Source organism: Centropristis striata, chromosome 16 (genome assembly GCF_030273125.1).
Source record: "Centropristis striata isolate RG_2023a ecotype Rhode Island chromosome 16, C.striata_1.0, whole genome shotgun sequence".
NCBI lineage: Eukaryota > Metazoa > Chordata > Actinopteri > Perciformes > Serranidae > Centropristis > Centropristis striata.
The window spans coordinates 1,928,426-2,000,514 of record NC_081532.1 but is presented as its reverse complement, the minus strand read 5'-3'; the positions used below and the strand labels follow the sequence as shown (position 1 = coordinate 2,000,514).

The following is a 72,089-nucleotide window of genomic DNA, read 5'->3' as shown; positions in this document are numbered from 1 at the left end:
TTGCAGTGTGCTATTTTACTTGAATGCAGAAAGACGTAAAGCTTCATGAGGTAAAAGCTGCTCAAGCTCAAGGTGTGTTTCTGTATGTGTGCATGTATTTGCCATAAAGGTCCCATATTCTAATAAGCTTTATTCTTTTTTAACCCTCTGGAGTCCACGAAAGCACCGGAGCAAGACTTCTTCATGACGTTGCAACATTTTGCAGTTTGCATTCAGCATTTATAATGCAATATTTTGTCTTTAATGTTTTTTTGTGTGATTTTTGTAAATTTTTTTGCGTGTGTTTTTATGTGTGTTTTTATGTAATTTTTTGTGTGTATTTTATGTGTGTTTTTTTGTAATTTTTTGGGTAGTTTTTGTGTCAAAAAATGTATGTGTTTTCGGTGTGTTTTAAGTGTGTTTTTATGTGTTTCTCTTTTGTTTAAAAAAAGTGTTTTTTATGTGTGTTTCTGTAATTTTGTGTGTTTTTTGTGTTGAAAATGTTGATCCAGTAAGTCAAAATGAAAAAAATAATAATCGGTGAGGTTTTATTTTTTATGCAATATTTTGTCTTCAATGTTGTCAATTTTTGTGTGTTTTATGTGTGTTTTTTGTGTGTTTTTATGTGTGTTTTTTGTCATTTTTTGTGTGTATTTTATGCGTGTTTTTTGTGTGTATTTTATGTGTTTTGTGTGTGTTTTTTGTAATTTTTTGGGTGGTTTTTGTAAAAAAAAATGTATGTGTTTTGGGTGTGTTTGTGTGTTTTCAGTGGGTTTTTATGTGGGTTTTTTTGTTTAAAAAAAGTTTTTTTATGTGTCGTTTTGTAATGTTGTGTGTGTTTTTGTGGGGGGTTTTGTGTTGATAATGTTGATCCAGTAAGTCAAAATGAAAACAATAATAATCAGGTCATATAGGTGAGATTGTGCTGAAAACAACAATACCAACATGGCATGGTGAAGACTTTTTAAGTCGTTTATACAGGCAGAATGAAACAGAGTCCAAAATCGACAAAATAGCCCCAAACTCCAAAGGGTTAATTTATCCTAAAAACATAAAGAGAAAGGCAAATCAATCAGGATCAGAGCTCTAAACTCATATAACTGTCTGTCTGTCTGTCTACATACACTGCAAAAAACATGAAGCTTACCAAGTATTTTCTTCTTATATCTAGCTATAGTATCTTAATTATATTGTTTTGAGTATAATTTACCTACTGACCATAGCTTTATCTGCTTATTTATAATCATTAGTATTATTAATATGTGCTTATTAGGGCCACGGGGCAATCGCACCGAGCACTGGTCCCATACAGCAATATCTGTAGGGACCAGTAAGTCGCAAAAAACTAACCAAAATTTTGCATTGAAATGAATGGGACGGCGGAAAAGAAATGAGCGAAAAAGAACAATAATTGGAGATTTTTAAACGTCTACTTCTCCGGCATAATTTCACCTAGAGACTCCATTTAAACTGTAAACAGTAGACACAAGTCTTGTGTATCGGTGTATTAATCCACGTTTCGATAGGTCATATAGTTTTTTATCAATCCCTGTTCAATGACCATGATCATTTTTGGAGAAATTCTGAGATTATAATGGGTGTTTATTGCACGGAATGTTCGTGTCACAGTGTGTGACATCATCGCCAGAGTGTAGAGCGAGAGGAAAAATTGTCAAAAAGTAAATTTGAAAACTGCGCTCCAGGCCGCAAATTCCACTCTACAGAAATAATTTATACATAGAAACGTAGGAAAATTAGTCTTCTCCCTCACAATCCTCTGGTAAAGCTGTCAGAGTTATAGTTTGGGCGTAGGACGCACAGATGATCCACCAACACCACCAACAGCCTCATTGGCTCCCATATTAAAAACACATTATTATTTAGCAGTTTTTCACAGTAAAATCTTTTTTCTTTTTTACAGTGTGTTTTTTTTGTCCTGTTAAGTTAAGTTAAGTTAAGTCCTGGAAAAATAAAAAAAGTAGGAAATGTGTTTCATGTGTTTGGGCCAAAGAGCTGGAAAATCCTGGCATTGTTCACTGTAAAAAATGTAGATTTTATGAAAAACTGCTAAACGTGTAAATGTTTATATCAGCCAAAACAGTATTTTTTTGTTTAAAAAATAAATAAATAAAATTTTCCATTGTAAAATACACTGGCACTGTGTTTAATATACTGTTATATATATACAAGCCATCCCTGTAAATTTTACAGTTATATTTTGTAAAATTACTTTTTTCTCACTGTTAAATGTACACAACATCATATCTCTAACAGAAATATACTGTAATATTTAATGGTAAAATCTTGAATTTATGCAGCATTTATTAAGTATTTCTTGTCAATTATATGGCAAAACAGCGTTTCTTTTGATGACAAACTGACCAAAAATAAGAAATAAATAACTAGAATTAAGCAAATAAATGCTCAAAATAAGTCAAATTATCTGCCAGTGCAGTAAGTACATTTTTTTTTGTAAGAATTCTTTAAATAAGTAAAGATATCTAAAATATCTTGACTCTGGAAAAACCAATGATAGCTTGAATAAATCCAAATATAACATATAATTTTGAACAATTGATACGGTAAAGTTCTGGCAACCACAGCTGCTGTTTTTTTTTTACCGTAAAAACGTTTTTTGTTTTTGTTTTTTTACAGTGTACAAGTAGGCTAATTCCAAGTCCAATAGCTATAACTGGAACAAAGAAAAAGGTGGAAGGAAGAGAAAATTTCAGGATATTTTTGTACGTGTTGCTGTCTTTCTCTGCATTTTTGTGAGAGTTTAAGTACAATTTAATGCAAACATATTGTAAACATATAAAGAATATTACTTGTGATTAAATAAGCACCTAATAATAAAGGTTTTTTACATTTTTTTATGTGTTTTTTGTCATTTTTTGTGCGCATTTTTTGTGTGTTTTTGTGTGCATTTTATGTGTTTTTTGTGATTTTTTTGTGTGTTTTTGTGCATATTTTTATGTGTTTTCTTGTGTGCATTTTATGTGTGTTTTTTGTGTGTATTTTATGTAGGTTTTTAGTATTTTTTTTGTGTTTTCGTGCGTATTTTATGTTTTTTTGTCATTTTTTGTGTGTGTTTGTGTGCATTTTATGTGTGTTTTTTGTAATTTTTTTGTGTTTTTGTGTGCATTTTATGTGTGTTTTTTTTTTTTTTTTTTTTTTTTTTTTTTACAGTGTCCAATAGCTATAACTGGAACAAAGAAAAGGCGAAGAAAAGGCTTTTTGTACATGTTGCTGTCTTTCTCTGCATTTTTGTGAGAGTTTAAGTACAATTTAATGCAAACATATTGTAAACATGTACAGAATATTACTTGTAATTAAATAAGCACATAATAATAAAGTTTTTTTACAGTGTTCGGGGTCAGATTAGAGAAAGCGGCGTGACCTTTTACCCAGAATCCTGCTGCAACACCTGCTGCAGGCATCTGCCTGGTCACATGACGTGTTACATAAAGTTTCATATAGAGCTTCATCACACTCCTCCTCACTATTTGCATGCATGTTCTCTGCTCCTCCTCACCTCCTCATTTGAATGTGTTTGTGCCGTGTGCCTCCACGCCACCAATGTCACCTTCATGGGCGGCTCCGTCGTTGGAGCATCCTTCAGAATGAAACAGATTAGCTTCACAGGCAGCCATGGTGATGAGGTCATCACTTCCCAAGGTTACACCTACACAACTGGGGCTATAGGCCCGCTGGCGCTGAAGCCCCCCACCCACCTCCACACAGCCTATAGACGCTCCACGCTACCTCCTGCACGCTTGTTTATACATTTAATCATCTGGATTTAAGGAATGTTGTCAAGGTAAATTATCTGTCCATGCAGCAAGATCATTTCCCTCAGATTTAATGTTTAATCTGTTTTTTAGACAAACCTTTTTTTTTTTTACAGTGTACGTCTAATCATGTTGAATGATTAAGTTTCTTTTTCTTAAAATAACTATTTCTGTCTCTTTTTATATCTCGATGTACATCTTTTTTTGGTGTTTTAAACATACAATATATAAATACAACAACAGTCACAAAATGACCAAAAAAGACACAAAAAAAAGACACAACAGACACAAAATGACCAAAAAAGAGATAAAATAACTAAAAAAAAGACACAAAAACAGACACAAAATTACCAAAAAAGACACAAAAAATCACAAAAAAAGACACAACAACAGACACAAAATGACAAAAAAAGACACAAAAAACTAAAAAAAAAACACAACAGACACAAAATGACCAAAAAAGACACAAAAAAGACACAAAAAGACATGAAAAAGATTCAAAAATGCACAAAATAGTCCAAGACTCCATAGAGTTAAGAATTAATTTCTTATTTTAAGTGTTCAACATGCTTATTTCTAGATTTAATAATCTTAATGTAATAAATCTTGTCAAGGTAAATTATCTGTCCATGCAGCAAGATCATTTCCCTCAGATTTAATGTTTTATCTGTTTTTTAGACTAAACACCTTTTTTTTTGCAGTGTACTATTTTACTTGAATGCAGAAAGACTTAAAGCTTCATGAGGTAAAAGCTGCTCAAGCTCAAGGTGTGTTTTTGTATGTGTGCATGTATTTGCCATAAAGGTCCCATATTCTAATAAACTTTATTCTTTTTTAACCCTCTGGAGTCCACGAAAGCACCGGAGCAAGACTTCTTCATGACGTTGCAACATTTTGGAGTTTGCATTCAGCAAACAATGCAGCAATATTTTGTCTTTAATGTTTTTTGTATGATTTTTATCAATTTTTGTGTGTTTTTTTTGTAATTTTTTTGTGTGTATTTTGTGTGTTTTTTGTAATTTTTGTGTGTTTTTATGTGTTTTTGTATTTTTTTGTGTGTTTTTGTGTGTATTTTATGTGTTTTTTGTAATTTTTCTGTGACTATTTTCTGTGTATTTTTTTGTAATTTTTTGTGTGTTTTTGTGCATATTTTATGTGTGTTTTTTGTAATTTTTTGTGTTTTTGTGTGCATTTTATGTGTTTTTTTTGTCATTTTTTGTGCGTTTTTGTGTATTTTATGTGTTTTTTGTAAAAAAAAAAATTTGTTTGCATTTTATGTGTTTTTTGTCATTTTTTGTGTGTATTTTATGTGTGTTTTTTGTCATTTTTGTGTGTTTTCGTGTGCATTTTATGTGTGTGTTTATGGGAGGCTCGGCTCTACCTCCTGCACATCTGAATAAGGCAGAATGAGCCACAGCCAACATGATAATAAGCCTTGTTGTAATACAGCCTGGGCCCCTTCAGGCTTCCTTCACTCTGAGGAGACTTGCAGAAGGCCGGACCGTGTTACAACACACTGCACTCACCTATAGTATTTCTAAGCTCCTATATGGACTTTTTAATCCTGACACGCAGATTTCAGCGTGCTGCGTAGCTTCAAGCTCTGTTACGCAACGATTGATGATCAGATCAGCACTTTTAGATTCTATCATTCCTGTTTTTACATGTATGAAGATGAAATCCAAGAAAAAAAAGCAGGAGTTTCTTTCATAGTTTCAGGTCTCAAATGGTTGTTTCTGAAGAATTAAATCAAAAATACATATTTTTTTCTTCTTACTTCTACTTCTCTATTCATTAAACTAGTTTGTAGTAGTATATTCTTTACCTCTGAATCAGAAGTAGATGTACAGATATTTTCTTTGTACATTTAATGATTCAATGACTTGCACTTTACATTTGTATTTTTAATTATTATTGTGAAGGTATATGTGTATATTAATGTACATATATGTTATGTATTTACTTATTTTATTATTTATGGACTTACCTTTTGGGAGGGGCTGTTCATTTAAGTTAATACAATTTTATTTAAAAAGAAAAAACATTACAAAAAGGCCGGCGGTGGGATTTAGAGACTCTGGAGGTGACGTATGGTTTTTCGCCGTCGCTAACTGTGCACAAAGTCAGCAGCTGCTACAGAGCTAACTGTTAACCTGTTAGCACATACACACTGTACTGCTACAGAGCTAACTGTTAGCTCATACACACTGTACTGCTACAGAGCTAACTGTTAACCTGTTAGCACATACACACTGTACTGCTACAGAGCTAACTGTTAGCTCATACACACTGTACTGCTACAGAGCTAACTGTTAGCCTGTTAGCTCATACACACTGTACTGCTACAGAGCTAACTGTTAGCTCATACACACTGTACTGCTACAGAGCTAACTGTTAGCCTGTTAGCTCATACACACTGTACTGCTACAGAGCTAACTGTTAGCTCATACACACTGTACTGCTACAGAGCTAACTGTTAGCCTGTTAGCACATACACACTGTACTGCTACAGAGCTAACTGTTAGCCTGTTAGCATATACACACTGTACTGCTACAGAGCTAACTGTTAGCCTAGTAGCAATTTGCAGACTGGACGTTAAGGGGTTAACATCCCCTCTGGCTCAGCAGCTGGGAGAGACTGCTGCAGGAGGACTGTGCCTCTTTGACTCGTTCTTACTCTTCTTAACGAGCCGAAGAGTAAGAACGAGTCTCCAAAAGTCTCCAATAACACCAGAAAAAGTCGCTTGATTTGTCTACAGTCGCTTTTTAAAAAAATAGTCGCTAAGGGGGTCTGAAAAGTCGCTAAATATAGCAACAAAGTCGCTAAGTTGGCAACACTGCTTCACCGGCTTTTACAAATGTTGCGTGTTGTTGTGGCGCCGAGTACTACGTCACATCCTGCTTAGCGTTCTATCCAATCAGCAAACAGGCTTTTATTTTTTAGGGGAGAAAAAAGACCCTGCTCTTCTACAGGGACGAAAAAAGTCCTGACAAAAGCCCGCTCTGGACGGCTCGTATTCAAATTAGGGGCATTTTGCCTCATTCTGGGTATTGTGCGGTAGTGGAAACAGCCCTATCTATTAGTGCAGCAAGCATGCAAAAAAAAAAGATGGACTTGTAGAAAAACTAGATCTGCATGTGTACTAATTTTCCTGCGCTGATTCTCTGTGGAAGACAAACGTCCCCGCTCTGCAGAGCCTCGTCTCGTTCTGTATTCCTCTATTCCCCTCATGAGACAATGAGAGCATTGAGGCAAATCTGTTTCCACAGCCTGTGAATAAGAGACAGCCAGCTTTGTTTTGCACACACACACATATGCGCGTGTGACAGATGAAGAACAGAAATGTGTCTGTGTGTGTGTGTGTGTGTGTGTGTGTGTGTGTGTGTGTGGACATATTTGTGTGTCCATGTGTGCATGCATGTGCCTGCGTCATGCATTGGCCATGTGAGTCACTTGCTCTTGTGCAGGGCTTTAAGTAGTGAGTAAGAGCCCTCTACTCCCTCGTCTGTCTCCGCTCTCGCTCTCCGGGGCCCTGAATGCACCACCAGATATCTGCTGCTGCTGCTTCTCCTCCTCCTCCTCTTCCTCCTCTTCCTCCTTCTCTCCATCTCTGCTCCCCGTCCAACAGGTTGCTGTGTCAATAACGAGCGCTAACAATGCCCTGTGTGTATGCATGTCCAAGAGTTTGAAATGTGAGATGCATTCAAATGCAAATCAGGCACGCGACCACGATCACCTGCCCAGGTGAGCTCACAAGCTCATAAATGAACCTGAAGTCCTGGAAGAACTGGAGATGTACTTCAAGCCAATATCTAACGCTAAAAACAAGAAAGCTATTAAAACTGTGAGATTATAATTCAACTTCAGTATTTTTGATTTAACTTAATTTTTTTTCTTTGCTTGTGACCCCTGGCAATCTTTATTTATATATATAAATATATATTATTATTTTTATATTATTATTATTTTACTATTATTGATATTATTTTCATTTTCTATTTATGTATTTATGCTTGTATTATTTAGATGTTTCTAAAATATTATTAATGTAATGTTTACCCTGCTACATCTCATAAATCTGCGCATTTTTTTCTCATAGATTTGCCACTTTAATCTCGTAAACCTTTTTCTCAAAATATTATTTTCGTATGTTTTTTTTACACATTCTAGCAGTATGTAATATCCTCCAATATTCTCTAGGGTTGAAATTTGGAATTTGCAAGTATTTCATTGAGTGCCCTGTTAAGGGTTAATGACAGTCATATCCCGTGGCTATTCCATGGATATTTGTTCCTATTGGTTTGTTCCAAGTCACGTGACTTTCAAGGTCCCGGCGGTCAGAACAAAAAACATGGCGGACAGTTCTCTCATTTTTAGTGAAAAAATCAATATTTTGACTTAGTTTATGCATAAAAATGGATTTTGATCACATTTCTAGCGAGAAATATATGTTTTATTTTCTAAATATTCACTCAGTGAATGTACATAATCACTTTGTATGTTGGAATAGCCACGGGATATGACTGTCATTAACTTGCATTGTAGCGAAATCCGTTCATTTTAATGCCTGCTACAACTAAACGTACATTTGTTTGGACAAATACAATGATAACAACAAAAATAGGTGACAAACATGGTTTTCTTGAAAATGATTTTGGTTATTATCAATTAAAAAAAAAATCGGTTGAAGGTGTTCCTCAGGGCTCAGTTTTAGGTCCTCTCTCAGTTGATATCTAACCATTTTCCATGGTTTTCTTGAAAGTGATTTTGTTTATTATCAGAAAACCATGTTAAATGTCTAGATATCAGCTTTTAAATTAAACTATTAAGATAAAGAAAAGATAAATACATAAATAATAAAATTATACTCGTATGAGCTATTTTTGTTATCATAACAAAGGTACCTTCAGTTGCACCAGGCATTAAAATGAACAAGAAACTGAAGAAAACAAGCACAAACATTTTTTCCATGATTGTAAATAACAATACATCTATATTAATGAAGGAATCAAACATGCAACCACAATCACCTGCCCTGCTCCTCTATTATTATTATTATATTCTAGAAAAAAGCACTAAAGCACACATGGACATTTTATTATTTTCTCTCCTTTTTTTTTTCTCTTCTCTGTCAGAAATCTCAACATGTATTTGCATAATGACTCGGTCCAGAACTGTGTTCTTTGGTGGCCTGCTGGGATAATTGCAGGTGAGCCATGGAGGAGATAGAGAGCAGCCGAGCAGAGAGAGATAAGTAAATACAGGAGTGACGTGTTGGTTGATGACTAACGGCGGAGTGACTCTTCTGTCTGTCTTCAGGATGGAGGAAGGAAGGAAGGAAGGTTGTGGCTGGCTGCAGCTCTAATTATTCTCTTTGAGCACAAATATTCTCCATCCAAGCTGGACGTCGCTGCTCACAGCGGGCAGATTCCATCCCTAAATTATTTAAGTCACGTGGCATTGTTTGATTCAAAACCTTTACAACATAACCAGTAATCTTTCTCTGTCAGTTATATGTAGAAGTACACTCTTTACCTCTGAATCAGAAGTAGATATTTACTTTGTACATTTAATGATTCAATGACTTGCATATTTGATGTATTTATTTTTTGTATTTATTTATTAATTTAGTTATTTATTTATTTAACTATATTATATTATTTATGCATTTATCTTTTTCATTCATTTAAGTTAATAAAATATTATAAAAATAATTTAAAAAAATTGTATTCCTGCATGCACTTTATGTCTGTGTCAACATTTTATTTTTTTATTATTATTTATGTATTTATCTTTTTTTCTTATTATTTTTCAACATTTTTTCTTATTATTTCACATGGGAGGGGCTGTTCATTTAAGTGAATAAAATATATAAAAAATGTGTATTTCTGTATGCATGTATTTTTAGTTATTATTGTTAAGGTATATGTGTATATTAATGTATGTATATTTTATTTATATATTAATTTATATTTATTATATTATGTTATGTCATATTGTATCTCATAATTTATGTATTTATCTTTTTTTATTTTATTTTTCAACACTTTTCTCTTATTTTTATTTCACATGGGAGGGGCTATTCATTTAAGTTAATAAAATATTAATAAAAACATTTAAAAACTGTTATTCCTGCATGCACTTTGTCTGTGTCAATTTTATTATTTATGTATTTATCTTTTTTTATCTTATTTTTCAACACTTTTTTTAATTCACATGGGAGGGGTTGTTTATTTAAGTTAATAAAATATTACAAAATAATAAAATAAATTGTATTCCTGCATGCACTTTATGTCTGTCAATCATGTCATTTGATAAATAAAAGTTATTAGGAAAAAAAGGAGCAGCCTGTACAGTAAAGTTACATCTTTTTTCAAGTTCTCAGGTCTTTCGTAAGTTATTTTGGGGTTCAGTGAGTTAGAATAATAACATAATTCAATGATTTTCATATCTAATCATCATGATAAATCTAGAGCTGTTTGTGGCCCTGTACTGGTCTGATACTGGTGTTTCTGACTGGGACTGGGCTGTATGATGGCAGGTGTGTTGCTAATTCTGCTGCAGATTCTGTTCCTAAATGATTAAAGTCACGTGTCATTGTTTGATTTCAAACCTTTCCTCTGTTGCTTTGTTGTGTTTGAGCTTTGTTTGAGTTATTTTACAAGACAAACAGCAGTAATAGTGTGTTGCAGCGTGCAGCTGTTTCTGGACTTCTCCCTCCATCTAGTGGTGGTGCTTATGATGTTACATATCGGGGTCACACACTCTGAGGACGTATGGATCCTAATAATCAACATCACAACAAGGTTAGAATAGTGTTGGATTTTTCATTAGTCTTAGTTATAATTTCGTTGCCAATTTTTGTTTTCAAATTCAGATTGTTTTAATGAGGTTTTAGAGTGAGTTTTGCTGGTTTTAATTACTTTTTATTTTTTGGAAAATGCTTAGTTTTAGTTTAGTTTTTATCAGTTTTAGTTTTCTTGTGATGGGGTATTTGTTGGGTGACAGATTCACTGAAGATCCACTAAAGTCACAATAAATGTTGCCTGTTTGTCAAATTTTTCTTGTAAATTTGTCACTTTTTTCTCCTAAATTCATCACTTTTTTCTCGTAAATTTGTCACTTTTTTCTCGTAAATTTGTCACTTTTTTCTCATAAATTTGTCACTTTTTTTCTTATAAATTTGTCACTTTTTTCTTGTAAATTTGTCACTTTTTTCTCCTAAATTTGTCACTTTTTTCTCCTAAATTCGTGACTTTTTTCTTGTAAATTTGTCACTTTTTTCTTATAAATTTGTCACTTTTTTCTTGTAAATTTGTCACTTTTTTCTCATAAATTCGTCACTTTTTTTCTTGTAAATGTAAATGTAAATTTGTGATTTTAAAAAAATTAGTTTTAGTTTAGTTGTAATTGTTTTGTAATGGGGATTTGTTGGGTGCCAGATTCAATGAGGTCACAATAAATGTTTCCTTTATTTCCTTTGTCTGATCCATCTCAGCCCCAATAAGTTTATTAAATCATAAAACCAGATAGATGAAATAGATTTCATATCAACCAAAAAGGTTTACGGATGAAAAAAGTTGACAAAGACAAAAACGAAGGACATTTTCACTATAATTTTAGTTAGTTTTAGTTAGTTTTATAACCACAAAATACAGTTTAAGTTCAGGTTAAGAACCACTGGATTAGATCACCTAAAAGTAGAGCTTCTATATTGTTTACATATACAGTCATGGAAAAAAATATTAGACTATTTTCTTCAGTTTATTGTTAATTTTTCTGCCTGGTACAACTAAAGGTTCATTTGTTTTGACAAATATAATGATAACAATAAAAAATACCTTTTATTGGTCATTATATGTTTTTTTAAATATATTTTTTGTCTTTTTTTGGTCAATTTGTGTCTTTTTTTGGTCATTATACATCTTTTTTGGTAATTTTGTGTCTTTTTTTGGTCATTTTGTTTCTTTTTTTGGTCAATTTGTTGTTTTCGTCAATTAATTTTATTGCCTGGTACAACTAAAGGTACATTTGTTTGGACAATTATATGAAAAAAAAAAAAAGCTGATAAGAGTTTAATTTAAGAGCTGATATCTAGACATTTAACATGGTTTTATTGATAATGATTTTGGTTATTATCAATAAAGAAAATCCGTTGAAGGTGTTCCTCAGGGCTCAGTGTTAGGTCCTCTCTCAGTTGATATCGAGCCATTTTTGATGATTTTCTTGATAATGATTTTGTTTATTATCAATAAATGTCTAGATATCAGCTCTTAAATTAAACTCTTATCAGCTATTTTTGTTGTTATCATTATATTTGTCCAAACAAATGCACCTTTAGTTGTACCAGACATTAAAATTGACAAGAAACTGAAGAAAACAAGGTTTTTCCATGACTGTAAATAACACAATACATCTATATTAATATTCCAATAACAAATATTAAAAATATAACTCTAAATTGGGAAATTTTGCATCATTTTTCTTATAATGGATTGTCTTTATATTGTTGTTTTGCTCGTTTTACTTAAATAAAAGATCACCTTTCACCACTTAACATTAATGTGCATAAATAGCATTTGATTAACTTTATTTTCTCTGAAACACACACACACACACACACACACGCACACACACACAAATAATCAATAAAAAAATGGCAGTTTTGAGTGAAACTATATTGGCACAAAAAAGAAAAGTGCTCGTTTGGACAGAGACACAGACGGAGGTAGAGATACAACAACAACAGTGAGGAATTAGAAATCAGGACACTGAAGATTCACTTTGTAAGTTTACACATAAAATGTAACACTAAAGAGATTAAAACCAGCTGATGAAATAACAATACTTAATTATTAAATAGTACCATTGTTTGTGATTTCATCTGCAGCACCCGGGTCATTGTGAGGTCACTGTCATGCTACAAGTTCTTCTGTTTCCCCCGAAGAAAGAAACGTAGAAATATTCTTCTTCTTTATTGTCGTCTACACCTGCCGTCCTCCAGGGGGTGCTACCATAGACTCCTATGGGTGATACCCTGAGATCCACGGGAGGACTTTTCCCAACATGGTCTCACAGGAATCCGTGAAAGAGCCACGGATTTTTGCTTAACTCAAAATCCGTGGAATAGCCACGGAATCACTCAAATGTCCGTGAAACTGACACGGATTTCGCTACAATGCAAGTTAATGACATAATGCTAGAATGTGTAAAAAAGAACATACGAAAATAAAAGTTTACGAGATTAAAGTGGCAAATCTACGAGAAAAAAATGTGCAGATTTATGAGATTTAAAGTGGTGAATCTGGGGAGAAAAAGCTGCTTTTTCCCACTTTTTTTTTGTAAATCTGGGACTTTTTTTGCGCATCTTTGCCACTTTAAATCTCTTAAATCTGCAACTTTTTTTCTCGCAGATTTGCCACTTTAAACCTCTTAAATCTGCAACTTTTTTCTCGCAGATTCGCCACTTTAAACCTCTTAAATCTGCAACTTTTTTCTCGCAGATTTGCCACTTTAAATCTCTTAAATCTGCAACTTTTTTCTCACAGATTTGCCACTTTAAATCTCTTAAATCTGCGATTTTTTTCTCGCAGATTTGCCACTTTAAATCTCTTAAATCTGTGACTTTTTTCACGCAGATTTGCCACTTTAAACCTCTTAAATCTGCAACTTTTTTCTTGCAGATTTGCCACTTTAAATCTCTTAAATCTGCGACTTTATTCTCGCAGATTTGCCACTTTAAATCTCTTAAATCTGCAACTTTTTTTTCTTGTAGATTTGCTATTTTAATCTAGCAAATTTGCAACTTTTTTCTCAACATATTACCTGAAGTTACCAAATATAGTTATTTGCCTGATAAAGGGTTAACTTGCAAAACTAGCGAAATCCGTGTCAGTTTCACGGAAATTTGAGTGATTCCGTGGCTATTCCACGGATTCCTGTGAGACCAGGTTCGACTTCTCATATTGGAATGTTTTTTTTTAGTTGAGTGCTAAAAAGACTTGAGCAGGTCTGGTCCTGGTCCTCCTCATGAGGCTCCTTCCTCCTCCTCCTCCTGCTCCTCCGGCAGGTTGCCGGGACACGGCTCCATGGTAACGGCCACGCCCATCCCGCTGCGTCCGACCGGCATGTCGGTGACGCACGTCCACTCGTTCCTCTCCGGACAGTAACACTCGACGCTGGACAGGAAGCCGTGCTGGTTGAAGCCTCCTGCAGGGAAACAAACAAACAAACAAACAAACAAACAAACAAACAAACACATTAATGAGGAACTCTTCAATTATTGTCTTCTTCAATTCAGAACCAGAGGCCGGATTCACAAAAATGTTATTAGCCCTTAATAGGACACTCATTGAAATACATGCAAATTCCAACCCTTGAGAATATTGGAGGATATTACATACAGCCAGAATGTGTAAAAAAAAACAAACGGAACGGGGGGAGGGGGGTAATATTTTGAGAAAAAAGTTTACGAGATTAAAAATCATATTCTAAAGACTGAAGAAAAAAAACACCATTTGTTTAGTAGAGATCCTTGCAAAAAATAAATAAAAAAATCTAAATAAAATATATAAAATAATTAAAATAAATAAAAAAGATAAAATAATTAAAATAAATAAAAAACAAAATAAAATTAAATAGATGAAATAATTAAAATAAATAAATAAAAAACAAAATGAAATAAAATAAAATAAATAAAATCACACCAGTATAATTTTAATATAATTTTGAATGAAAATGAGAATAATGATGCAAAAATTAAAATTCACTCCAATATTGGGAAACATATTGAAATATCGGTAGGTGCAGCTCTGCTAGTGTCCATCCCTCAGCATCTGCAGCTCTGCAGGAAACACTGTGTGAAAACCTTTTTTTCCTGTATGAACTTAGTTTTATTGTGCTGTGTGATGAACTGACCGAGGGCGAAGATGCGTCCCTGGTGGACGGTGACTCCGTGGGCGCTGCGGCAGTAGTTCATGGAGGCTCTGGGCTCCCATTGGTTCCTGGTGATGTTGTAACGCTCCACAGAACAGAGCTGGCTCCGCCCATCATAGCCTCCTACGGCGTACAGGTACGAGTTCACACACACCAGGCCTGCAGAGAAGATCATTAAATAAGCTCATTTACTTTCTAGATGAAGCTCCAGGTGAGGTTAGCTTAGCTTAGCTCATTTGTTTAGTCAGACTCAGTACATTTACATGACACTTAAAAAAACAAATTATTCTCTTAATCTGACTATAACTGGACAACTGAGCATGTAAACGTGTTAGTCCAACTGATGTCGCAGTTCTCCAACTCTGATTAAGACACCCAGATAATGTGATTGGAATAGGATTTTCACCGGCATGTATGACAGGACAACGCATGCTCCGTCTAATAGGACTTCTGTCCTTGTTCCAGTTTACATGCAACTGAGAAAACTGAATAACTGATGGAACGTGTCCTCCTCCTCAACACTGGGTGGAGATATGCGTCGTTTCAGCAGGTTTATATGGCGCCTTTCTGTTGACCTCAGTTAGACACTTTGTGATGTCGCTACTGACCGGCTAATGCGAAAGGCTAACGCGACCGGCTAATGTGACCAGCAAATATGTGACCGGCTAATGCGACCGGCAAATATGTGTCCGGCTAATGAGACTGGCTAATGTGACCAGCTAATGCACGACTGGTTAATGTGACCGGCTAATGCGACCGGCAAATATGTGTCCGGCTAATGCGACCGGCAAATATGTGTCCGGCTAATGCGACCGGCTAATGCGTGACCGGCTAGTGTGACCGGCTAATGTGACCGGCTAATATGTGACCGGCTAATGTGACCGGCAAATATGTGACCGGCTAATGTGACCGGCTAATGTGGCAGGCAAATATGTGGCAGGCAAATATGTGTCCGGCTAATGCGACCAGCAAATATGTGTCCGGCTAATGCGACCAGCAAATATGTGTCCGGCTAATGCGACCAGCAAATATGTGTCCGGCTAATGTGTGACTGGCTATTGCAACCGGCTAATGCGACCGACTTTCTTGGATGTTTTTGTTCCGGGGTCATACTCCAGCGTGGGGTGGAGCATGTGTTGTCTTGTCATACATGCCGGTGAAAACCCTATTCCAATCACAATATCTGGGTGTCCTAATCAGAGTTGGAGAACTCCAACATCAGTCAGACTAACACGTTTACATGCACTTCAGTTGTCCAGTTATAGTCAGATTAAGGCAATAATCCTGTTTTTTCATGTCACGTAAACATACTGATTGTCTCTCATAAAGACATAAACTCACCCAGTCCGCTGCGTATGGTGCTCATAGGAGCCAGCTGCTGCCAGCTGTTAGTGTCCGGCTGGTATTTCTCAGCCGTGTCCCAGCGGTTCTGTCCGTCGTAGCCCCCCACCACGTACAGAGCCCCCCCGCACGCCGCCACGCCGGCGCCGAGGCGAGCCACCGCCATCGGGCAGACGAAGGACCAGCGGTTAGACTCGGGGTCCCACCTGGAGACAAACAGCCGTCAGTGTGATCAGGGTTGTCACGATACTAAAATTTTCAACTCGATACCGATACTCAGGACAATATTCGATACCCGATACCATTTTTGATACCACAAGGATAAAAACAAAGACCCCAAAATTAAACTGAAATATTTATATTAACCTTTATCAGGTGAAGAACTATATTTGGTAACTTCAGCGGATATCTAAAATGAGTAATAAATGAGTAATAAATAAAATAATATTTCGAGAAAAAAGTTGCAAATTTACTAGATTAAAGTGGCAAATCTGCATGAAAAAAAGTTGCAGATTTAAGAGATTTAAAGTGGCAAATCTGCACGAAAAAAGTTGCAGATTTACAAGAAAAAAGTGGGAAAAAAAGCTACTTTTTTCTCGCAGATTTGCCACTTATATCTCATAAAAAATGTTCTCAAAATATTACCCCCCTCCCCCGTGTCCGTATGTTTTTTTTTTACACATTCTGACAGTATGTAATATCCTCCAATATTCTCTAGGGCTGAAATTTGGAGTGCCCTATTAAGGGTTAACAAGAAAAATGCAACATGTAAAAATTTAGAGAACCACAGGTTAAATATTTATAATAAAAACAGTTGTGCAAAAAGGAACTGCAACTATGATAACAAGCTTCAGATACTTGATACTTTTGAAAATGAGTATTGTATCCAGATACAACGTTTTAGTGTCGATACTTTTTTAGTATCGATACTTTTGACAACCCAAAGTGTGATAATCTGTTGATAGTTCCTAAAGTCATTACACATTAGTCAGTTACAATAATCTATTTAGTGAATCAGTGCTGTAAAACTTTAAACGCCTCAGAGAGCCGCGGCCGCGTGAAGCAACCTTCTCCATCTACAGCAACCAGGCAACTTTAAGTGGATTAGGTTAAGCTGGAAAACATGTTGGGCAACTATTGACGAGCTTTATTTGAGGTTGTAACACCACTGAGAGCAGACAGAGAAAAGAAGTCCTCAGGATTCTCTCGTCCCATTTAAAGAATGTATAAATCCCGTTTTGAATCAAGTATTATGATGCTGCAAAATCATATTCTACAGACTGAAGAAAAAAAACATTTGTTTAGTAGAGATCCTTGCAATAAATAAAATAAATAAGGTAGATAAATAAAAATGAAAAAAAAGGAAAAAAATGAAATAAAAATGAAATAAAATAGATAAAATAATTAAAATAAATAAATAAAAAACAAAACAAAATAGATAAAATATATGAAATAATTAAAATAAATAAATAAAAAACAAAACAAAACAAAACAAATAAAATGAAATAGATAAATAAAAAACAAGATAAAATAAATAAATAAATAAATAAATAAATAAATAAAATAAATAAAAGATAATAATAATAATAATAATAATAATAATAATAATAATGGTGAAGCAATTTTAAGTAATTTTAGACAGCTTAATATTTAACTGCCATATGCAACAGCTTTTTAGCATATTTTGTGTTTTTTCTGTGTCTTTTTCATGTGTTTTTGTGCGTGTTTTATGTGTGTTTTTTGTGTGTGTGTTTTTTTTTTTTTAAGTATGTGTTTTCGGTGTGTTTTAAGTGTGTTTTTATGTGTCTTTTTTGCTTAAAAAAATGTGTTTTTGTGGGGGTTTTTTTTAATGTTTTTTTGTGTTTTTTTGGTGTATTTATGTCTTTTTATGTGGTTTTTTTTGTCATTTTTGGTTTGTTTTTTTTAACCCCAAACTCCAAAGGGTTAATATTTAACCGACATATGCAACAGTGAAACTAACCCTCTGGTTTTAAACTCTGGGCAAGAAGTCAGAAACCAAAAGCGATTCTTTAATACTTGAACTTTTGCACGTATTGCACCGACAACAACAGCAACAAAGGCTGAGTCATGATGAGGCAGGCCGGCTGGTGTTCCCTGTCAATGATTCAATCTGTTCTGGGCTCCGCTGGCTGTTTTCCAGCTGTAAACGCTTGTTGCATCACCTGCCCTCAGACGTTGGCGTGGAGAGAAACACTAAAGGAGAGTCACTCCTCCAGTCGGTGTGCTGACACTGACCCGGAGCTCTGAACCCTGAAATTAGTACACGCAGCCACCATAAATAACTATAAATCAGCTCAATTTGGCCGATGGGACGAGGAGGTAGAAAGATTCAGGAGGTTAGTTAGTACGACTTAAAAACACAAGCTTTTTCAGCATAAAAACATACAATTTGTTACATGTCCGTTGATTTATTAAGTTGATAACTTATTTCAAGAAGTTGATCAAAATTAAAAATGAAGAAAGAGGTCTTAACTCAGAAATATATTGATTTTGGATAAGCATTTCTGCCTTCACTTAACAAGGAAAAGTGTTAAGGTAATCTAACATCCATTTTTTTTTAGCCATTTTGTGTCTTTTTTTTGTCGTTTTGTGTCTTTTTTGGTCATTTTGTGTCTTTTTTTGGCCATTTTGTGTCTTTTTTAGTATTTTCTTTTTTTATGGTAATTTTGTGTCTTTTTTTGGTCATTTTGTATCTTTTTTTTAGTCATTTTGTGTCTTTTTTGGTCATTGAGTGTCTTTTTTTTGTTATTTTTTAGTCGTTTTGTGTCTTTTTTTAGTCATTTTGTGTCTTTTTTGGTAATTTAGTGTCTTTTTTTAGTCATTTTGTGTCATTTTTTGTCATTTTGTGTCTTTTTTTGGTCATTTTGTATCTTTTTTTGGTCATTTTGTGTCTTTTTTAGTCCTTTAGTCCAACATAAAATGTGATTCTGAATCTTTTTTTAACTTTCAAAACACTATCATGCTCAATAAAAAATTGTAAATGTGTCAAATGTGACCAAAGGAGTCAAATCTAACATATAAGAGGGTTCCATCCAGTTCTATCATTTGATACTAAATCTATTTGAGCTTGTCTCCAGTTTTACTTGGTATATCATCATCAAACTGAAACTGGCCTCATGGAGTTTACAGCCAGAACTTTAGAGGTAAATTTACAGTTTGTTTTCAAGTCTTTGGCGCTTTTGGAGACTCCAGAGGGTTAAAAACATGAGCTTTTTCAGCATAAAAAACACAATTTATTACATGTACATTGATTTATTAAGTTGATAAACTTATTTTAAGAAGTTGATCAAAATTAAATATGAAGAAAGACGTCTTAACTCAGAAACATATTGATTTTGGATACGTTTTTCTGCTTTCACTTAACCCTTTATCAGGTAAAGAATTATATTTGGTCGTTAGAGTCAGGTAATATTTCGAGAAAAAAGTTGCAAATTTACTAGATTAAAGTGGCAAACCTACAAGGAAAAAAGTCGCAGATTTTTGAGATTTAAAGTGGTGAATCTGGGAGAAAAAAGTTGCTTTTTTTCCCACTTTTTTCTCATGCAAAGAACTATATTTGGTAGTAAAAGAGAAAAAAGTTGCAAATTTACTAGATTAAAGTGGCAAACCTACAAGGAAGAAAAGTCGCAGATTTAACAGATTTAAAGTGGCAAATCTGTGCAAAAAAAGTCGCCGATTTACGAGAAAAAAAGTGTAATCACTTTAAATTTATCATGTTTTTCATGTTAAATCTTCAGCTGTAGTGGATAAAAAGTACAATATTTCTCTTAAAAATGTAAGAAAACTACTGAATAACTTACTGAAGTAAAAATATCAAAAGTATCAGCATCAAAATATACTTAAAGCATCAAAAGTAAAAGTACTCGTTATGCAGAATGAACGCACTCAGATTGTTTTATATTTTCTAAATATATTATTAGATTATTTGTATTGATGCATTCATAAAATAAGCATTTTATTTTGTAGAGATTGGGCTCATTTTACCTACTCAATATACTTTTATCAGTTTTAATAAAAAAATATGTATAATAACCTTTGATTCATCATGTTTTTATGTTAAATCTCGACCTGTAAAGTAACTAAAGCTGTCAGATAAATGTAGCAGAGTAAGAAGTAGAATATTGCCTGTAAATCCCTGTTGAATCTCTTCTTACATGTTGCTTGGATCCATCGGGGAGGAATCCTCGAGAGCAGACATTGTTACTATAAACGCTCTAATCTGCTTTGATGCGTTTTCACATTGAATTTTCATTTCAATCGTTTTTATCAGCTTTCATTATATTTAGCAGCTTCTCATGAAAAAGACTTCTGAGAGGCGTCTGATGAGTTCTAATAATTCTCTTGTGACCAGCATCTTTTAGAAATCTATACCCTCACTGTAAAAAAATAAAAAAAGGTTTGAAGCACACTTCAGAAAGCTAATAGCATCAGTGAAGTCAGAAAAGTGATCCGTTTCATTCGAGTCAGTTCTTTCAAAACCAACAAGTCTCAGTTCAAAATTTGGCTTCAGAACAAAACTTCTCGTCTCTTCTCTGACATCATTTTCACATCAGATGATTTGCTACCACGACATTTTATAGAGATGTTTGCAGTGGCGGACTGAATTTTTTAGTAAAGTGCATCAGTCTTGTGCACTTTGAGAGCTAAATGAGAGCAAAAACCTCACATTCGTCATAACAACAGCAAAAGGAAACCTGCAAAAGTTTGTCGGCTACCAAAGAGAGGAACGTCTGCACCTCGTTAGATAACAACAGGTTTCTTCAGTTTGCCATATTCTTGCTCTAGAGCAGGGGTCTCAAACTCAAATTACCCTGGGGGCCGCTGGAGGCAGTATCAAAATGACCAAAAAAAGACACAAAATGACTAAAAAAAGACATAAAATGACCAAAAAAAGACACAAAATGACACAAAGAAGTCACTAAATGACCAAAAAAAGACACAAAATGACTAAAAAAAAAGACACAAAATGACTAAAAAAAGACACAAAATGACTAAAAAAAAGACACAAAATGACTAAAAAAAAGACACAAAATGACTAAAAAAAGACACAAAATGACCAAAAAAAGACAAAATTACTAAAAAAGACACAACATTATTTAAAAAGACACAAAATGACCAAAAAAAACACAAAATGACTAAAAAAAAAAGACACAAAATGACAAAAAAATATGCAAAATTACCAAAAAAAGACACTAAATGACAAAAAAGACACAAAATGACAAAAAAAGACACACAATGACAAAAAAAAGACACAAAATGACCAAAAAAGACACAAAATGACAAAAAAAAAGCCACAAAATGACCCAAAAAAGTCACTAAATGACCAAAAAAAGACACAAAATGACAAAAAAAAAGTAATTAAAGGGACCTTCCACACACAACACGGTAAAGTGCCATTCATATAAAACTCACATTAAACTTTCATATCAAGGTGACACTTCTAAATCTAAAGTTTTTTTTTTATCTTGGTAAGAACCAAATAATCATCAGGTCACTCTGCTCGGGCCAGTTCATCACTACTGCTGGCAGCTTTAATTTATCTGGTTTTAAGAGTTCATTTCTTATTTTAAGTGTTCAACATGCTTATTTCTAGATTTAATAATCTTAATTTAATAAATCTTGTCAAGGTAAATTATCTGTCCATGCAGCAAGATCATTTCCCTCAGATTTACTGTTTGATCTGTTTTATAACTTGCATTATCTCTTAAATATCAAATGAACAGTAAACAGAACTGAATGTACCACCTTGCCTTTAGTGTAATTAATTGATCCAGAGTGATTTATTCCAGCGTTTAGACTCCTCCCTGCTCGGCAGCAACAAAGACTGAAACATTCCTGACCTGATCCACATTCCTCTGGAAGTCTCAACACGTTCAGAAAGAATCCGTGTTGTCGTCTCATTATTCTGAGAGGAATACCTGCAGACTTCTCCACTGCTCTCTCAGGGTGAATGGCAGCTTTTCATTCCATCTCTCTGCTGCCATCATCCAGACTTAAAGAGACTAAATGCACTTCATCTGAGAATGTGTGCAGAAGGAGGAAATCCTGCTCATTACAGTCATCCTCCTAACATGTCATTGAAACCAAATTACTTCTCAAGTGTCTGGTTAAATAAATAAGTCTCACCTCTCCACCGTGTTGTGGTGCATTTAGTCATTTTACATCCTTTATTAGTCATTTTATGTCCTTTTCTGTTAATTTTACATCATTTTTTGTCAACAGCTGTAGGGCGAAGCCCCGAGCACTACTGTTATATTGTGGATTTCTTCTTCTTCCTCTTCCGGACGCAATTTCGTCCCGCTACTAGTCCTACAACTTGAAGAGCTGCAGGACAAATTATATATCAAAACGTGCGGTTTGATCAGGATCGGTGTGCTATTACTTTTCTCTACAGAATATGAATTTTTCGCGATGTAAGTCGTGAAAAACTGCCCAAATTTTTGCATTGAAGTGAATGGGACAGCCGGAAAAAAAAGAGCGAAAAAGAACAATAATTGGAGATTTTTAAACGTCTACTTCTCCGGCATAATTTCACCTAGAGACTCCATTTAAACTTTAAACAGTAGACACAAGTCTTGTGTATCGGTGTATTAATCCACGTTTCGATAGGTCATATAGTTTTATTATCAATCCCTGTTCAATGACCACGATCATTTTTGGAGAAATTCTGAGATTATAATGGGTGTGTATTGCACGGAATGTTCGTGTCACAGTGTGTGACATCATCACCAGAGTGTAGAGGGAGAGAAAAAACTGTCAAAAAATAACTTTGAAAACTGCACTCCAGGCCGCAAATTCCACTCTACAGAAATAATTTATACATAGAAACGTAGGAAAATTAGTCTTCTCCCTCACAATCCTCTGGTAAAGCTGTCAGAGTTATAGTTTGGGCGTAGGACGCACAGATGATCCACCAACACCACCAACAGCCTCATTGGCTTCCATATTAAAAACGCAGGAAGATTTCGGAAAAAAGGAAGATGGAACAGTTTTTTTTAGATCGCTCTAACAAAGCTATTTTTTAATTTTTCTTAAAAAAAATCATATGTAGCTGTTCAGGAAGAACTCAGGACGCTCAAAGTGAAGTTGGATCAATGATAGGTATTATGGTTTTGCCAAAAATGCTTTCTGTTCGAGGCCAGAAATTCCAGTCTGTCCACCTCTGGCTGCTGTCACTGTGGCGGAACATTGGAAGTTGGTGGCAGTTAATTCTGTTGATTGCTCTGATTGCCTTTGATCTTTGCTGTCATTACAGTTAAAGATACACACACTACTGCGCGCAAGTGCGCACACTCCTCCAGATACACGTTTCTCACACACACACACACACATTGAGGTTAAAGGTCATAGGTTGCTGTATAAATAAATACTTGAAAAGGAATGATTGTTGTAGGTGTGCTCCTTGTATATTATATAGTATCATAACATTACTAGTATTAATTGTTTGAAATCTCTGAAGAAATCTCATCATAGTGTACACACACCGGCAGTCGCCCCCGTGGCCCTTTCAGAATTTCAGGAAATTTTCTAGATTTGTGACTGTTGTTGTGTCTTTTTTAGTTATTTTGTGTCTTTTTTATGCATTTTACATCCTTTTTTGTAATTTTACGTTACCTTCTTTAGTCATTTTACGTCTTATTTTGTTAATCTAATGTCCTTTTGTGTCTTTTATCCCAGGTCTCACCTCTCCACGGTGTTGTGGTGCGTGGAGCCCTGGGAGCCTCCCACGGCGTAGATGCAGCCGTCCACCACGCCCACGCCCACCCGGTTCCTGGGGGTGTTGAGGGCGGCGCGCTGGCTCCACTGGTTGGTCATCGGGTTGTAGCAGCACAGGGCGCTCGACTCCGTGTTGTTCTGCAGCGACAGGTTCCTGCCGCCCACCTGGACACACAGTAGAGTCTCTTAGACTAGTCAATGTGTCAGCGTTAGTCTCTCCAGACTGACAGGTGGAGGAAAATAACAATCACTCAGTGGTGGAAGAAGGATTCAGAGCATTTACTGCAGTAAAAGTACGAATACACACTGTGAAATGACTACACTACAAGTAAAATTCATGCATTCAATGCTTACTGAAGTAAAAGTACATTCAGGACTCACTTTTTTATGTAATTTTGAGTTCTTTTCTGTTAATTTTGCATCCTTTTTTGTAATTTTGTGTCTTTTTTAGTCATTTTACATCCTTTATTGGTCATTTTATGTAATTTTCTGTTAATTTTGCATCCTTTTTTGTCATTTTGTGTCTTTTTTAGTAATTTTGCATCCTTTATTAGTCATTTTATGTCATTTTCTGTTAATTTGACATCCTTTTTTGTCACTTGTCAAGTATCAGCATCAAAATGTACATAAAGTATCAAAAGTAAAAGGACTCATTATGCAGAATGGACCCACTCAGATTGTTTTATATTTTCTAAATATATTATTAGATTTTTTGTATTGATGCATTCATAAAATAAGCGTTTTATTTTGTAAAGATGGGGCTCATTTGAACTACTCAATATACTTGTATCAGTTTATATCAGTTTTATATATTATAAAAGTATAATAACTTTTGATTCATCATGTTTTTTTATGTTAAATCTCGACCTGAAAAGGAACTAAAGCTGTCAGATAAATGTAGTGAAGTAGAAGTAAAAAGTTACATAAAATAGAAATACTCAAGTAAAGTACACCTACAGTGTAGAGCAGTCCAAACAGGGCGCAGGCCCCCAGCCCGCTGCACGGAGAGCCCATGTCGGCCAGTTTCAGCCAGACGTTCTCCCGCGGGTCATACGCCTCCATGGTGGCCAGAGAATGCTGCCGGTATCTGGAGAGAGACGAAGAAAAGGTGAGATCACTCTAAATGTTCACTTATACCGACACAGTAGAGGAAGAGTCGTGAAAAAATGCCTGGACTGCAAAAAAGGTGTTTAGTCTAAAAACCAGATAAAGACATTAAATCTGAGGGAAATGATCTTGCTGCATGGACAGATAATTTACCTTGATGAGATTTATTAAATTAAGATTATTAAATCTAGAAATAAGCATGTTGAACGCTTAAAATAAGAAACTAACTCTTAAAACAAGATTAATTATCTAGCACTTCTAAATCTAGCGACATTAGCCGTCGCACATTAGCCGGTCGCATAAGCTGGCAGCATTAGTCGGTCACATTAGCCAGTCGCATTAGCCGGTTGTATTAGCCAGTCGCACATTAGCAGGTCGCGCATTAGCCGGTCACACAATAGCCGTTTGGCTAATTCGACCGGCTGATGTGCGACTGGCTAATGTGACCGGCTAATGCAAACGGCTGATGTGCGACCGGCTAATGTGCGACCGGCTAATGCAGTCGCATTAGCCGGTCGCACATTAGCCAGTCGCATTAGCCGGTTGCACATTAGCCGGTCACATTAGCTGGTCACGCATTAGCCGGTCACATCAGCCTGTCGCACATTAGCCAGTGACGTTAGCCTTTCGCACATTAGCCGGTCAGTAGCGACGGCACAAGGTTTCTAACTGATGTCAACAGAAAGGTTAAAACATATTAACCTGCTGAAATTACGCATATCTCCCAGTGTTGAGGAGGAGGACACGTTCCCGTCAGTTATCAGATTTTCTCAGTTGCATGTAAACTGGGACAAGGACAGAAGTCTGATTAGACGGCAATATCGATTTTTAAGAGTAGCTCGATTAAACTGTGTATGTAAATGCACTGAGTGACTGACAACATTATGTAAGGAAAGGGTTAAAGTTATCTAAAGGGTTAACTCTATGGAGTCTTGGACTATTTAGTCCATTTTTGAATCCTTTTCATGTCTTTTTTGTGTCTTTTTTGTGTCTTTTTTGGTCATTTTGTGTCTGTTGTTGTGTCTTTTTTTATGTTTTTTGTGTCTTTTTTGGTCATTTTGTGTCTGTTGTGTCTTTTTTGGTCATTTTGTGTCTTTTTTTGGTCATTTTGTGTCTTTTTTGGTCGTTTTGTGTCTGTTGTTGTGTCTTTTTTTATGTTTTTTGTGTCTTTTTTGGTCATTTTGTGTCTGTTGTGTCTTTTTTGGTCATTTTGTGTCTTTTTTTGGTCATTTTGTGTCTTTTTTGGTCGTTTTGTGTCTGTTGTTGTGTCTTTTTTTAGTTATTTTGGGTCTTTATTGATCATTTTACGTCTGTTGTTGTTTTTTTTTTGTCATTTTGTGTCTTCTGTGTCTTTAATGGTCATTTTGTGTCTTTTTTTGACGTCATGAAGAAGTCGTGCTCCGGCGCTTTCGTGGACTCCAGAGGGTTCAGGTTATCTAAATGGTTCAGATTATTTAAATGGTTAAGGTTGTCTTTAGAGGTCTGAATGTGGGCCAGCCGGTCCTCCTCTTCCTGTGTGCAGCCTTGCAGCAGCTGCTTCCCTCTCCTCGCTGCTCTTCAATTCGTTTGCTCTTCATCCGTTTTCTCTACTTCAAATAAAAATGGAAGGCCATCGAATTCACAGACCTTCTTCACTCACATTGTTGAAATCAGCTAAATATGCAGCCGCGACATTGAAAATCTCTCCGATGATACTTAGCTACATGTTGTGTTCTGTCCTGCAGCACTTCAACTCTCTCTCACGTTCCCACAATCGTCTTCTGGACCTTTTTTTTCTCTTTTCTCGGCTCCTTCTCTGTAGGGCCCTTCACGTAATGTCGTCAGACACTAATAATAACAATCTGAGTCACAACAAGGACTTTTAGTGAACGTAACGTTATATTAAGGCTGCACAATTGCCCTTGCAGCCCATTTCACAGCTGCTGTTACAAGGCTCTCACTCAATACTGGACCACTTTAAAATAAAATGTTTGTGCCCATTAGTCATTTACACACAAAGACCTGTGAAAAATAGGAGCCAGGCAGGTTGAAAAATACTGAAGTATCCCATTATTAATGGTTGAATATTGGTCCCCATTATGTCATGATGACACGTTTACGAATGAAATAAAGTGGCACAACAAGAACTACAACTCAGCCCCAAAAACACGTTTTAACCCTGTTTGTGTCTGTGCTTTTATTCGAGCTGCAAACCAAATTACCTAAATTAATGTTGCTATTTTTACAGGCTCCCAAAAATACAACAACACATGCACACAAATACAAACAAAGCCAGAATAACCTGACCATAAAAAATAACTCAGAACAGTCAAAATGGTGTGCAGTCAATGGATTAAACTCACAGAAGTGTATTAAAAACACTTCTAATGATAGTTTAATAAGCCTGGTGTCTAAAAACCAGATCAAACAGTAAATCTGAGGGAAATGATTTTGCTGCATGGACAGATAATTTACCTTGACAAGATTTATTACATTAAGATTATTAAATCTAGAAATAAGCATGTTGAACACTTAAAATAAGAAATTAACTCTTAAAACCAGATAAATTAAAGCTGCCAGCAGTGATGAACTGGCCCGAGCAGAGTGACCTGATGATTATTTGGTTCTTATCAAGATAGAAAAACTTTTGTGTCTTTTTTTGTCAATTTTGTCTTTTTTTGGTCTTTTTGTGTTTTTCTGTGTGTTTTTTGGTCTTTTTGTGTGTTTTTTTGGTCTTTTTGTGTGTTTTTTAGGTCTTTTTTGTGTCTTTTTTTTGTCTATTTTGCCTTTTTTTGGTCTTTTTGTGTCTTTTTTGGTCTTTTTGTGTCTTTTTTTGGTCTTTTTGTGTATGTTTTTGTGTTTTTTTGTGTTTTTATGTTTTCTTTTTTGGTCATTTTACATCTTTTGTGTCTTTTTTTTTGGTCACAAAATGACCAAAAAATACAAAAAATGTAAATGAAAGCTGCCAGCAGTGATGAACTGGCCCGAGCAGAGTGACCTGATGATTATTTGGTTCTTACTAAGATAAAAAAAAACTTAAGATTTAGAAGTGTAAAATAATTCATCTTGTTTTAAGAGTTAATTTCTTATTTTAAGTGTTCAACATGCTTATTTCTAGATTTAATAATCTTAATTTAATAAATCTTGTCAAGGTAAATTATCTGTCCATGCAGCAAGATCATTTCCCTCAGATTTACTGTTTTATCTTATTTTAGACACCTTTTTTTTTTGCAGAGTGCACACACAAATCCAAACAAAGCCAGAATAACCTGACCATCAAATAACTCAAAACAGTCCAAATGCTGAGCAGTGAATGGATTTCACTCACTGAAGAGTATTAAAAACACTTGTAATGATAGTTTAATAAGCCTGCTACTCTGTCAGAAAGCACAGGTGGTTGAACCAGAGGAAAGCAGGTCAACGTGCAGCGTGCCACTATAAATAAAAGCTTATAAAGCAGCAGGGTGCTAACAGGAACACAGGAACAGGACGAGTCTGTAATAAAGACAGAGTGGAGGATCTCCCAGCAGCCACTAGGGGGCAGATTGACTCTCTCTCTGCAGATACCAGCTGCTTTTAGATTGTGTGTTACAAGTGCACATCTAAGCTTAACGCAGCTCGTTTATTGTCATGTACGTTACAAAGTGTGAGCAAGGAAGTTATCAGCAAAAGTTGTCATTATGTGTAGTTATTTGTTGCTATTTTTCTACTGTTTTTTGGTCGTTTTGTCGTCATTTTGTGTCTCTTTGTGGTTGTTTTTCCTCTTTATAATCTTTGTTTAGGCACTTTGCAATTGTTTTTATCTTTTTGTAGTTATTTTGGGTAATTTTTCCACCCTTTTCTGGTCATTTTGTGTGTCTTTGTGGTTGTTTTTACTCTTTGTAATCTTTTTGTGTCTCTTTGCAGTCATTTTATGTTTCTTTTTGGTCATTTTGTGCCATTTTGTAACTGTTGTCATTTTGTATTTGTTGTTTTTCGACCTTTTATTGGTTGTTTTGTGTCTTTGTAGGTGTTTTGGTTGCATAATAATCTTTTTTATGTCTCTTTTTCGTCATTTTGTGGCACTTGTTTTTATCTTTTTATAGTTATTTTTGTTTTTTTTCCTACCTTTTTTTGGTCGTTTTGTGTCCCTTTGTAATCATTTTGTGTCTCTTTGTGGTTGTTTTTCTTCTTGGTAATCTTTTTGCATCTCTTTTCAGTCATTTTATGGCACTTTGTAATTTTTGTAATTGTTTTTCCTCTTTTTCATCTGTTTTTAGTCATTTTATCTTTCCTTGTGATCATTTGGTGCCATTTTGTAACTGTTGTAATTTTTGTCGTTATTTTTCTACACTTTTTAGTCGTTTTGTGTCTCTTTGTAATCATTTTGTGTTTCTTTGTGGTTGTTTTTCCTCTTTGTAATATTTTTTTGTGTCTCTTTTTAGTCATTTTATTTTTTTAGTCTTTTTAGTCAGTTTCTTGGTGGTCATTTGGTGCCATTTTGTAACTGTTTTTGTCATTTTTGTGGTTATTTTTAAACCCTTCTTTGGTCGTTTTGTGTCTCTGTAGTTGTTGTTTTGGTCCCTTCATAATCTATTTTGTGTCTCATTTCTTTGTCATTTTGAAGTGTGCAACCAGTAGTGGACTGCAGAAAAAAGCAATTCTGTTGAGAAAATGATTAGACATAAGTACCCGCCGGCCACATAGATGAGTTGCGTCCCTCGGTTTGGTCCTGGAGGAAGTTTCCTCAGCGTCATATCCTGGAAGATCTTAGACAGGAAGTCCTTGCAGGAATTAGCCTGGAGGCAAAACAAAAAGCACAGAAAATTAAAACCAGGACAGTGGACGTAACTATTGAAAACAAAGACATGTTTTTCCTCATCTATCTGTTCATTTCCAGAACAAAAACACATCAAATTACCAGAAAAGGGTGGAAAAATTACCAAAAATAAGTATAAAAAGATAAAAACAATTACAAAGTGCCATAAAATGACTAAAAAGGATGCAAAAAGATTACAAAGAGGAAAAACAACCACAAAGAGACACAAAATAATTACAAAGAGACACAAAACGACCAAACATTGGTAGAAAAATAACTACAAAACGATAAAAACAATTACAAAGTGCCACAAAATGACAAAAAAGAGACACAAAAAGATTATAAAGGGACCAAAACAACTAGGCTACAAAGACACAAAATGACCCATGAAGGGTCAAAAAATAACTACAAAAATGACAACAGTTACAAAATGCCACCAAATGTCCAAAAAGAGACACAAAAACATTACAAAGAGGAAAAACAACCACAAAGAGACACAAAATGATAACAAAACGACCAAAAAAGGGTAGAAAATAGCAAAAACAATAACTACAAAAAGATAAAAACAATTACAAAGAGACACAAAACCACAAAAAGATGCATCATGATTATAAATTGAGATGAGACAAACACAAAAAGAAGCTACTTCCAAGAGGCGCAGGGGGCCTTTTGCATGCATACAATGCATCTTTTTTTTTTAGTCATTTTGTGTCTTTTCTTCGTCATTTTGTGTCTTTTTTGGTCATTTTGTGTCATTTTTGGTCATTTTGTGTCTTTTTTGGTCATTTTGTGTTTTTGTTTTAGTCCTTTTGTGTCTTTTTTAGTCATTTTGTGTCTTTTTTAGTCATTTTGTGTCTTTTTTTTAGTCATTTTGTGTCTTTTTTAGTCATTTTGTGTCTTTTTTTAGTCATTTTGTGTCTTTTTTTGGTCATTTTGTGTCTTTTTTTAGTCCTTTTGTGTCTTTTTTTAGTCATTTTGTGCCTTTTTTTGTCATTTTGTGTCTTTTTTTAGTCATTTTGTGTCTTTTTTTTTGTCATTTTGTGTCTTCTGTTGTGTCTTTTTTAGTTATTTTGTGTCTTGTTTTGGTCATTTTTTGTCTTCTGTGGGTTTTTTTTTGTCATTCTGTCTTCTCATTTTTTGTCTTTTTTGGTCATTTTGTGTCTTTTTTAGTCATTTGTGTCTTCTGTGGGGATTTTTTGGTCAAAAACGACCAAAAAAGGGTAGAAAATAGCAAAAAAAACCTACACAAAATGAGGACTATGCATAAAGCAGTATAAGTCACCTTGCTGAGGATGGGGCAGGACAGCAGCTGGTTCTTCAGGAACTTGGGAGGCAGAGCGTAGATGTGAACGGCGTTCAGGAGAGCGTGCAGGTACTGAGCCCGACCCTCCATGTCCCAGCGCACCCAGTCAGTGCACGCCTTATACACCTGATATTAAATATTCAGACATATCAATGTGTGGTTTAGATACACTCCTGTCAAAACTAGGACTGAAAACATTTATTCAGATTTCTTGGATTGTTGAATGAGCTCAAATATGTGCCACCAGAAGCTGAATTTGAATGATTTATATTTGAATTTGAACTGCTTAACTTGAATAATTGCATTAAAAAACTGAATTTGAATCACATAATTTGAATTTGTTTTGTTTAATTTTAATCACTGCATTGAAAAACTGAATCTGAATTGTAATTTGAAATTCAATTTATTAGTTTGGAACTGAACATTCAGTTCGCAAAATTATATTTCTATTTTCTGCGACGAACATCAGGGTAGTTGAGGCAGAGCAATCGAGCTCAGATACACAGAGCGCCTCTTCGGCCAATCAGCACCTCCGATTTCTATTGTAACATTTGTTGCTACCCGGTTGCCACTCGCCACGAAACGGAGGAAGAAGTTAGACTAGCTTGACCATGGATTGGCCGAAGAGGGGCCATAGCAACCGGGTGGCAACAAATGTTACAAAAGAAAACGGAGGTGCTGATTGGCCAAAGAGGTGCCATAGCAACCGGGTGGCAACAAACGTTACAAAAGAAAACGGAGATGCTGATTGGCCGAAGAGGTGCCATAGCAACCGGGTGGCAACAAATGTTACAAAAGAAAACGGAGGTGCTGATTGGCCGAAGAGGTGCCATAGCAACCGGGTGGCAACAAATGTTACAATAGAAAACGGAGGTGCTGATTGGCCGAAGAGGCGCTCTGTGTATCTGTGCTCGATTGCTCTGCCTCAACTACCCGGATGTTCTTCGCAGAAAATTGAAATGTAATTTTGCGAACTGAATTTGAATTGTGAGAACTAAATGTTCAGTTCCAAACTAATAAATTAAATTTCAATTTACAATTCAGATTCAGTTTTTTTTCCAATGCAATGATTCAAATTGAACAATACAAATTAAAATGATGTGATTCAAATTTAGTTTTTTTTTTTAAATGCAATTATTCAAGTTCAGCAATTCAAATTCAAATATAAATAATTCAAATTCAGTTTCTGGTGGCACATATTACAGCCCATAATGATCTTCTTAGCATGAGATGATAAATGTTTGACACACAGGATGAAAAACAAAAAGACAGAAAAATTTAAAATAGATAAAAAAGAAGTTTAAAACAGGGTTTCAGAAACAGAACCTGATAACATCATGTTCCTTAGCTGCCTGTCTGACAGTTTGAAAAGAGTAATTTGAACATCAGAACGTACCTCCGACTCACAGAGAACCTTGAGAGAGTCCTGACTGATGAGGTCCAGCAGCTGGCAGTGAGACAGGCTGAAGAACTCGTCTACTTTAGTCACCTGGAACCAGGAACAAGGATTCAGTTCCTCTGCAGTAAAAGTACTAATACACACTGGGAAATGACTCCACTACAGTTAAAGTCCTGCATTTAAAACTTACTGAAGTAAAAGTACTAAAGTATCAGCATCAAAATGTACTTAAAGTATCAAAAGTAAAAGTACTCGTTCTGCAGAATGAACCCACTCAGATTGTTTTATATATTGTAAACATATTATTAGATTATTTGCATTCATGCATTTATGTAAGCAGTATTTTAATTTTGTAAAGACACGACTAATTTTATCTACAACTGTAAAAAAAAAAAATCTGTTTAATTTACGGTAAAATACCTGCAGCTGTGAGTGGGTTTTCTACTGCAAATTTAAATGTAAATATTATCGAAAAGTGAAATTTTGACTGTGTAGTCCCCTTATTTTTAGGGTAATTGTGTCCTTGTGACATTATGGCATTTCTCCTTTAATCTTACATGAAAATGTGTGCTTTCTACAGTTTAAAAGTTTTGTGCTATTCCTTGATTTATGGGAATATAAAGTGTCTACTACAGTGATATTAAATTTTTATTTTTACCCGCTATTTCTGACAATTTGACTATATTTTACTGTAATTTCATTTTTTACAGTGTACTTAATATACTGTTAGGAGGTTTAATTAAAAAAATGTCCAATCACTTTAAATGTATCATGTTTTTATGCTAAATCTCGACCTGAAAAGTAACTAAAGCTGTCAGCTAAATGTAGTGGAGTAAAAAAGTCCAATATTTGTCTCTAATTGTAGTGGAATAGAAGTATAAAGTTACATAAAATGGAAACACTCAAATCAAGTACAAGAACCTCAAAATTGTACTGAATTACAGTAGTTAATTAAATGTACTTAGTTACATTCACACACTAACAAAAGTATTTTCCATCATGAAATAAAAAGCATTAGGGAAAGAAAGAGCATGTGCAAAAAATAAGCAGAAAATATCTTTGCTGTGATGCAACCAGTGTTTTAAATGAGCTGATCTGAGTTCAGGTAACCATTAACACTTTCTGTTCTGTTCCACAGTTATTATATCACATGAGCACAGAAACCATGTGACACATTCAGTATCAAAGACATAAAGCAGAGGGACAAGCAGTGATGTGTGATGAGGCTGAGGCGTGATTAATTAGCTATGCATAAAAAAATTGGCTCATTTTAATCGCACTTATTTTTGCACGGCGGAATGTTTCTCACTGGATGAGTTTCAGGAGGAGCGATTATACTGGAGCACCAACTAGCGTTGATGAGTTGAGACAACAACAAACCACAGTGAACATGAAGGAAGAAGCTGATGAGACCTTTGGTTGGCCCCGTGGATGATGGGACATTTAGTTACTAAAAACCAACGGATGGAAGCGTCCATAAGAGCATGGTTGTGTTGCTAGGCAACAAGGAATTCACATATCACCATAGCAGCACATCCAGCCTCAAGTATCACCTCAATGCTAAACATATAGCAGCTAGTGGCTAGTGTGCTAGCTAGTGTACAGCTGGCGGCTAGTGTGGTAGCTAACGTGCAGCTAGCGGCTAGTGTGCTAGCTAGCGTACAGCTGGCGGCTAGTGTGCTAGCTAGCGTACAGCTGGCGGCTAGTGTGCTAGCTAGCGTACAGCTGGCGGCAAGTGTGGTAGCAAGCGTACAGCTGGCGGCAAGTGTGGTAGCTAACGTACAGCTAGTGGCTAGTGTGGTAGCTAACGTACAGCTAGTGGCTAGTGTGGTAGCTACCGTGCAGCTGGCGGCTAGTGTGGTAGCTATCGTACAGCTAGCAGCTAGCGTGGTAGCTAGCGTACAGCTAGCGGCTAGTGTGGTAGCTAACGTGCAGCTAGCGGCTAGCGTGGTAGCTAGCGTGGATTGTGTTTTACTTCAAAAACGTGGTATTGTAGTAAAGTATTGTAGTTTACAGAAGGTCTACCTACCTATAGGCTACCTGGATTTATGAAATGTACTATATTTCTAAATATGCTATTGCTACACTTAATGGCAAAAATGTCACTGGTCTGTTGGACTTGAACAAAAATAAAGAATATTTTTGTTGCTGAAGCTTATGTATTCAGTCATTATTCAATGGTATACTAAAAATCCATGAGAAAAAAATGACTTCTCACTGTTCTCAGGTCAAATATTTATATGCGATTAAAATGCGATTAATTAATTACAAAGCCTCTAATTAATTAGATTAATTTCTTTAATCGAGTCCCGGCCCTAGTTATTATTGTTATTATTATAATAATACTTATTATCAGCGCCTCACCTCACTGAAGTGTGTGTTGATGTACTCTCGGCTGCGTTGGTGCAGCTCCATGCAGCCGATCTCTTCAGCAAATCGAGCGATGCCGATCACGTTAGCCGGCTCCAGATGCTTCACCAGGAAGTCACAGCAGGCCTTCGCCACGTCCTCCACCTGGTACCTGCAGCAGACACACACTTTATTACATCATGTATCATGTACATCCTCCACCTGGTACCTGCAGCACACAAACAGGAGGGAAACTTTATTACACCATGCATCATGTACATTCTCCACCTGGTACCTGCAGCACAGAAACACTTTATTACATCATGTATCGTGTCCATCCTCCAGCTAAACGTCCCCCTCCAGCAGTAAATGAAGCCTCCGTGTTTACCTCATGGCAGCCAGGAGGAGGTGCAGCACACACTTCTCCCCCACGGTGATGTGGGCGGTGTAGGCGAAGTCGATGAGTCGTCCCACCACCTGAGGACAGACGTCTCTCAGCGTCACCTCGGAGGCTCGACACTCCTTGAAGCTGCTGGTGAACATGGCTCTGAAGTAGGGGCTGCAGGAGGCCAGCACCACCCTGTGGACCTGCAAAACAACACGTGGAAGGGAAATACATGCATTTAATCTTTATGCTCTCCTCAAATTTTGTGGCAAAAATGTCCACGCACACAAAAACTGCCATTAAATCACCATACATCAATATTTTTTTCCAGAAATCTCTTAAACAACTTTAGACTTATTCAAAACTACAAAACATTTAATTAGGGCTGGGCGATATGGACCTTTGGTGGTGATCAAAGTTTTGGTAATGTCAAAGATTAGCAACAAAATTGATTTGATAGCATTAGTATTTTTTATGTAGTAATAGATTACTCCCTCTGGACACCCTTGTGGCCAAAAATGCCTCATTGACTTCCATTCAAACCACAATTTTTAATCTCACTGCCATTATGATATAAAACCATGTATTCTGTAAGATCAGCATTTCATTTAGAAGAAAATTAGTGATATTTGACATTTTCACTGTATTCCACCAAATTCAACCATTTTCACATTGTAGGCCGATGCATGAAATTCTTGTACTTTTGCCAGTTAGATGATGGGGCTTTGCATCTGCAGTCTATCAATAAAATGGTCAGTAAGATTTCCTACATGGATCCAGGATCAATATTCAGGGAAATCTTTCCCGCCAGTTTCCCACCTCCCCCATGGTTTCTGCTCAGGTGTTCGTTTTATTCATAAGGATTTGGGTTATTATCAAGAATGTTTCCATGACTGTAGATGTAAAAATGACCAAAAATGGACACAAAATGACCAAAAATAGATGTAAAAATGATTAAATGGGGTGGCTGTGGCTCCGTTGGTAGAGCGTTCGTCCAGTAATCGGAGGGTTGGTGGTTCGACCATGGCAGCTACATGTCCAGGTCTCCTTGAGCAAGATATTGAACCCCAAATTGCTCCTGATGCTGCGTTCAGCGGTGTGTGAATGAATTGCCAATGGTGGCAGGTGGCACCAGTGTGCCCTGGTAGCCTCGAACACCAGTATGAATGTGTGTGTGAACGGGTGAATGAGCGTAGTTTGTAAAGCGTTTTGGATAAAAGTGCAGTCAATTTAACATTTTAAAAAGGCACAAAGGACCCAAAATAGATGTAAAAATGACTAAAAAAAGACACAAAATTACCAAAAATAGATGTAACACAATAATGCCTCAAGAAAAATATAGTGATGTCATGTATTTAGATTCTTCTTCTTTGTATAGCACTCCTGTAGTGATTACAGTTGGCTCTTTAAAGTTCTGTACTTACTTGATTCCTGTGGTCTAAGGCTAGAACCATCAGGTTGAATCACTTATTGTAAGTCTCTTTGGACAAAATCGTCAGCTAAATGACATGTAATATAAATGGTTAAACAAAAAACCCAGAAACTAATGTAGAGTGTCTCACCTTGAAGTCGACGGTCCTCTCCTTGTAGGTGACGTGCAGCACCAGGTCACACAGCATCTCCTGCCGTCTGAACTCGTCCATCACCTGCAGAGACCTGGAGGCGTGGCTCTCCACCGTGTAGTCCAGGTAACCGGAGCCGTGCATGGAGGACGGCACCGCGATGGCCGAGAAGTCCGAGTCTCGCGTGGGCCGTTTCTTCCTCATGGGGCAATGCATTCTGGGAGAAAAGGCACTGTGGATATCTGAGTAATTTACCTTTAACAGTCCAGTAGTTTCTAGTTTTATCCCATTGACTTTAACAGAGGAAATCCCTTTGGTCTTTGGAAAGTCTCCAGTCAGCAGATGCTCTTATTTCCTCCATTTTGGCTCAAATTTAACACAAAAGTCCATCAAAAAGAAGATAAATATCAGGAGATCATGGACAGAGTAATGGTTCTGTCCATTGGTGGTCCGGGCCACAGCCAGCACACACAGAAAACACCTTCAGATCGTGTGTTTCTCTGCACAAATATGGCGCGTAAACAAACTTGCAGACTGAGTTTGAACCAGGTGAAACTCCCTCGTCCACAGATCCAGACTGCAACATGACGTAGAGCCTCTGAACCAGGATCCAACAGCTCCCAGAGCAGGAATCACACCATTAAATCATCATTAAATCATCATTAAATGGCCGTTGGTCCAGATTTTACAGGTTTCAGGGTTCTGAAAGTGATTCATTCTGACATTTCAGAGTCCTCTGCAATTTAGTGTTTCACAGGAAAAAGGAGAAAAAAAAAAAAAGGAGAAGTGGCGGGAAAATGTGTGTATTTGCACAACCGGATGTTTCTTGGTCGGGATTTTTCTTGAACGTAGTCTTTTGTGATTCTTATCCTGCAAAAAAAGAAGAAAGAGAGATTAAGATAAGGGACTTTTAGTGGTTTGAATAGAAGATAATGGAATCTCTTGTGGATATGACGCTTGTCCCTGGTGTGTGTGTGTGTGTGTGTGTGTGTGTGTGTGTGAGTGTGTGAATGAGTGTGTGTGGGTGGGTGAGCGTCACACACTCAAGGTTTCACTTCCTTGCAGCTGAAAATGAAAAGACATATTCTGTGGAAAAGATTTTTGCCACATCGTTCCCCTGAGGAAATGGTTTCTGTGATTTTAGTTTGGATTATTAATGGGGGAAATATTTCCTTCAAACACTTTTACGACTATAATAAATTTAAAAAAATGTAGCTGCATTGGATGGATAGATTTTTTGACATTTTGTGTCATTTTTTTATCGTTATGTCTTTTTTTGGTCATTTTGTGTCTTTTTTTGGTCATTTTGTGTCTTTTTCGGTCATTTTATGTCTTTTTTGGTAATTTTGTGGGTTTTTTTGGTTATTTTGTGTCTTTTTTTGGTCATTTTGTGTCTTTTTTTGGTCATTTGATGTCTTTTTGTCATTTTGTGTCTTTTTTGGTCATTTTCTGTCTTTTTTTGGTCATTTTGTGTTTTGTGTCAGATAGATGATAGATGGATGGATAAATATAATGATAACAACAAAAATAGCTGATAAGAGTTTAATTTAAGAGCTGATATCTAGACATTTAACATGGTTTTATTGATAATAACCACAATCATGATCAATAAAACCATGTTAAATGTCTAGATATTAGCTCCTAAATTAAACTCTTATCAGCTATTTTTGTTGTTAAATAAAGAAAAAAAAAAGAAGAACTTCCATGATGGTCAGTTTTCATTATTTTCAGGCTTTTTTCAGATGCAAAAACGTTCCCAAAGGACGAGGAACGTGTGGAGGAAGACTTTGTATTTGCCCTAAATTTAGACCTAAAGAGTCTTAATTTAAGTTCTGGGGACGTTTTATTATCCCGTCAGTGAAAAGTCCCTGGTCTGGTGGAAGTTACTTTCTGTCAGTATGTCCGCTCCAACTCATGTTCCATTCATGAAACAAGGGAAGTATTTATTATAGCACGAGGAGAGAAGTTATCTTCTGATTGTTTGATGACGGTTACAGTCTGAACACTGTAAAAAAAAGTTGTTTTTATGGTAAAAACCAGCAGCTGAGGTTACCATAACTTTACAGTAATAAATACGGTGCAACTTTTTGTAACATTACAGTTAAATGATATTAACACTGTTGATTTCACTTTAAGATTGACATTTTATTCCATATTTTACCGTTAAAAATAAAAACTTTTTCCGCCAAAAGAAACACTGTTCTGCCATATAATTGACAATAAAATACTTTATAAACACTGCAAAAAATCTGTTTAATTTACAGTAAAATACCGGCACCTGTGGTTGCCAGAATTTCACCGTAAAAAACACAGTGAGTGGGTTTTCTACTGTAAATTTATATGTGAATATCAGCAAAAAACTGTAATTTAGACTGAGTCGTCCCTTTATGTTTGGGGTAAGTGTGCTCTTGTGACAATATGGTATTTCTCCATTAATTTTTCATAAACATTTTTATATTTTTTACAGTAAAACTGTGTGTCTATTATGGTGATATTAAATGTTTTATTGTACCTATTTCTCATGCAATTTGACAGTTTTACTGTAATTTCTACAAATATGTTTTACAATGTGGGCTTTAAAAGGAAACTAACTCAACTTGTGTAATGCTAATGGCCTTGCAGCATTACTTTTAGTACTTTTTCTTAAGTAAAGGATCTGAATATTTTTTTTCCACCATTGACTTCAGTCTTACGTTATGTTGCTCTTTCATATCTCAGTAGAATAATTTCCTTCATCTTTGAAGTTTGATATCCAAAAGTAAGCCATTAATCATGTGGGTATGAACTTTAGGGTGAATTAGTGTGACACACTATCAAAACACAGACAACAATGGGCTGAAGGAACCTTTTAGTTCCTTGAAAAGTTGCCGCAGGACTACAAATACCAGAAACTACAAATACCAGACACTAATAAAGCTGAGGAGATCAAACTATAAATTATAACTTCTGATCATTCATTGCTGAATAACATTTAATGTTATTCCATCATAAATATGCTGAAATAATGAATTAAGTATGTACTTTTTTGTCACTTTCTGAGATGATTTCCAAGTAAATATGGTAATTATTATAATCAAATCAAATCAACTTTATTTATAAAGCCTTTTAAAACAGCTTTAGCTGAGACAAAGTGCAGAGAACAAGTAAAAACAACTAAAACAAAGAGAGTCTCATGCTGGTAAAAACCAGTAAATAAAAGTGGGTTTTAAAATGAATCTTAATTGTAAAAACCACAAAGAACAAATAAAAACAAAAAAATAAAACAGAGCAAACAGGCTCATGTTGAGTTAAAAGCCTGAGAATAAAAATGGGTTTTAAGACTTATTTTAAAAGCGGACAGTGATGTGCAAAGGTAAAATGTTCCATATTTATATAGAATAAATATGTGGAAATCATGACTATCACAACTAATTTGTCACATTTTTTACAAAATGACAAATGCTGCTATACTAATATTTTTACCATTGTAAGAGAATGTGGTTTGTTTTACAACTACTAGATAAATACAAAAAGGGGTTAAATAAAGGGTTAATACTTGGGTTGTCAAAAGTATCGATGCTCAAAAAAGTATCGATACTAAAACGTTGTATCCGGATACGATACTCATTTTCAAAAGTATCGAGTATCTGAAGCTTGTTATCATAGTTGCAGTTTCTTTTTGCACAACTGTTTTTTTTTTAATCATAAGTATTTAATCTGTGGTTCTGTTAATTTTTACATGTTGCATTTTTCTTGTTAATAAAAATATTTCTGTTAAATTTTGGGGTCTTTGTTTTTATCCTTGTGGTATCGAAAATGGTATCGAGTATCGAATATTTTCCTGAGTATATAAAAAAATAATCTCAACTCAACTTTATTTGTAAAGCACTTTAAAACAACCACAGCCGCAATAAAGTGCTGCACAAAAACAAACAGAACAAGAGACAATAAAATAAATAAAACAGGAAATAAACACTAAAATAAATAAATAAATTGCTTTTGAAAAAACAATGAGCATGAGTCTCATGCATGGTTAAAAGCCAAGGAATAAAAAAAACATTTTAAGATGAGTTTTAAAAATGAAGAGTAAATCAGTACTTACAAACTTAGATAGACAGGAAGAGCTGGTGGTTTGGTTCAAAAAACCTTCAAAAATAAACTTGACAATTTCTCAATCAGGACCGGTTAAAACTTTCTTTCCTTCGCTTCCTCAAACAGAAAAAAAAATCACAGTCACAGTGAGTCAGAGGAGTGACTGGAACATCAACCAGCTGATATATAATAATAAACACATCCAGAACTCACATTTAATGCCGTTTAAAGCAACAAAAAGGTCTGAATGAGCTCCTACCAGACACCAGAAGCTGCTGCTGACCAGTCACTCACATTCTGTTTCACTTAATCACTCCTGAGTTCCTTCTCAGAGGAATAAAACCACTCCCTCGTGTCATCTCTCTCTGACTGGAACCTGTTTGACCGTCTGAACTAACGTATGCAAATGCCAAGAAATGAACACACTAATGCCAATTATCTGCCTCTGACGTCACAGCAGAGAGAGAGAATTAAAAAGAACACAAACACTCTTATCTCCTCATATCTGATTAAATCTCAAGGGTTGTGTTTCTACATTCACTGTAAAAGAAATGTAAATAAAAGACGATGTATAAGTGAGGTGACTAATGTTTCATTGAAAGATCTTTATCATTCCACTGAAGTAGCTGTAGAGGACTCCATGTAATTACATAACCTGATGCTGACACATGCTTTCTTTTTCTTTTCTTTTTTACCACTTAGATTTTATTTTCAGTCCAACAAGCCTTGCTGCCCGACATCTAGAGTCTACAGCATACTATATACTGTGGATTTTTTCTTTTCTTCCTCTTCCGGACGCAATTTCAAACGTGTGGTTTGATCATGTAGTTTTTTATCAATCCCTGTTCAATGACCATGATCATTTTTGGAGAAATTCTGAGATTATAATGGGTGTGTATTGCACGGAATGTTGGTGTCACAGTGTGTGACATCATCACCAGAGTGTAGAGGGAGAGAAGAAACTGTCAAAAAATAAAATTTGAAAACTGCGCTCCAGGCCGCAAATTCCACTCTACAGAAATAATTTATACATAGAAACGTAGGAAAATTAGTCTTCTCCCTCACAATCCTCTGGTAAAGCTGTCAGAGTTATAGTTTGGGCGTAGGACGCACAGATGATCCACCAACACCACCAACAGCCTCATTGGCTCCCATATTAAAAACGCAGGAAGATTTCAGAAAAAGGGAGATGTAAAAGTTTTTTTAGATCGCTCTAACAAAGCTATTTTTTCATTTTTCTTTAAAAAAAACATATGTAGACGTTCAGGAAGAACTCAGGACGCTCAAAGTGAAGTCGGATCAATGATAGGTATTATGGTTTTGCCAAAAATGATTTCTGTTCAAGGCCAGAAATTCCAGTCTGTCCACCTCTGGCTGCTGTCACTGTTCAGGAACATTCTACAGCTGCAGTTAATTCTGTTGATTGCTCTGCTCTGATTGGTCGAACCCAAAGCCTTTGATCCTTTGACGTGATTACAGTTACAGACACACACAAACACAAGGGCATAGGTTGCTGTATAAATAAATACTTGTAAAGGAATGCTTGTTGTAGGTGTGCTCCTTGTATATTATGTAGTATCATAACATTACTAGTATTAATAGTTTGAAATCTCTGAAGAATCTCATCATAGTGTACACACACCGGCAGTAGCCCCCGTGGCCCTTTCACAATTTCCCCAGAGGAAATTTTCTAGTCTTACTAATATTATTATTATTATTATGTACACTTTTAAAGCTTGGAATATTTCATTATGTTTAATGGGAATGCTTGAGAATTACCTACAAATTCCACAATACAAAGTTAAACCTCCTTGTTCAAACCCACAGTATATCCACAGTATATAACCACAGCAAACATGAAATGTCTGCATTCCACAGATTGTGGCTGGCTGCTACAGCCTGAGGCAGAACAAATCAGCTCTGGAGCTGCAGAGAGCGAGTAAAGTCCTCTGTTACAGAGCAGGAGATCCATTTTATCATGAAAGAGACAAACCCTGACCCTCCTGGTGACAGAGAGACTCTGAGCCCTGCTGAGAACCAAAACACTGACAGTCTGCTCTTCATTTTATATCCATTACTTTACTCTCTGTTCCACCTCCAGCAAGGTTACTGTGCAGCTTTGCAGAGTTGCACAATCAAATCTGTTCCCTAGCCTCTCGCCCTGCAGCCGCTCGGCCTGCTCGCTGGTCATATGACACAAAGTGTGAGACGGAAAAAGAAGGAGTGAGAGATTTAGAGGGCAAATTACTGCACACTGTAAAAAAAATGTCTGTAGATTTTACGGTGAAAAACTCTGATAAATGGGTTAATTCAATTTCAGTAAAAATGAAACACTGTAAATGTTTATATCAGCCAGAAAAACTGTAGTTTTTACAGTTTTTTAAAATACATTACTCCACTGTAAAATACACTGTGTGTGTAAAAAAATATACTGTAATATATATATATATATATATATATATATATATATATAGGCCATCACTGCATTTATTTTTTGTAAAAAATACTTTTTCTCACTGTTAAATGTACTAAACAGAAATATACTGTAATATTTAATGGTAAAATCTTTAATTCATGCGGCATTTATAAAGTATTTTATGGCAGAACAGCGTTTGTTTTGACGGAAAAACGTTTCATTTTTTTATACGGTAAAATATGAAATAAAATGGCAATCCTAAACCTGAAATCAACAGTGCGAATATAATTTTACCGTAATATTAGAAAAATTCTACCGTATTTATTACGGTAAAGTTCTGGCAGTTTTTTGTTTTGTTTTTTTTACAGTGTACGGTGAACACGGGAGAGAAAAACAAAGCGGAAGATGGCAGCACTCAAATGACCTCAGGCTGTAAAATAAGCAACATTTCCACATGAAAACAATCATACTTATGTTATATATTTGTTGTGCTCTTTCTTATGAACCTGGAGGTTTCTAACTTTGTTCAAACTCAGAGAAATCTGTAGTTTTACACACTCTGTATCACGTGTCTCTCTGTGGCATCAGGCCATTTGTGCATCATCAGCACTGTGGTTGTCTGGCAGAAGTTGCATAAAATGTTAAAGTTTTTAAGCCACAATCTTACAATATACTTTTCAGATCTTGGTCTTTTTTAACTATATACAATCATGAAAATTAGACCCTTGTTTCATTTTAATGCCTGCTGCAACTAAAGGTTAATTTGTTTGGACAAACATAATGATAACAATAACAAAAAAGCTCAAAAGAGTTTAATTTAAGAGCTGATATCTAGACAATTAACATGTTTTTTTTTTCCATGACTGAATTTCATCCAGATGAAGGATTTAAGTCATCAGATGTCTGGATCTTAAATTATCAGAGAAACAAACTGAGGAAACGTTAGCAGCCTCTCAGCTAGCAGCCTCTCAGCTAGCAGCCGCTCAGCTAGCAGCCGCTCAGCTAGCAGCAGCTCAGCTAGCAGCCGCTCAGCTAGCAGAGTGGAGAACAGCATTGGAAAAACACTGATTTTTAACGTGAAACTGCTTCATTCAGTGTTTTTGGATCAATGACGTGATCTAATCCAGTGTCAGGTGGCGTAAACTGTCTTTTTTTTCCATAAAATCTGATTATATACCGCTCGCTGCTGTAACCAAGGTGATCTGGCTACGAGCCGGGGGACAGCAGAGCCCCCAGAGACCCCCAGCAGCTCGTCTATTGACCATAAAATCAGTGGATGTGTGTGGCTGAATGACATGAGGGGGAATAAAGCGTGAAAATAAATAATCTTGCAAAAAGCGAGAAGAGTCAGAAGAGTCAGAACATGCTGAAGAAAAACGTTGCAGAAGCAGAATTGAGCATTTTAGTCTCAAAGTAGAGATGGGCTAGTCTGGCTATGTAAACATCAATTTCTGTTGCTCTAGATACGTCATCTGGTGTAACTGATCTGATTGGCTAAGAGCTACCTACAGACGCTTTGATAGACATTCATAGCGCCCAATAAACGGCTCCAGAGGATCGTAAACCACACCTCCTCTATGTAAAATGGTGTTAGCCAGGCTACGAATGGTAAATAACAAATTTTACATGATTGTCAAAACTTTAGAAAAAATTGTTGTTTTTATAAAATGTAATATATGTTCTGGTCAATATTGATGAAATGTGTAAATGTAGAAAAACTCTTTTTTCATTTGATGTTTTTTTAAAATGAAGTAATACTATGTATAAGTACACTTAAATACACTGAAGGTGGATAAAGTATTTTATATTTATCATTCTTTTGTGGTTTCACCATTTAACATCTTGCCAACCCTTATTTGTCACGGACCCTTTTACTGGTGTAACTCACCAAGTCTGTTTGTTACAGCATCTCTCTGTTTGTTATTGTTCTGATTGTTTGATTGATAGACCCGGCGCTGCATTAAGACAGCGCCGGGTCTATCAATCATTAATTAAGACTTTAAGACTATTAAGACTTTAACTGAAGGAAGATTTAACGGCCGTGACAGAAGAGAAGAAAGTAGAGTTCAGTCTTCCATGAAGGAGCTTTGTGTTTGGATACATCAGCCTGATCAGGATTTAAGGGGGTTAACAGTGAATTAGTGTGTAAACACAGAGCAGCGTAGAGCTGAGCTGCTATATGAAGCATTACTCAACCTGACAGGAACACTGAGAACCCTGAGAGAACACTGAGAGAACACTGAGAACACGGAGAACCCTGAGAGAACACAGAGAACAGCAGGTTATTGATTTGTACTATCAGTTTGTTTGAGCGAGGTCCTGACTGGTGACCGTACAAGCTGATTCTGTTTGGTTTCATCAAATGTTTGCAGAAGAAGCAGACAACTGGAGCTTCATTCATAAAAAAATGTGCTTTTGATTCAGCAGGAAGGAGATTTATGGAGGTAGATTTGTGCCAAAATGTTCAAACAACACTTCTTCAAATTCAAATTAAAAAAATATGAATCAAAATATCAAACACAACTTTCCTTAACTCTCCTTCCTGCTCATAAATCCTGTGTAAAGCCTCCGGCCTGTTATTTATAAAGAACAAACTAAAAAAATTGATGAGTCACAATGATTATGTTCTCAATTTTCTCGTTTTTAGTGTCTGAAAAGTTCAAATATAATCTGATCTCTATGGAGTTAGATTTTTGCTCAAATGTTCAAACAACACCTCTTCAAATTCAAACAAAAAAAACATTAATTAAAAAAATCAAATACAACTCTCCTTAACTCTCCTTTCTTCTCATAAATTCTGTGTTATTATTATAAAGAACAAACAAAAAACTGATGAGTCACAATGTGTTCTCAATTTTCTCAATTTGTTCTAAATTTTCTTATTATTTTTAGTGTCTGAAAAGTTTAAATTTAATCTGATCTCTATAGAGTTAGATTTGTGCGAAAATGTTCAAACAACACTTCTTCAAATTCAAACAAAAAAATATTAATTTAAAAAAATCTAATACAAAATTTAAACAAAAAAAAGAAGTCAAAGACAAAACTTGCAATCAAAGTATTTGTGTAATTGCAAAGAAATATGTATTTAAGTCTTTTGAATAACAGTTTTTTGTTTGTTTGCTGCTTGTTTTGTGATTCTGTCTTTGTGTTTGCAGCCTTTTTGCTTGCGGTTCTGGCACAAATTTCACGTGTTAGAATAATCTGTTATTCTGTTTCTGTTGACGTGGGTCACCATCTGTTGACATACTTCACTATCTATGAGTGCGTAACTCACTATCTGTGTGTGTTCCCTCTCTGGAACACACAGATTGATCATGCAAGATGCTTTGCTACAATGCTCATGTGCTAATATTGTTTTTAAACTATGATTAACCCATAAGAACCCATGGTGACACCCGTGTAACAAACACGTTAAATCTTCTATTTTTTGTTACTAGGCTAAGTTTAAACCCATTTAACAATTCTAATCCGTTGATAGTTTGTCCTGTATTGCATTTAACTTGTTTTGACCATATTTCCTGAACAAATTAAAGTCACAATTTTGATAAACAAAAAGACACATGGTTATTTGTATTTATTTATTATCGATTTATTATTATTATGCTACTTAAAAACAAATCTAAAAAATAATTTGTTGTTAAACAGAACTAATAATGTCACAATTTTGATAGATGTTGTGGAGATGCAGAGAAAAAGGCAAATTTGTGTCTATTTTTATTTTATTTTAAAATACGAAATATTATAAACATAAATATTATATACATAAATACTATAAGCGCCCAATGTAATGTTTATGTCACATCACAGATCTTTGACATTTAGGGATAGTGTTTTTGAAAACACATCAGAAATGGTGATATATCCTCCATAACTTTCCTTTAAGGATAACTGGTCTGGGCTCTTATGGGTTAAACTACACACATTCAAACTATATAATACTTTTACTCCATCTGCTTAAACTTCATCTGCCATATTTAGAGTAAGATTCTATCATCACAAAAATATATATTTTATGCTTTATGTTTTATTGTTTGTTGCAAAATCTGTGTCTCCAGTAATATCTCTACAGGTTGTTTATATCAAGGCAGGAGTTTGTGATTTGAAAGTTTTGTTAACAGGTTAACAGGAGGCAACTTCTGGAGAGATCTACCTACATTCTTTTTTTATTTTTTTTATCCCACAATTTTTTAACCCATTTATCTATCACCCAGTTGCCTATATCATGATCCTGGGCGCCACAACTACAGCTTCTTATTTCACTTATATAATTATTATTATTATTCTGAATATTAATATTTTCATGCAGATCCTAAATTCTTAGTAAACTTTTGTGAGGCTATAAAACTGGGCTTTAGGAGAAGAAGATTGGTTCAGCCTTCATGAACTGACCAGCCTACATCATGTCAGAAAATTTAATTTTAAAGGTTTCCTCAATGTATTTCTCAACACGTGTGGGCGGGGCTTCTCTGGGTGCATTCCTATTGGCTGATGAGTTTTGACTGACAGCTGAGCTGAGGCTGGCATCACAAACACAAAGACAGAATCACTAAAACAAAAACCAGCAGCAAACAAAAAAAAAAAAAAACTGTTATTCAAAGACTTAAAGACAGATTTATTTTTGCAATTACATAAATAATTTGATTGCAAGTTTTGTATTTTTATTTAAATTTTGTATTTGATACTTTGATTAATATTTTTCAGTTTGAACATTTTGGTACAAATCTAACTCCATAGAGATCAGATTTTAAATAAATTTGAACTTTTCATACACTAAAAACCAGAAAATTGAGAACATAATCATTGTGACTCATCAAAAAACAGTTATTCAAAGACTTAAAGACAGATTTATTTTTGCAATTACACAAATAATTTGATTGCAAGTTTTGTCTTTGGCTTTATTTATTTTTTGTTAAAATTTTGTTTTGTTTGAGTGTGTTTGTGTTGTTTGAACATTTTGGCACAATTCTAACTCCATAGAGATCAGATTTGAGATAAATCTGAACTTTTCACACACTAAAAATAAGAAAATTGAGAAGATAATCATTGTGACTCATCGTTTTCTTTGTTTGTTCTTTATAAATAACAGGCCGGGGGCTTTCCACTGGATTTATGAGCAGAAGGAGAGTTTAGGAGAGTTAAGGAGCGTTAACCATTTACAGACTGTTTCAGTTGGCAGATGTTAGACACAGTCACGTAAAGCAGAATATAAATAAGGACTCTATGAGGACCGAAGCTTGTTTAACCTTTGTCGGGACTTTGTGTAAAAGCTGCTGAGCCATGACAACCACACGTCAATGTTTCGTAACCACGGTGACGCTGACTCTTCTGCCGTGTCATCGTCCAGCCGTCCTGATCGCTGACGGGGTCAAAGGTCGCCAGCATGACATAAGCACTTTTTTTTTTGCTCTGGAAAAACATTTTTTTATACTTGAGGCATTTTAAAGACGCATTGAAAGACATTTAATGAACTGAAACTGCAGCCAGGTTGTGAATGTTTAACCCTCTGGGCCCACTCTGGACATTTTCAGCCAGTTTTATTACATAATGTCACTGTTTGTCATTGAAAAAACACAAAAATTAAGTTATTGTCCATATTTTCCACATAGTAATTTTGTGTCCTTTTTTTTTAGTAATTTTGTTTCTTTTTTTAAAATGATTTTGTGTCTTTTTTTGGTAATTTTGTGTCTTTTTTGTTGTTGTAATTTTGTGTCTTTTTTTTTTTTTTTTTTAGCAATTTTGTGTCTTTTTTTAGTAATTTAGTAATTCCATATTTTGCACATAGTAATTTTGTGTCTTTTTTGGGTCATTTTGTGTCTTTTTTAAGTAATTTAGTTTTTTTCTGTCATTTTGTGTCTTTTTTTGTAATTTTGTGTATTTTTTTGGTCCACTGTGGAAATTTTCAGCAATATTTGTCATTTTTCACTTTTCTTTTAGCTATAATTTTGGCTGTGATGCTGCAAATGACAATAATAATACACTGTGTACAAATTTACTACCCTTTTAGACCCTTTGGGCTGAAAATGTCCACCTCCAAAAAATGCTATAAAAACTTTACAGATTAATATTGTTTTCTACTTTTTTCAGCATAAACCTCTTAAACAACTTCTGCCCTGCTCAAAACTACCAAAAATTAAAAGATTTTGAGGATTTTAACCCTTTAAATGCCAGTTTGATTGCATGATGTCACTGTTTTTCAAAGAAAACAGACAAAAATTGTACTTATTTTCCATATAATAAATAATTTTTGGCTGGGGCATTGGTTTTTATCACAGCCTTGGATATGTCAAAGATTAGCAACAAAATAGATTTTGATGCATTTTTAGTTTTTGTGTAGCGTCAGATTTAAAATGTAAAAACCCCTTTATGGCCACTTGATGGCAGACATGTCCACTTTTATATAACACTATAAAAATATTACTGATATATATTATTTTTCAACTTTTTGGGGGTTAAATCTTTCAATCAACTTCAGTCCTGATAAAAACTATCAAACATTCAATTATTTTCAGGATTTTAACCCTTTAAATGCCAGTTTGATTGCATGATGTCACTGTTTTTCCAAAGAAAAAACACACAAAAATTGAGTTATTTTCCATATAATGAATAATTTTTGACTGGGGCATTTATTTTTATCACAGCCTTGGTTATGTAAAAGATTAGTCTGCCTGCCGATCACAAACTTTCCTTATCAGAAGCACTAAAAATACCGTCAGTGAACAAAGAAAATTCCTTCATTATCGGAGGTGAAAACGTGGGAACAATCAGCAACAATCAGCAGATATGAGACGTATCGACTCATTCAATGCAACAAAAAATGTTGTAATATTCCTTTATCTGTTACATTGCACAATTTATCGACAAGCTGTACAGCTTTCTTATTATAAAATAGTTATATTATATTATAGATGTTTGTTTTAGGATTTTTTTAGTATCGTTTTCATATTTTTATTGTCATCTTTAAATTCTATATTTATGTTTTTGACTGTTTTGTCTTTATATTTGTTTACTTGCAATATGCATCAAACAACAATATGTTTATATTTCAGTTATATTTCTTGGAAGTGAAAACCTTGTATGGCAATAAATAATAGAATAATTTTAAAAATTTGCAGTAAGTGTTGTATTCAGTGGTGCTGCAAATAAAGTTGCATTATTTACATTATTGATCCATCTGCACTTTGTTTTTAATTAACCATTACATTTTAGTCTATAAAATATCAAAAGAAGCAAAATTATTTAATTTTTAAAATTATTTCATCAGTGAAAACCCAAAAATATACAGAGACATATTTACTATCACAGAAGAAGCAAAAATGACTAAATTCCCTGCTTTTTTATTATAAAAAATATATACAATTTAATTATATTATAATTATATTAACATGAATATTTGGGGATATTTAAAGACATTATCTTGGACTTTGAGAAACTTTAATGGACATATTTCACAAGGCTATTTTCTTACATTTTATACAAGAAATGATTAGTCCGAAAATAATAATCAATAATGAAAATAACCATCTAATGCCAGAAAAAAGGCAAAAACTTTGTGTCATAGTTTTCCGAAGTAATCTTTGAGTTACTTGTTTTGCTTTACTTTACTTAAATATAAATTTAACAGTGTGGTATTAGTACTTTTATTTATTTAGTAATTTTTGGGTCATTTTGTGTTTTTTTTTTTTTTGGTAATTTAGTGTTTTTTTCTGTCATTTTGTGTCTTTTTTTTGTATTTTTGGTCATTTTGTGTCTTTTTAAATTAAATAAAGGATCTTTATACTTCTTCCACCAGTGCTGAAAACAAATTATTCCAACTTTATGGGCTATTTATCTTAAGACGAAGGGGAATTCCCTTGAACCATAAAATGACACACAATCCTTTAGTTTATCTAAAAGAATTTAAAAAAAAACATACAGTCATGGCAAAAAAAATAAAACTGTAATTTCTTGTTCATTTTAATGCCTGGTATTTTCATTCATTATTTTACATTTTACGTCTTTTTTGTTCATTTTGTGTCTTTTTATTGATAATTTTAAATCTTTTTTTGGTCAATTTGTTCCTTTCTTCAATGCATTTTAATGCCTTGTACAACTAAATGTACATTTGTTTAAACAAATATAATTATAACAACAAAAATAGCTGATAAAAGTTTAATTTAAGAGCTGATATCTAGACATTTTCCATGGTTGGTTCTGTGATATTTGAATATCTGTCTGAGATCTTGAAAGTGATCTATTCAGCGGGGTGAAAGCACCAGATGACTGAGAATATTTGACTCTCATTATATGAATGACCGAGCATGAACTAAACACAATGAGCAAAAAGTTTGATTGCATGGTGCTACTGATGTTTTTTATTGGACAAAAACTCAAAAATATAGTTGTTTTCCAAATAATAAATGATTTTTGGCTGATTGTTTTGATCAGGACTGAAGTTGATTGAAAGATTTAACCCAAAAAAGTTGAAAAATATATATATCAGTAATATTTTTATAGCGTTATTTAGAAGTGGACATGTCTGCCATCAAGTAACAATATTAATATTATTATTATTATTATTATTAATAATAATAATAATAATAATAATAATAATAATAAAGGGGATTTTACATCTTAAATCTGACACTACAAAATTACTTAAAAAAAGACACAAAATGACCAAAAAAAGACATAAAATTACTAAAAAAAGATACAAAATTACTGAAAAAACATTAAATTACTTAAAAAGACACAAAATTACCCAAAAAAAGAGACAAAATTACTAAAAAAAGACACAAAATTATTTTAAAAAGACACAAAGTTACCGAAAAAAGACACAAAATTACAAAAAAATACAAAATTACTAAAAATAGACACTAAATGACAGAAAAAAACTAAGTTATTTAAAAAAAAATACACAAACTTACTAAAAAATACACAAAAGTACTAAGAAAATTACTAAAAAAAAAAAGACAAAAAAATACAGAAAAAAGACAAAATTATTTTTAAAAAAGACACAAATTTACCAAAAAGAAAAAAAGACACAAGATTGCAAAAAGATACAAAATTACTAAAAAAAAAAAAAAAAGACACAAAATGACAGAAAAAAACTAAGTTATTTAAAAAAATACACAAAATTTCTAAGAAAATTACTAAAAAAAAACAAAAAAATACCGAAAAAAAGACACAAAATTATTTTTAAAAAAGACACAAAATTACCAAAAAGAAAAAAAAGACACAAAATTACAAAAAATGACATTACATAACATTTCCACTTCTTCCAGTAGAGGGTTAAAGATCTATTCAGCGGGGTGAAAGCAGCAGATGACTGAGAACATTTGACTCTCATTATATGAATGACAGAACATGAACCAAACACAATGAGACTAAAAAGTTTCAATTCCCCTTTCAGGAGTCTGCGCAGTGGCGAGCAAACAAAGCAACTAAAGTCTAAACTACCGGATATGTTGGAGTCCACAAACACAACACTGCTGCTACTGTTACTGCGCTAAGAAGACACACAACAAACGTCACGAGTGCTGCTCTAACACACACACATACACACATTTACACACACACACACACACGACGGTGTGTGACTATGACAGTGATTTGTGAACAGGGCGCGTCCACCGGGACAGAAAGCGACAATTTAACGCGTAAAAAGCTGCAGATCGACTCACCAAAAGCTGCAGAATCACGTGAGGAACGCGCAGAAATCACTTCAGGGAGTTTCCGAAAGACTTGTCCGACCACAGGAGGTCTTCCCCCGGGCTGTCTGCTCTGGATCTGTCCGCCCTGTCAGGAAACCAGCGGATCCCTTCACATTAAAAGTCTCAGATAATAAAGTGGAGAGAGTCGCGGAGCTGCTGCTGCTCTGCGGCGCCGCGGGAACTCTTCCAGAAGCTGCTGCTGCGGTGGAGGAGGTGGTGGTGAGGAGGAATTTATGCATCAACATGACTCTGCAACTCTGGAGGAGTACACACACACACACACACACACACACACACACACACACACACACACACACTATACACACACACACACACTAAACACACACTGCATGCAGCTAAACGCGTGTTACAGGGAGCGACAAGTCAGTCAGGAGCAGCATTCCTCAAACTGAAACTGAACCAGAGTTATTATATAACAGTTACAGAGCTGCAGCAGAGCAGGGACACACACTTGTGCATGTGCATACACACACACACTTGTGCACGCACGCACGCACGTGCACAGACACACACTTGTACTTGTACACTGTAAAAACAAACTGTTTTTAGACACTTTTGTGTGGAAATGTTGCTTATTTTACAACCTGAGGTCAAAATAAAGTTGAATTGAATTGAATTGCTGAAGTGCTGTCATCTCCCGCTTTGTTCACCGTACACTGTAAAAAAAGTAAATAAAAAAACTGTTGTTTTTACAGTAAAAAAAAAAAAAAAAAAAACGGCAGCTGTGGTTGCCAGAACTTTACCGTAATAAACACGGTGCAACTTTTTCTAATATTATGGTAAAATTCTATTATATTAAGATTGCCAGAGCAGAAACACACACTTGTGCACACACACACACACACACACACACACACACACACACACACACACACACACACACACACTTGTGTACACACACACGTGCACACACTTGTACTTCTACACTGTAAAAACAAACTGTTTTTAGACACTTTTGTGTGGAAATGTTGCTTATTTTACAACCTGAGGTCATTTGAGTGCTGCGATCTCCCGCTTTGTTCACCGACACTGTAAAAAACAACAACAAACAAAACTGTTGTTTTTACGGTAAAAAAACGGCAGCTGTGGTTGCCAGAACTTTACCGTAATAAATACGGTGCAACTTTTTGTTATATTACGGTAAAATTATATTATATTAAGATTGCCATCAGAGCAAGAAACACACACTTGTACACACTTGTGCACACACACACACACACACACACACACACACGGACACACACACACACGTGCACACACGCTTGTACTTCTACACTGTAAAAACAAAGTGTTTTTAGACACTTTTATGTGGAAATGTTGCTTTTTTTTTTACAACCTGAGGTCATTTGAGTGCTGCCATCTCCCACTTTGTTTTTCTCTCCCGTGTTCACTGTACACTGTAAAAAAAACAACAACACAACAAACAAAACTGTTGTTTTTACGGTAAAAAAAAAACAAAACGGCAGCTGTGGTTGCCAGAACTTTACCGTAATAAATATGGTGCAACTTTTTCTAATATTATGGTAAAATTATATTACATTAAGATAGCCATCAGAGCAAGAAACACACACTTGCACACACACACACACACACACCCTTGTACTTCTACACTGTAACAAACTGTTTTTAGACACTTTTGTGTGGAAATGTTGCTTCTTTTACAAGCTGAGGTCATTTGAGTGCTGCCATCTCCCGCTTTGTTCACCGTACACTGTAAAAAAATAACTAAAAAACTGTTGTTTTTACAGTAAAAAAACGGCAGCTGTGGTTGCCAGAACTTTACCGTAATAAATACGTTGCAACTTTTTCTAATATTACGGTAAAATTATATTATATTAAGATTGCCACCAGAGCAAGAAACATACACTTGTACACACTTGTGCACACACACACACACACGCACACACACACACACACACACACACACACACACACACACACACACACACACACACACACACACACACACACACACTTGTACTTCTACACTGTAAAAACAAACTGTTTTTAGACACTTTTGTGTGGAAATGTTGCTTATTTTACAACCTGAGGTCATTTGAGTGCTGCCATCTCCCGCTTTGTTTTTCACCGTACACTGTAAAAAAAACAACAAGCAAAACTGTTGTTTTTATGGTAAAAAAAAAAAAAAAACGGCAGCTGTGGTTGCCAGAACTTTACCGTAATAAATACGGTGCAACTTTTTGTAATGTTACGGTAAAAATTATATTAGCACTGTTGATTTCACGTTTAAGATTGACATTTTATTCCGTATTTTACCTTATAAAAAAATAAAACATTTTTTTCAAAATAAACTCTGTTCTGCCATAAAATACTTATATAAATGCCGCAAATGCCGTAATAAATACGGTGCAACTTTTTCTAATATTATGGTAAAATTCTATTATATTAAGATTGCCATCAGAGCAAGAAACACACACTTGTACACACACACACACACACACACACTGTAAAAAATGTCTGTAGATTTTACGGTGAAAAACTGCTAAACAGTGACAGTAAAATACCGTAAAATTATTTTTAAAAAAAATTTGTGATACATTTTTTATTGGTTTTTCCATTTAGTTTAAAACAAACAAACAAGCAGGTGTGGCAAGCATCAATTGGGCAATAATAGCAACAGCAACAACGAAGATAAAATGGTAGTGTAGCATAGCAAACAATAATAATATATATAATTATATATATAATTTTACCGTAATATTACAAAAAGTAATATCAACAGTTGTTGGGGTTTTTTTTTTACAGTGTAGGTTAAGGGTTAGGTTAAGGGCTAGGGAATTCAGTATTCCACACTGTAAAAAAACCCTGTTGCTTTTACGGTAAAAAAAAATTGCAGCTGTGAAAAGTTGCAAATCTACGAGAAAAAAATGTGCAGATTTATGAGATTTAAAGTGGTGAATCTGCGGGGAAAAATTGCTTTTTTCCCACTTTTTTCTCGTAAATCTGCAACTTTTTTCGCACAGACAAAAATAGCTGATAAGAGTTTAATTTAAGAGCTGATATCTAGACATTTTCCATGGTTTTCTTGATAATAACCAAAATCATTATCAATAAAACCATGTTAAATGTCTAGATATCAGCTCTTAAATTAAACTCTTATCAGCTATTTTTGTTGTCATCATTATATTTGTCTAAACAAATAAACCTTTAGTTGAACCAGACATTAAAATGAACAAGGAATTGAAGAAAACAAGGTGGTCTAATATTTTTTTCCATGACTGTATATGATGAGGCCTTTCAAAATAAAAGCATCATGGTGAAGGATACAGTGATGTTTCCACATGATGTGACACCATAATAACCCAGACTCTATAATCACTATGTGCACTTTAATTTCCATCATTATCACCTGTTATAATGTCTTTTAGTGTCTGTGGCTATGAAAAGGGTGCAGGGTGCATATAATTAACTCGTCTTCGTCTGTTCCAGGTATTAAAATGAACGAGAAATTAAAGTTTTGAGAAGATATAAACTTTATCTGTCAATAATAAATCATATTGGCACAATCGTTTCATGGAAAAAGGTCAAAACTAAATACATTTAAACTGGATTATCTGAGAGAAAAGGCATTGCTACAAGGAGTAGAGCTGTTTTCTTTGCATGAGAAGTTTGTGTTTTTTAATAATCCCTTTACTGTTACCAGGCCTGACTCAGTGAATGAGTTAGTTTGACAGGCTGACAGCGAACGCTCCAACAGAACTCCCTGAAGAAAAACAGGAATTTAAAAAGACGATTGTGAAGACAAAAGGAAAAGCCTGAAGGCTTATTTCCATTGTTCTCTCCTCTATAATCTGTTTATCCTAAAGACATACATTAACCCTTCACTTTTAGAGTAATTTCCCTCTCACACATCATCTGGAGTCTTTTTTCTGTCTGGGATCTAAGATCTCCTCCTGACCTGAGGAGACCCAGCAGACCTCAGATGAACCTTCATGTCCTGAACGTTGATATGTCAAAGAACCGGAGTGGTGACAACACGCTGCCACGCCTTTGGCTGACGGCCACGCAGGAACACATGATCACTCTAAAAACACACATCCTCTAAACACACTGGACGGAGATCAGAACTTCATGAAACTTCATGAAACAACCAGGCCTGTCACAGTAACACGGGTTTTAGGATGATACGTTTTCCCAGAAACTATCAGAATAGAGCAGGGGGATCAAACTCAGATTACCTGGAGGCCGCTGGAGGCAGTATCATAATGACCAAAAAAAGACACAAAATTACTAAAAAAAAGACACAAAGTGACTAAGAAAACACTTAATTACTTAATAAAGACACAAAATGACCAAAAAAAAGACACAAAATTACTAGAAAAGAGACTAAATTAAAAAAAATACACGAAATTACCGAAAAAAGACACAAAAATGACTGAAAAACACTTAATTACTTTAAAAAAGACAGAAATTTCTAAATAAAATACACAAAATTTCTAAAATAAAAGTCACAAAATTACTAAAAAAAAAGACACAACATTTCTAAAAAAAAAAAAAAGACAAAATAAAAAAAAAGACACAAAATTACTGACAAAAAGACACAAATTTTTTTTTAAAAAGACACAAAATTACTAAAAAAAAGACACAACATTAAAAAAAAAAGACACAAAATTTAAAAAGAAAAAAGACACAAAATTACCGACAAAAACACACAACAATATTAAAAAAGACACAAAATGACTGAAAAACACTTAATTACTTTAAAAAAAGACACACAATTTCTAAAATAAAAGTCACAAAATTACAAAAAAAAAAGACACAAAATTTCTAAAATAAAAGTCACAAAATTACTAAAAAAAAAAGACACAAAATTTCAAAAAAGAAAAAAAAAGACACAAAATTATTTTTAAAAAGACACAAAATTACTAAAAAAAAGGACAATTATTTTTGGGGTTATTTTATGTCTTTTTTTTAATAATGTGTCTTTTTTTTTTGTAATTCTGTGTCTTTTTGGTCATTTTTTGTCTTTTTTTTTGGTCATTTTGATGCTGCCTCCAGCCTCCAGGTAATTTGAGTTTGAGGCTCCTGCTTTAAAACACAACACAAAAAAGCACAAAAAGTCACAATATATTGAGTCCAGAATAAAACTATTGTGTCCATTTTTATATATTGAACGATAAGTCGACATAGTAATTATGGTGAAATGCCTAGAAATAATAATGAGAAGCTTTTCCCGCTTCTTCAGAACCAACACAGACTGGTCCAGCAGGTTCACACCTTCACTTTATTACCTGGGAGAGAAGAAGACGTGTTAATTATATGCACCCTGCATCCTTTTCATACTCACAGACACTAAAAGACATTATAACAGGTGATAATGATGGAAATTAAAGTGCACATAGTGATTATAGAGTCTGGGTTATTATGGTGTCACATCATGAGGAAACTTCACTCTATCCTTCACTATGATGCTTTTATTTTGTAAGGCCTCATCATATACAGTCATGGAAAACATTTTTATACCACCTGGTTCATTTGTTTGGACAAATATAATGATAACAACAAAAATAGCTGATAATAGTTTAATTTAAGAGCTGATATCTAGACATTTAACATGGTTTTATTGATAATAACCAAAATCATTATCAATTGTGTCTTTTTATTGGTAATTTTATGGCTTTTTTGGAAAGTTTGTCCTTTTTTTGGTCAATTTGTGTCTTTTTTTGGTCATTTTACATCTTTTTTGGTCATTTTGTGTTTTTTTATTGGTCATGTTAAGTCTTTTTAGATCATTTTGTGTCTTTTTTTGGTTAATTTGTTTCTTTTTTGGTCATTATACGTCTTGTTAGGTCATTTTGTGTCTTTCTTGGTAATTTTACGTCTTTTTATGTCATTTTGTGTCTTTTTTTTGGTCAATTTGTGTCTTTCATGGTCATTCTAGATCTATTTTGGTAATTTTACGTCTTTTGGTCATTTTGTTTCTTTTTTAGTCAATTAGTTGTTGTTTTCTTCAATGCATTTTAATTTCTGGTACAATTAAAGGTACATGTGTTTGGACAAATATAATGATAACAACAAAAATAGCTGATAAGTGTTTAATTTAAGACAATTAATTGCTTTGATGTTTTCAATGGTTTTCTTGATAATACCTAAAATCATGATCAATAAAACCAAAATGAAACCAAATGACATAAATGATTTCATCACATTGTGTCATTTAAACAGTTGATCTAATCATATAAGGAACTGCACAAAAAGTGATGTAATGAAATATTTTTCACTGTTGCGTTGTTTGTTTTGTCTGTATACTTTAAAAAAAAAAAACTATATTTCTCAACCTGGAAGTTTCCTAATGAGGCAACAGAAGGACAGTAAATATATCAGACTGGTATAGCAAAATGAGATTGATATATATTTTAATAAAGGTTAAAAAATATATATACTAGGCCTAGATATAAAATATGTTTTACTTTTATTTAATCGATTGAAAGCTGCACCCCTTGAACAGAAACAATACAGTCATGGAAATAATTATTAGACCACCTTTTTCTTCAATTTCTTGTTCATTTTAATGCCTGGTACAACTAAAGGTTCATTTGTTTGGACAAATATAATGATAACAAAATAAACTCTGTAACGTTGTGTAATTAGAGCGTTTGTCTGCAGCCCTGTGGCAGTTACTCTACAGATGGGTGTGTGCTTTTTTTTCTCTTTTTTTTTTTTGCACAGCATCATATTTCTAAAGGTGTCAAGTAAGGTGACAGTCAGGAAGTCGCTTTGTTCTCGAGGTGAAATAATTATCCACACATCTCACGCCACACCCACCACACAACGAACACGAAGACAGAAATGAGACGCAGAAATGATAAGATCTGCATGCAGGTTCGGGTTGGATCATATTTAAAAGGATTTATATAGTTTAAATGCAGCAGATTGATTCTCAATAAAGACACAACAGGAAATCACTCAGATTCTGGGGAGGATTACCAGAGTGAAACCAGTTATTTCACTCTGTAAAGGACAGTTATTATTTGTGATACAATTTTAAATTTGTGGCTCGATTCCCTTTTGACATATTTGTTTCATATTTTGACTTATTTTATCTTTTGGCGTCACATATCTAAAGCATTTCATTTGTCTCCTTTTATCTTTTTTGTTGTTGTTTTATCATCTGCAAATACTTTTTAAAGGTATAATATGCAAGACAACCAATGAGATCTCCAACCTCAACATCAGAATAGACCATGGATGGGCAACTGGAGGCCCGGGGGCCACATACGGCCCGCACCCTCACTTGAAGTGGCCCTCAGTACAACTACATGCATTTGAGCATGAAATCTTAAAAGTACAGTGTAAAAATGCACAAAATTACTTCTTGTAATTAATGTTGGTCTGCTGTTCTTGCACTGAAAAAAAAGAAATCACAGTAAGTGGTTATTTTTTATTTGCTTCAAACCTTTTGTATTCCTATTTATACTGTTAAACATGCATTTGAGCATGAAATATGTTAAGTTACTGCACTGTAAACATATTTAAAATTGCAGTTTCATCATATCTGGTTAAGTGCACGCTCCTATATGTGGCCCTGTGGTAGTGTTGATGAAAAAGTGTGGCCCCCTGCAGCATTTAAGTTGCCCATCCCTGGAATAGACAGTTTAGGCGTGTTTCCATTAGGTACTTTTCCATCTAGTGAGCCGCTATGGGTGTAGCTTGGGAGAGAGGATACGCCCAAGATCCACCCAACTTCACCAGTTATTAGGACTGTTTCCAGTTATGCCAATACCCAGAATGAGGCGGGTCTCACTCGCCGAAACGCCCCTAATTTGAAAACGAGCCGTCCGAGGACGTCTGGACGTCTGAACGTTCTCCCCTAAAAAAAAGCCTGGTTGCTAAGATAAAATAAGATAAGATAGGGCCTACACTTTATTGTCCTTGGAAGGAAATTTGTCTTGGACTCCAATGCTGTCGTATAAAAAAACTGCTTTACAGTAATAACAGTACAGGTACAGACAATACATACATATAGGCCACAGGCCACATATAACATATACACAGTTTACAAGAAACAGTGCAATGCACACATACATACACACACCTGCCCAGACCCTCCCTCGCCCACTGTATTATACCATGGGTCATCATGATCAATAGTACAATTGCACAGTTTGTTTGGTCCTGGGGGCATTTAGGATCTTAACTGAGGTGGGCACAATTTAATTCCTAAAACGGTTTAGCCTGCAAGTGGGTTGCTGATTGGATAGAACACTAAGCAGGATGTGACGTAATACTAGACGCCACAACAACACGCAACATTTGTAAAAGCTGGTGAAGCAGTGTTGCCAACTTAGCAACTTTGTTGCTATAATTAGCAACTTTTCAGACCCCCTTAGCAACTACTTATCAAGAAAGCGACTGGAGACAAATCCAGCGACTTTTTCTTACTCTTCTTTACGAGCCGGAGTTAGCGGCAGTTAGCTCTGCAGCAGTACAGTGTGTATGTGCTAACAGGCTAACAGTTAGCTCCGTAGCAGTACAGTGTGTATGTGCTAACATGCTAACAGTTGGCTCTGTAGCAGTACAGTGTGTATGTGCTAACAGGCTAACAGTTAGCTCTGTAGCAGTACAGTGTGTATGTGCTAACAGGCTAACAGTTAGCTCTGCATCAGTACAGTGTGTATGTGCTAACAGGCTAACAGTTAGCTCTGTAGCAGTACAGTGTGTGTGTGCTAACAGGCTAACAGTTAGCTCTGTGGCAGTACAGTGTGTATGTGCTAACAGGCTAACAGTTAGCTCTGTAGCAGTACAGTGTGTATATGCTAACAGGCTAACAGTTAGCTCTGTAGCAGTACAGTGTGTATGTGCTAACAGGCTAACAGTTAGCTCTTTAGCAGTACAGTGTGTATGTGCTAACAGGCTAACAGTCAGCTCTGTAGCAGTACAGTGTGTATGTGCTAACAGGCTAACAGTTAGCTCTGTAGCAGTACAGTGTGTATGTGCTAACAGGCTAACAGTTAGCTCTGTAGCAGTACAGTGTGTATGTGCTAACAGGCTAACAGTTAGCTCTGTAGCAGTACAGTGTGTATGTGCGAACAGGCTAACAGTTAGCTCTGTAGCAGTACAGTGTGTATGTGCGAACAGGCTAACAGTTAGCTCTGTAGCAGTACAGTGTGTATGTGCTAACAGGCTAACAGTTAGCTCTGTAGCAGTACAGTGTGTATGTGCTGCTGCTGCAGGAGGTGTTCACTTAGCGATCTCTGTTTGTTTACAACAAGCACCAGACACTCTGTGCACAGTTAGTGATGCCGGTTAATTCACCATCACTATGTTTATGATCAGTGGAGATGCTGTGCATAATTAGCCATGCTGCTTTGTTTATCATCAGCTGCTGACTTTGTGCAGTTAGCGACGATCTAAAACCATACGTTACCTCCAGTAACGGGGATTTAGAAGGGATTTAGAAGTCTCTAAATCCCTCTGGAGCCTTTTTGTAATGGAAACACGCAGAGTGAGCGACTTTTGAGACTTTTGAGACTTTTGAGACTTTCCCGGTGGACACTCTTCCCCCTGAAGGAAACACGGCTGATGTGAGCCTTATTCTGCTGCCTGTACAAACTCCTTGCATTGACATTTTTGAGGGGGAGACCAGTCTCAAGATATAATACATATAAGGCATAATATGCAAGATAACAACAATGTATTGACTGGCAAATAAATCCCACTAGAAATGTGTAGCTGCATTCTGCCCACTGACTATATCTTCTTATTTTCTTGTGTAATTTCTTTCTGTGTGCAGGATGTTTTGGACCGGTTGGGACTTTATAACTGTGTCAGTGAAGCATAAAAAGCTGCAGGTCCAACAGGATGAAACATGCACTTTAATTGCATTCACGCAAAACACAACTTTCCTGACAGTATGTGGAGGTGTGTACATGTTAAGTTGCTCGTTTCTTCTGTTATCAGCTCAATAAATCTGCTTTATCAGTTGTTCTCAGTATTATACTATCTGTTGCACACCTGTTGAGCAGAAGATGTCACTCTTTATAGCTTCTTATGTCACTTCCTCTGTCACTCCTGTATTAATTACTACAGAGAGCCACTAGAGATCACAATCTGTCAGTTACATTAGTCCATTTTATGTGTTGACAATGTTTTCTTGACGTACTAGAAGCTGGAGCACTAACACAAACCTTTAGGCTGCTAACCGATTAACGTGTTATAACTTATAAATCAGCTGGTTAATTAGTTAATTAGTTCTTTAGAAAGTAACCACAATGGAACAGGGAGAAAATGATTTTCTGTCTGTCTGTCTGTCTCTCTCTCTAGTTCCTTTAAATGGTTTGTTTACAACTAGTAAATCTTGCATATTGTGCCTTTAAGCCTCTGAGTTTGTTCCTGGTGCAATAAATGCATTAAGTCTCCCATCATGGACAATAAACGCTCATTTCGAGAAGACTGCTTTCGTTTCCTGTGAACAAAGGAGGTCAAGGTGATTCATATGTGATGATTCATACAGAATACTCAGGTAAAGGTGTGGTGAGTGTCCATGCTGCCAAGGTTTCACCTTTATGACTCACTGACAAACAAAAAAAAGACAAAAACAAAACAAATAGATGTAAAAATCACCATAGAAGTGTTAGGTAATTTATCTTGTTTTAAGAGTTAATTTCTTATTTTAAGTGTTCAACATGCTTATTTCTAGATTTAATAATCTTAATTTAATAAATCTTGTCAAGTGAAATTATCTGTCATTAACAATGTTTCATATGTTACGAATTTATATTTTTGTATTTAAAATCTGAATTTGTAGTTGAAATAAAGTACATATTTTCTCTCTGAGAACTGAGAAGAGACGTATAAAGTGGCATGAAATGGAAACAATATTAATGAATGTAATAAAAAAAAGCCTGCAAGTACAAAATGTTAGTTGCAGAGACACGTGCCAACCAGGAAGACACTCAAAATGACGACAAAGAGACTAAAAAGACACCAGAACAACTACAAAGAGAAGCAAAACAGCTGCAAATAGACTCACAAAAGCTCTGAAAAAGGTCAAAACAACCACAAAAACATACAAAGGGACCACAAAGAGACAGAAAATGACTTCAGCAAAGGGCAAAATAACCACAGGCGAAAAACTAGAGTACAAAAGGAGCAAAAGAGTGTCGTAAAACGAATATAAAGGGACAAAAAACAACCATAAATATGACAAGATGCCATTAAAAAGTGACATAAGTTTTGCCTGTAGTGTTTGTAGGAGAGATGTTCCTGTTCATTGTCTCATAATCCGCCAATTAGTGGTAATATTCAGGTTTTATAGCACTAAATGATAAAGTAAAGTGCAAATAGTTGTAATTTGTACTAATAATAACTGCAGCAGGCGTCAATCAACTCAACAAAGAGACAAAACGCTTCGACAGAGAGAAGAAAAGAGTGAAGGGAAAACTGAAAGTGTTTTTTTTGCAGATTATAACTTGCATGTTTACTCTGGCACTGTCTCACTCTCTATCTGTCTGTCTGTCTGTCTCTGTCTGTCTGTCTCTCTATGTCTGTCTGTCTGTCTGTCTGTCTGTCTGTTTGTCTCTATCTGTCTGTCTCTCTCTGTTTCTCTGCCTGTGTGTCTGTCTCTCTATCTGTCTCTATCTGTCCTCTCTCTATCTCTGTCTGTCTCTCTCTTTCTGTCTGTCTCTATCTGTTTGTCTCTCTCTATCTGTCCTGTCTCACTCACTCTCAGTGTCTGTCTGTTTCTCGCTCCCTCTGTCTGTCTGTCTGTCTGTCTGTCTGTGTCTCTATCTGTCCTGTCTGTCTGTCTGTTTGTCTCTATCTGTCTGTCTCTCTCTGTTTCTCTGCCTGTGTGTCTGTCTCTCTATCTGTCTCTATCTGTCTCTCTCTATCTCTGTCTGTCTCTCTCTTTCTGTCTGTCTCTATCTGTTTGCCTCTCTCTATCTGTCCTGTCTCACTCACTCTCTGTGTCTGTCTGTTTCTCGCTCCCCTCTGTCTGTCTGTCTGTCCTGTCTGTCTGTGTCCCTCTATCTGTCTGTCTGTCTGTCTGTCTGTGTCTCTATCTGTCTGTCTCTCTCTTTCTGTCTGTCTATCTGTCTCTATCTGTCTCTCTCTTTCTGTCTGTCTGTCTGTCTGTCCTGTCCTGTCCTTCTCTGTCTGTGTGCCTGTCTGTCTGTCTATATGTCCTGTCTCTCTCTTTCTGTCCTGTCCTGTCTGTCCTGTCTGTCTCTCTGTCTGTCTCTTTGTTTCTGTCTGTCTGTCCTCTATTTCTGTCTGTCTGTCTGTCTGTCTCTCCCTGTTTGTCTGTCTCTTTATTTCTGTCTGTCTCACTCTCTGTCCGTCTGTCTGTCTGTCTCTCTTTCTGTCTGTCTGTCTCTCTATCTGTCTGTCTGTCTGTCTGTCTCTCTATCTGTCTGTCCTCTCTCTTTCTGTCTGTCTGTCTGTCCTGGTCTCTCCCTTTCTGTCTGTCTGTCTCTCTCTCTGTCTGTCTCTCCCTGTCTGTCCTCTCTCTCTGTCTGTCCCTCCCTGTCTGTCTCTCTCTCTGTCCTGTCTGTCTCTCTATCTGTCCTCTCTATCTATCTCTCTCTCTCTGTCTGTCTATCTAATAATAACTGCATCATGCATCAATCCACACAACAAAGAAACATATTTTTGTGACAAAAATCTTCTCCAGTGAGAAGAAAAGAGTCACTGAACTGAAAATGTTTTTTTATTCTGCAGATGATAACTATATTGTTTTACTCTACCACGAGGCATTGTGCTCGTTCTCGGTACGAGGAAGTAATAAAACAAAGTCCCACAGCACGATGACACAGCAGAAAGCCGGCCGCCTCCCTTTCACTTCTGTCTGTCTCAGCCGTCGCTCCTCTCTCCTTTAAGCCTTATTTCTTTATTCCCTTATTTATTTCTCTCCTTTACAGAGGACGTAATGAGAGAGAACCAGATGATTCTTGGCGTCAGATATTACTTCACCACATAAAACAGCTCGTGCTTGTCTAACTCCAACAGAAAAGGCCTTGTTTGTTTGGGAACACGCTGTTTAAATTAGGGAGGTGAAAGATGGTGAAAACGCTGCTGGTCTCCATCCAGGCTGCTTGTGTTTGGTGGAAGAACCGCAGCGTTTTATTGACCTTTGTGTTAGTTTGATAATGAGAGTGAGGTAAAGCTGTCAGCCTGCACTGGGACGCTGCTGCCCTCTGCTGGGGGAACCAGGAAACTACAAGAACCAGAGATAAAGGGCTATTACGATGATTTTACACATTTACAAATTCAGTACAGTTTTCAAATCTCAGAGCTAAGAACCATATATGTGTTATTTTTTATTTATTTTATTTATTTTATTTATTTTATTTATTTTATTTATTTTATTTATTTTATTTATTTTATTTATTTTATTTAATTGTATTATATTTTATTATATTTATTTTATTTATGTATTTATTCTATTTATTTTTCCCTTTTTTTTAATATATTTTGCAGAAATGTGCAGCCCACTGCACCTTGCATGGTGTGTTCACTTCTGTGTAAAATAAAGGATGGGTTAAATGCAGGTTGAGGTTGAATTTCCCTATTGTGGGATTCATAAAGTAATTTGTCTAATCTAATCTAGTTATTGTATCTGAGCATTTTGCTATACTGCAACATTTTTTATTAATTTTTTCTTTTTCTTTTTTATTTCCCACATAAAGCACTCACATGATAAACCACAAAAAAGGGGAAAAAATAAACAAATAGCACAGCATGCAGACAAGGAATACACCAAAAATAAATAAATAAATAATAATAATAATAATGAAAAATAATAATAATAAAAAATATATATACAATAAAATATATACATAATATTGCAACATTTTAACCCTCATGTTATGTTCATTTTTCAGGAACAGCAATAACCTGAGGCATGTTTAATTATCCAAAACTAAATTTAAAAAAATCCCAATAAACATTCTTTTATTTCAGTAATAACTCAATTACTTACCATTTCAATCAATATTTAGTTGGTATTTAGTTAATGGTGTTCTTTACCTCTCACAGATCAGGTTCAATGAGGATAATTCACTTATTTTTTAAAAATGCATGTTAAGACTTTTTTTAATGTACATTGGAAATACCTACATATAAAATACAATAGGTTTTACATGACGTTGATTTAAAAAATAAAATATGTATTTTATTTTTTTTTATTTTTATGGAAAAAAACAAACATTTAACTATTTGTTTTTAGATTTTTAAACTTTGAAATGGATCAGTTTGACCCGCAACATAAGAGGAGGGTTAATTGTGGACATATAAAAATTTGAAAAATGATATGTATGTATGTATGTATGTATGTATGTATGTATGTATGTATATATATATACACACATACACAAACACATTGTTTTCTCTAATTTCTTGTCCATTTTAATGTCTGGTACAACTAAAGGTTCATTTGTTTGGGAAAATAAAATGATAACAACAAAAATAGCTGATAAGAGTTTAATTTAAGAGCTGATATCTAGACATTTAACATGGTTTTCTTCATCATGATTTTGGTCTAGATATCAGCTCTTAAATTAAACTCTTATCAGCTATTTTTGTTGTTATCATCACATTTTTCCAAACAAATTAACCTTTAATTCTACCAGACATTAAAATGAACTCCATGACTGTAAGTAGCCCCATCAGTCCATTCAGGTTCTACTTTCTGCAGCAATGTATCATGTAAATCATCTACTTCATTTTTTGCCGATCACAGGCAGACATGGTTGTTATTGTGTACGACCCAAAGAAGTAAAATGAGAAGATGAAAGAACATCAGCACCAACTCTGACAAACCCTAACCCTAGCCCTAACCTTAGCCTTAACTCTGACAAACCCTAACCCTAACCCTAACCCTAACCCTAGCCCTAACCTTAGCCTTAACTCTGACAAACCCTAACCCTAACCCTAGCCCTAACCTTAGCCTTAACTCTGACAAACCCTAACCCTAACCCTAACCCTAGCCCTAACCTTAGCCTTAACTCTGACAAACCCTAACCCTAACCCTAGCCCTAACCTTAGCCTTAACTCTGACAAACCCTAACCCTAGCCCTAACCTTAGCCTTAACTCTGACAAACCCTAACCCTAACCCTAGCCCTAACCTTAGCCTTAACTCTGACAAACCCTAACCCTAACCCTAACCCTAACCCTAGCCCTAACCTTAGCCTTAACTCTGACAAACCCTAACCCTAACCCTAGCCCTAACCTTAGCCTTAACTCTGACAAACCCTAACCCTAACCCTAGCCCTAACCTTAGCCTTAACTCTGACAAACCCTAACCCTAGCCCTAACCTTAGCCTTAACTCTGACACACCCTAACCCTAGCTCTAACCCTAGCTCTAATCCTAGCCCTAACCTTAGCCTTAACTCTGACAAACCCTAACCCTAACCCTAACCCTAGCCCTAACCTTAGCCTTAACTCTGACAAACCCTAACCCTAACCCTAGCCCTAACCTTAGCCTTAACTCTGACAAACCCTAATCCTAACCCTAGCCCTAACCTTAGCCTTAACTCTGACAAACCCTAACCCTAGCTCTAACCCTAGCTCTAATCCTAGCCCTAACCTTAGCCTTAACTCTGACAAACCCTAACCCTAGCCCTAACCCTAACCCTAGCCCTAACCTTAGCCTTAACTCTGACAAACCCTAACCCTAGCCCTAACCCTAGCCCTAACCTTAACTCTGACAAACCCTAACCCTAACCCTAGCCCTAGCCCTAACCTTAGCCTTAACTCTGACAAACCCTAACCCTAACCCTAACCCTAGCCCTAACCTTAGCCTTAACTCTGACAAACCCTAACCCTAGCTCTAACCCTAGCTCTAATCCTAGCCCTAACCTTAGCCTTAACTCTGACAAACCCTAACCCTAGCCCTAACCTTAACTCTGACAAACCCTAACCCTAGCTCAAACCCTAGCCCTAACCCTAGCCCTAACCTTAGCCTTAACTCTGACAAACCCTAACCTTAACCCTGACAAACCCTAGCCTTAACCCTAGCCCTAACCCTAGCGCCTGCAGAGTCACGAGTCCAGCAGAAGAACGGAGGAATCCTCAGACCAGACCGTAATCCTCTCCCTGTCTCGGTTTTATGGAGGTTTATATGCTGTGATGCCCATCACCAACAACACATTGGGTCCAGATGGGAGGAGGCAGAGAGAGAGAGAGAGAGAGAGAGAGAGAGAGAGAGAGAGAGAGAGAGAGAGAGAGAGAGAGAGAGAGTGAGAGAGAGAGAAGGAGAATAAGAGAGAGAGAGAGAGAGAGAGAGAGAGAGAGAGAGAGAGAGAGAGAGAGGAGAATGAGAGAGAGAGAGAGAGACAGAGAGAGAGCGAAAGAGAGAGAGAGAGACACACACAGAGAGAGATAGAGAGAGAGCACGGTTGATGTACATCTGTCATGCATTATTGCAGTGAATGCCAGCGCTGCTATCCTGGCTTAGAAACTATGTGAGGAGGGGGTTGATGGGGTCCTCCTTAAATCACAATATGAATCCTCCTCCTCCTCTTCTTCCTTTTTAGTGACTATATCAACACACTTCTCTGCCTCACACACACACACAGAGACACACAAACATTATCTTTGTCTTTTTGTGTCTTTTTTGGTCATTTTACATCTTTTTTTTGGTCATCTTGTGTCTTATTACATTTTCTTTTGGTTACAAAATGACCAAAAAAGGACACAAAATGACCAAAAAAAGACACAAAAAGACCAAAAATTCTTCTTGAGTTGATGAGTTAATTTTCTTATGTTTCTTATCAGTCCTTTTGCGTCTTTTTTTAGTCTTTTTTGTGTCTTCTTTTTGTGGGCTTTTTGTGTCTTTTTTGGTCATTTTGTGTCTTTTTACATCTTCTTTTGGTCACAAAATGACCAATGAATACAAAAAATTCTTCTTGAGTTGATGAGTTAGTTTTCTTTTGTTTCTTTTTTGGTCATTTTACGTATTTATGTGTCTTTTTTTGGTCTTTTTGTGTCTTTTTTGGTCATTTTGTGTCTTTTTACACCTTCTTTTGGTCACAAAATGACCCCAAAAAAAGACAAAAAATGTTTTAAGAGTTAATTTCTTATTTTAAGCGTTCAACATGCTTTTTTCTAGATTCAATAATCTGAATTTAAGAAATCTTGTCAAGGTAAATTATCTGTCCATGCAGCATGATCATTTCCCTCAGATTTACTGTTTTTATCTTGTTTTTAGACACACCTTTTTTTGCAGTGTAAAACGTCGGGTGCTTTCTTTCTGTCTTCCACACACACACATACAGCAGCACGCACACACAAACACACACACACACACACATTATCCCCCTATGAATTCCTCAGGAAGGAGTCAGCCTTCTTCATTCCTCTGGACATAACTTTTCCTTAACAAGGTACTGATGGTCTTGACCTCCTCTTCAAACAAACCCTTCCCTCCAATCAGGGAGGATTGTGGATCTGGGGCCTGTGGGTATTACAGAGGAAACGTCCTGATTCTCCTTGATTACTCGCTCTCTCTCTCTCTTCCTCTAACTGTCTCTCTCTCCCCCCTCTCTCTTTCTAAATATCTCTGTCTCAGTGGCTTCTGGCTCTCCCGTTGTCTCTAACCCAATCTCGAACTTTTCTTTCCTGTGTCTGTCTGTCTACTCACTGTTTTTCCTTTCTCGTCTCGTCTCTTCTCAGCCGGCTGCATCCATCCCTCTGATTGCTCCCCGCTTTGAATCCAGTCTGTTGATGATGAGCTGTTTATCCACTTTATTAGAGAGAAATCCAACAAATCCAGACTCTAAGGAGGCAATTGGGAGACGGTATTGTGATATATGTGTGTTACTTTTTCACAAATTGCCTTATTGACCTGTTGGACAGGAAAAAAACACACATGTATGTTTTTAAAAGGAACACTGCAAAAAAGGTGTTTAGTCTAAAAACCAGATAAAACAGTAAATCTGAGGGAAATGATCTTGCTGCATGGACAGATAATTTACCTTGACAAGATTTCTTAAATTAAGATGATTAAATCTAGAAATAAGCATGTTGAACACTTAAAACAAGAAATTAACTCTTAAAACCAGATAAATTAAAGCTGCCAGCAGTGATGAACTGGCCCGAGCAGATTGACCTGATGATTATTTGGTTCTTACCAAGATAAGAAAAAACTTTAGATCGTTATAACATTAGATCATTTATCTTGCAGACTGGACGCTAAGGGGTTAACATCCCCTCCAGCTCTGTGACTGCAGCTGGGAGAGACTGCTGCAGGAGGAATGTGCCGATTCGACTCGTTCTGACTCTTCTTAACAAGCCGCCAGCCCCCAGTGGCTAGTTAAGAAGAGTCAGAACGAGTCTCCAAAAGTCTCCAATAACTCCAGAAAAAGTAGCTGGATTTGTCTCCAGTCGCTTTCTTGAGAAATAGTCTAAGAGGGTCTGAAAAGCTAAATTTAGCAACAAAGTTGCTAAGTTGGCAGCACTGCTTCGCGGCTTTTACAAATGTCGCGTCTTGTGGTGTAGAGTACTACGTCACATCCTGCTTAGCGTTCTATCCAATCAGCAACCAGGCTTTTTTCAGGGGAGAAAAAAGACCCTGCTCTTCTACAGGGACAGAAAAAGTCCAGACAAAAGTCCAGACAAAAGTCTGCTCAGGACGTATTCAAATTAGGGGCGTTTCAGCAAGTGAGACCCGCCTCATTCAGGGTATTCGACTACAATGGAAACACACCTCATGTTTAAAAGGTCACTGTGTGAGATGTAAACAAGAACAGAATACACATGTTCATATTTACAGAAAACAGAAGTTTCCCAGTGTGAGCATTTTGTCTTCACTGTATTCAATTGAAGAGGATTTGCAGATCATTTATCATTCTGTTTTTATTACATTTTTCACAGCGTTCCAACTTTATCTGAATCTGGGTTGTATTTGAGGTTTTTTTTTTTGACAGACTGAATGACATTCCCCTCCATGAAGCCATGTCGCTAACATGGCAACAAGCTGCATTAAAGACGGAGCCTCATTAGCTCTCCTTCCTGCTCAACATGTGCCATTGGTTTACACCGAGCTGGTGTTCTCATGTTGTGGCTCCAGCTAAAGACATGTAAAGCCTATTGTCCTCACATGACTGATTATTACAGAGCAGCCTTCCTCTGGTGACTTCAGCACCGCTTTAACTGCTCTCTTCATCTTTCTGACTCTCCCCGTCTCACTCTTTGTCACCATCTTTTCTCTGTTTCTCCGCCTCTCAACACTTTGTCTCCTGCTCTGTCTGTGGTGTTCTGGAT

General features: G+C 35.6%; 1 protein-coding gene across 1 annotated transcript; it reads right to left on the bottom strand.

Annotated features, from left to right (window-relative positions):
- Positions 1–12,428: 12,428 nt before the first annotated feature.
- On the bottom strand, positions 12,429–53,058 carry keap1a (kelch-like ECH-associated protein 1a). Its single transcript, XM_059353853.1, has 12 exons — positions 52,813–53,058; positions 36,667–37,536; positions 35,108–35,307; positions 34,735–34,891; positions 32,368–32,460; positions 30,951–31,097; positions 29,542–29,648; positions 24,742–24,871; positions 23,753–23,949; positions 16,048–16,253; positions 14,689–14,865; positions 12,429–13,980 (listed from the first exon to the last, which is right to left on the bottom strand). Exons 2-12 carry the CDS (start codon positions 36,880–36,882, stop codon positions 13,799–13,801), a joined length of 1,812 nt encoding a protein of 603 aa, XP_059209836.1. The 5' UTR covers positions 36,883–37,536; positions 52,813–53,058; the 3' UTR covers positions 12,429–13,798.
- Positions 53,059–72,089: the final 19,031 nt, after the last annotated feature.

Bases quoted from the DNA above. Each gene is read 5' to 3' on its own strand.
- keap1a (XM_059353853.1), bottom strand. From the start codon at position 36,882: ATGCATTGCCCCATGAGGAAGAAACGGCCCACGCGAGACTCGGACTTC. The intron at 34,892-35,107 runs GTAAACACGGAG...TGTCTGCTGCAG, and splicing joins CTCCTCCTGGCTGCCATGAG to GTACCAGGTGGAGGACGTGG. The intron at 29,649-30,950 runs GTGACTTATACT...TTTTGCCTCCAG, and splicing joins CCTGCCCCATCCTCAGCAAG to GCTAATTCCTGCAAGGACTT.